The sequence below is a fragment of the Oncorhynchus nerka genome, unplaced genomic scaffold (assembly GCF_034236695.1).
Source record: "Oncorhynchus nerka isolate Pitt River unplaced genomic scaffold, Oner_Uvic_2.0 unplaced_scaffold_776, whole genome shotgun sequence".
Classification (NCBI taxonomy): domain Eukaryota; kingdom Metazoa; phylum Chordata; class Actinopteri; order Salmoniformes; family Salmonidae; genus Oncorhynchus; species Oncorhynchus nerka.
The window spans coordinates 263,339-335,427 of NW_027040449.1; the positions used below are offsets into that span (position 1 = coordinate 263,339).

At 44.5% G+C, this 72,089-nt stretch overlaps 2 protein-coding genes and 1 long non-coding RNA gene across 3 annotated transcripts; all 3 read left to right on the forward strand.

Moving 5' to 3' along the window:
• Positions 1 to 29,157: 29,157 nt before the first annotated feature.
• Positions 29,158 to 30,778, forward strand: LOC135571092 (uncharacterized). Its single transcript, XR_010463640.1, has 2 exons — positions 29,158 to 29,325; positions 29,508 to 30,778. It is a non-coding gene; the product is annotated as an uncharacterized LOC135571092 (long non-coding RNA).
• Positions 30,779 to 33,754: 2,976 nt separating this feature from the next.
• Positions 33,755 to 35,451, forward strand: LOC135571089 (butyrophilin subfamily 2 member A1-like). The gene is made up of 4 exons (XM_065016895.1): positions 33,755 to 33,837; positions 33,981 to 34,262; positions 34,389 to 34,669; positions 35,357 to 35,451. Exons 2-4 carry the CDS (start codon positions 34,031 to 34,033, stop codon positions 35,429 to 35,431), a joined length of 588 nt encoding a protein of 195 aa, XP_064872967.1. The 5' UTR covers positions 33,755 to 33,837; positions 33,981 to 34,030; the 3' UTR covers positions 35,432 to 35,451.
• Positions 35,452 to 37,576: 2,125 nt separating this feature from the next.
• On the forward strand, positions 37,577 to 49,764 carry LOC115124610 (zinc finger protein RFP-like). Its single transcript, XM_065016897.1, has 8 exons — positions 37,577 to 37,583; positions 38,031 to 38,051; positions 38,296 to 38,316; positions 38,722 to 38,742; positions 38,984 to 39,004; positions 46,769 to 46,789; positions 48,079 to 48,105; positions 48,780 to 49,764. Exons 1-8 carry the CDS (start codon positions 37,577 to 37,579, stop codon positions 49,307 to 49,309), a joined length of 669 nt encoding a protein of 222 aa, XP_064872969.1. The 3' UTR covers positions 49,310 to 49,764.
• The last annotated feature ends 22,325 nt before the right edge of the window (positions 49,765 to 72,089 follow it).

Below are 72,089 nucleotides of genomic sequence, written 5' to 3' on the forward strand. Positions count from 1 at the left end.
ACACTTCCCACACTGCCCCTACTCGGATGGTATCGCGCCGTCCCAACCCTCGCTCTCTCTCCCCCGCTACTCTCTCCTCTTCCATCCTATCATCTCTTCCCTCTGCTCAAACCTTCTCCAACCTATCTCCTGATTCTGCCTCCTCAACCCTCCTCTCCTCCCTTTCTGCATCCTTTGACTCTCTATGTCCCCTATCCTCCAGGCCGGCTCGGTCCTCCCCTCCCGCTCCGTGGCTCGACGACTCATTGCGAGCTCACAGAACAGGGCTCCGGGCAGCCGAGCGGAAATGGAGGAAAACTCGCCTCCCTGCAGACCTGGCATCCTTTCACTCCCTCCTCTCTACATTTTCCTCCTCTGTCTCTGCTGCTAAAGCCACTTTCTACCACTCTAAATTCCAAGCATCTGCCTCTAACCCTAGGAAGCTCTTTGCCACCTTCTCCCCCTCTTGAATCCCCCCCCCCTCCTCCCTCTCTGCAGATGACTTCGTCAACCATTTTGAAAAGAAGGTCGACGACATCCGATCCTCGTTTTCTAAGTCAAACGACACCGCTGGTTCTGCTCACACTGCCCTACCCTGTGCTCTGACCTCTTTCTCCCCTCTCTCTCCAGATGACATCTCGCGTCTTGTGACGGCCGGCCGCCCAACAACCTGCCCGCTTGACCCTATCCCCTCCTCTCTTCTCCAGACCATCTCCGGTGACCTTCTCCCTTACCTCACCTCGCTCATCAACTCATCCCTGACCGCTGGCTACGTCCCTCCCGTCTTCAAGAGAGCGAGAGTTGCACCCCTTCTGAAAAAACCTACACTCGATCCCTCCGATGTCAACAACTACAGACCAGTATCCCTTCTTTCTTTTCTCTCCAAAACTCTTGAACGTGCCGTCCTTGGCCAGCTCTCCCGCTATCTCTCTCAGAATGACCTTCTTGATCCAAATCAGTCAGGTTTCAAGACTAGTCATTCAACTGAGACTGCTCTTCTCTGTATCACGGAGGCGCTCCGCACTGCTAAAGCTAACTCTCTCTCCTCTGCTCTCATCCTTCTAGACCTATCGGCTGCCTTCGATACTGTGAACCATCAGATCCTCCTCTCCACCCTCTCCGAGTTGGGCATCTCCGGCGCGGCCCACGCTTGGATTGCGTCCTACCTGACAGGTCGCTCCTACCAGGTGGCGTGGCGAGAATCCGTCTCCTCACCACGTGCTCTCACCACTGGTGTCCCCCAGGGCTCTGTTCTAGGCCCTCTCCTATTCTCGCTATACACCAAGTCACTTGGCTCTGTCATAACCTCACATGGTCTCTCCTATCATTGCTATGCAGACGACACACAATTATTCTTCTCCTTTCCCCCTTCTGATGACCAGGTGGCGAATCGCATCTCTGCATGTCTGGCAGACATATCAGTGTGGATGACGGATCATCACCTCAAGCTGAACCTCGGCAAGACGGAGCTGCTCTTCCTCCCGGGGAAGGACTGCCCGTTCCATGATCTCGCCATCACGGTTGACAACTCCATTGTGTCCTCGTCCCAGAGCGCTAAGAACCTTGGCGTGATCCTGGACAACACCCTGTCGTTCTCAAATAACATCAAGGCGGTGGCCCGTTCCTGTAGGTTCATGCTCTACAACATCCGCAGAGTACGACCCTGCCTCACACAGGAAGCGGCGCAGGTCCTAATCCAGGCACTTGTCATCTCCCGTCTGGATTACTGCAACTCGCTGTTGGCTGGGCTCCCTGCCTGTGCCATTAAACCCCTACAACTCATCCAGAACGCCGCAGCCCGTCTGGTGTTCAACCTTCCCAAGTTCTCTCACGTCACCCCGCTCCTCCGCTCTCTCCACTGGCTTCCAGTTGAAGCTCGCATCCGCTACAAGACCATGGTGCTTGCCTACGGAGCTGTGAGGGGAACGGCACCTCAGTACCTCCAGGCTCTGATCAGGCCCTACACCCAAACAAGGGCACTGCGTTCATCCACCTCTGGCCTGCTCGCCTCCCTACCACTGAGGAAGTACAGTTCCCGCTCAGCCCAGTCAAAACTGTTCGCTGCTCTGGCCCCCCAATGGTGGAACAAACTCCCTCACGACGCCAGGACAGCGGAGTCAATCACCACCTTCCGGAGACACCTGAAACCCCACCTCTTTAAGGAATACCTAGGATAGGATAAAGTAATCCTTCTCCCCCTCCCCCCCTTAAAAGACCTAGATGCACTATTGTAAAGTGGCTGTTCCACTGGATGTCATAAGGTGAAAGCACCAATTTGTAAGTCGCTCTGGATAAGAGCGTCTGCTAAATGACTTAAATGTAAATGTAAATGGAATTGATGAACTTTCATTTGATATCCTGTTCCGAGTTCCCTCTCGTCCTTGGATACCCCTGGCTTCACAGCCATAACCCTCACATCGACTGGTCTGTGGGCACTATCAAGCAGTGGGGTCCTATGTGCCAAGCTACATGTATTTTCCCGAATTCCCCGAGTTCTACTCCCGAGTCTTTAGAATCCATCGACCTGACCCGAGTTCCCGAGTGTTACCATGACCTCAAACTGGTATTTAGCAAACAGAGGGCCACCATGCTACCACCCCATAGACCTTATGATTGCCCCATCGAACTGTTTCCGGGCACTTGCCCCCCAGGGGTCGGATCTTTCCCTATCTCCACCCGAACGAGCTGCTATGGATACCTACATCAAGGACGCTCTGGAAGCAGGCCTCATGCGTCCATCCACCTCCCCGGCGGGAGCAGGGTTTTTCTTTGTGGCCAAGAAAGACGGTGGATTACGTCCTTGCATCGACTACCGGGGACTCAATGCCATAACCGTCCGTAACCGTTACCCGCTACCCCTTATGGCCACAGCCTTCGAGCTGCTCCAGGAAGCAGTTGTTTTCACTAAGCTTGACCTGCGGAACGCATACCATCTTGTGCGGATCAGACCTGGTGACGAGTGGAAGACAGCGTTCAACACGCCTACTGGTCACTATGAATACTTGGTGATGCCCTTCGGCCTGACCAACGCCCCAGCGGTGTTCCAAGCGCTCATAAACGATGTGCTTAGGGATATGCTTAACATATTTGTGTTTGTTTACTTGGATGACATCCTCATCTTTTCGAGCTCTCTTCAAGAACACACAAAGCATGTCAGACAAGTACTCAAACGCCTCCTAGACAGCCATCTGTACATTAAGCCGGAAAAATGTGAATTCCATTCATCCCGAGTACAATTCCTGGGATTTGTAGTGGAACCCGGTCGAGTCCAAATGGACCCCAGGAAGGTAGGGGCGGTAGCGGATTGGCCCACCCCCAAATCCGTTAAGGAAGTTCAGCGTTTCCTGCGCTTCACAAACTTTTACCGCAAGTTCATCAAGAACTTCAGCTTGGTGGCAGCCCCTCTCTCAGCTTTAACCAAGGGTGGCAATGCAAGGTTTTTGTGGGGAAGAGAAGCTGAGACGGCCTTCCAAGGACTCAAGCAGCGCGTCCTCTCTGCTCCCATCCTGATACTACCGACTACGGATGAACCGTTTGTGGTGGAGGTAGACGCCTCAGAGGTTGGTGTTGGAGCTGTCCTGTCTCAGAGGGGTGAAGACAAGAAGCTTCATCCGTGCGCTTTCTTCTCACACCGGCTTACCCCGGCTGAGAGGAACTACGATGTGGGGGATCGTGAACTCCTAGCGGTTAAGATGGCATTGAAGGAATGGAGACACTGGCTCGAGGGGGCTTCTCACCCGTTTCAATTGCTTACGGACCACAAAAATCTGGAGTATATCCAGCAGGCGAAGCGGTTGAACTCTAGACAAGCTAGATGGTCTCTTTTCTTCAATCGATTCCAGTTTATCCTCACCTATCGGCCCGGGTCGAAGAATCTCAAACCGGATGCCCTGTCCCGAGTCTACGCTCCTGCCATTCGAGATGACACGGACATGCCTGTCCTTCCTGCTGCTAAGATCGTGGCTCCGATTTCGTGGCAAGTTGAGGATACCGTGAGACGAGCTCAAGCTATCGAACCGGACCCGAAAGGGGGTCCTGCCAATCGGTTGTTTGTCCCCAAGGCAGTGAGGACTCAGGTCCTTCTGTGGGGGCACTCCTCTCGCCTCACCTGTCACCCGGGCGTAGGTCGCACCTTGGAGTTCATCCAGCGTAAGTTCTGGTGGCCTACCATAAGAGAAGACGTTGCCTCTTTCGTCAATGCCTGCCCCGTGTGCTGCCAGGGCAAATCTTCTCACCTCCGCCCTCAAGGACTCCTTCACCCTTTACCTATTCCCCACAGACCCTGGTCCCATATCTCATTGGACTTTATTACTGGCCTTCCTCCATCCCATGGCAATACTACTATCCTAGTCATAATCGACAGGTTTTCAATGGCGGCCAGGTTCGTTCCTCTGACTAAGTTACCTTCTGCCAAGGAGACGGCTGAGTTGGTAATTAATCATGTGTTCCGAATCTTCGGCATTCCTCAAGATATGGTTTCTGACAGAGGTCGCCAGTTCGCCTCAAGGTTTTGGAAGGCCTTCTGCCAACTCATGGGTGCTTCTGCCAGTCTATCTTCAGGGTACCATCCGAGTCAACGGCCAAACAGAGAGGATGAATCAAGAGCTGGAAGCCACCCTCCGATGTATGACTCGTAACAACCCGTCCACATGGTCGTCTTTCATTGTTTGGGCCGAATACGCGCACAACACCTTGCGCTCCTCCTCCCCTGGTATGTCCCCGCACGAGTGTCAGTTTGGCTATGCCCCTCCATTGTTCCCGGACCAGGAGGCAGAAGTCAGACGCTGTCGGCTTATGTGGAGGAAGACCCGTCTTAATCTTATGCGTTCCTCACAGAGGTACCAACAACAAGCCAACAGACGTCGCCGTCCCGGGCCTACCCTGCGCCCCGGCCAGAGAGTCTGGCTCTCCACAAGAGACTTACCACTACGGGTGGAGTCTCGCAAGCTGTCCCAAAAATACATCGGTCCCTTTAAGGTTGCCAGGAGAGTTAACCCAGTTTCTTATCGCCTACACTTACCCAGATCCCTTAAGATTAATCCCACATTTCACATTTCCTTATTAAAACCTGTTGTTTTTTCTCCCCTTGTCCCGGCAGACAGACCTCCCCCTCCGCCTCGTGTCATTGGAGGCCAGCCGGCTTATACCGTCCATCGGATACTGGATTCTCGCCGGGTGCAGCGGTCCTGGCAGTATCTGGTGGACTGGGAAGGCTACGGTCCCGAGGAGCGCTCCTGGGTTCCTGCCAAAGACATACTGGACCCTGACCTCATTCGTCAGTTCAGGGCTCTCCACCCTGAGAGAGCTGGTAGGAACGTCAGGAGCCGTTCCTAGGGGGGGGATTCTGTCAGGATTTGGCCAGGGTTGTTCCGGTTTTTGGTCACTAGATGCCCCCATTGTGCCTTTTGACCTTTTGTTTTCCCTTGATCCCCATTATTATTACTGTATCAGAGAGACTACTGTATCAGACTACTGTATCAGACTACTGTATCAGACTATTGTATCAGACTATTGTATCAGACAGACTATTGTATCAGACAGACTATTGTATCAGACAGACTATTGTATCAGACAGACTACTGTATCAGACTATTGTATCAGACAGACTATTGTATCAGACAGACTATTGTATCAGACAGACTATTGTATCAGACTATTGTATCAGACAGACTATTATATCAGACAGACTAGTGTATCAGACAGACTACTGTATCAGACAGACTAGTTTATCAGACTACTGTATCAGACAGACTACTGTATCAGACAGACTAGTGTATCAGACTGACTAGTGTATCAGACTGACTAGTGTATCAGACTGACTAGTGTATCAGACTGACTAGTGTATCAGACTGACTAGTGTATCAGACTGACTAGTGTATCAGACTGACTAGTGTATCAGACAGACTACTGTATCAGACAGACTACTGTATCAGACAGACTACTGTATCAGACTACTGTATCAGACTAGTGTATCAGACTGACTACTGTATCAGACTACTGTATCAGACAGACTAGTTTATCAGACTACTGTATCAGACAGACTAGTGTATCAGACTGACTAGTGTATCAGACTGACTAGTGTATCAGACTGACTAGTGTATCAGACTGACTAGTGTATCAGACTGACTAGTGTATCAGACAGACTACTGTATCAGACTACTGTATCAGACTAGTGTATCAGACTGACTATTACATCAGACAGACTAGTTTATCAGACTACTGTATCAGACAGACTACTGTATCAGACAGACTACTGTATCAGACAGACTAGTGTATCAGACTGACTAGTGTATCAGACTGACTAGTGTATCAGACTGACTAGTGTATCAGACTGACTAGTGTATCAGACTGACTAGTGTATCAGACTGACTAGTGTATCAGACTGACTAGTGTATCAGACTGACTAGTGTATCAGACTGACTAGTGTATCAGACTGACTAGTGTATCAGACTGACTAGTGTATCAGACTACTGTATCAGACAGACTACTGTATCAGACAGACTACTGTATCAGACAGACTAGTGTATCAGACTGACTAGTGTATCAGACTGACTAGTGTATCAGACTGACTAGTGTATCAGACTGACTAGTGTATCAGACTGACTAGTGTATCAGACTACTGTATCAGACTAGTGTATCAGACTGACTATTACATCAGACAGACTAGTTTATCAGACTACTGTATCAGACAGACTAGTGTATCAGACAGACTAGTGTATCAGACAGACTAGTGTATCAGACAGACTAGTGTATCAGACTGACTAGTGTATCAGACTGACTAGTGTATCAGACTGACTAGTGTATCAGACTGACTACTGTATCAGACAGACTACTGTATCAGACAGACTACTGTATCAGACTACTGTATCAGACTAGTGTATCAGACTGACTACTGTTATCAGATCTGTGTGTGTTTCTTTTCTCTCCTTCTCCCTCACTGAAAACCATCATCAACAGAACAATCAATTTATCAGACTACTGTATCAGAGTTCTGACTCATTTGTTTGTATCAGACTCTACAAATGCCTCTGTATCAGACTGACTCTGTGTATCAGACTGACTAGTTTTGTTTATCAGACTGACACCTGTGAGTATTGTTTTTGGACTGTTTGTGTGTTGCTGGTCAAAAGACTGACTAAGACAAGTGTATCAGACACTACCCGACTAACTGTTAAATCACTAGACTACTGTATCAGACTGTATTTTTACATCAAAGACAGACTAGTTTATCATTGTTTCTTTCTGTCCAGCTCAGCCCCTTTTCCTACATTACCGTGTGTTTATCAGACAGATTTCTAGTGTATCAGACAGACTAATAATTTGTGTTATCAGACAGACTAAAAGTGTATCAATCAGACTGACTAGTGTATCAGACAGACTAGTGTATCAGACAGACTAGTGTATCAGACTGACTAGTGTATCAGACTGACTAGTGTATCAGACTGACTAGTGTTTTTTATTTTATTTATTTCACCTTTATTTAACCAGGTAGGCTAGTTGAGAACAAGTTCTCATTTGCAACTGCGACCTGGCCAAGATAAAGCATAGCAGTGTGAACAGACAACACAGAGTTACACATGGAGTAAACAATTAACAAGTCAATAACACAGTAGAAAAAAAAATGGGCAGTCTATATACAATGTGTGCAAAAGGCATGAGGAGGTAGGCGAATAATACAATTTTGCAGATTAACACTGGGGTGATAAATGATCAGATGGTCATGTACAGGTAGAGATATTGGTGTGCAAAAGAGCAGAAAAGTAAATAAATAAATAAAAAAACAGTATAAAAACAGTATGGGAATGAGGTAGGTGAAAATGGGTGGGCTATTTACCAATAGACTATGTACAGCTGCAGCGATCGGTTAGCTGCTCGGATAGCTGATGTTTGAAGTTGGTGAGGGAGATAAAAGTCTCCAACTTCAGCGATTTTATTATATATTTTTTTTTTGCAGTTCGTTCCAGTCACAGGCAGCAGAGTACTGGAACGAAAGGCGGCCAAATGAGGTGTTGGCTTTAGGGATGATCAGTGAGATACACCTGCTGGAGCGTGTGCTACGGATGGGTGTTGCCATCGTGACCAGTGAACTGAGATAAGGCGGAGCTTTACCTAGCATGGACTTGTAGATGACCTGGAGCCAGTGGGTCTGGCGACGAATATGTAGCGAGGGCCAGCCGACTAGAGCATACAAGTCGCAGTGGTGGGTGGTATAAGGTGCTTTGGTGACAAAACGGATGGCACTATGATAGACTGCATCCAGTTTGCTGAGTAGAGTGTTGGAAGCCATTTTGTAGATGACATCGCGGAAATCGAGGATCGGTAGGATAGTCAGTTTTACTAGGGTAAGCTTGGCGGCGTGAGTGAAGGAGGCTTTGTTGCGGAATAGAAAGCCGACTCTTGATTTGATTTTCGATTGGAGATGTTTGATGTGAGTCTGGAAGGAGAGTTTGCAGTCTAGCCAGACACCTAGGTACTTATAGATGTCCACATATTCAAGGTCGGAACCATCCAGGGTGGTGATGCTAGTCGGGCATGCGGGTGCAGGCAGCGATCGGTTGAAAAGCATGCATTTGGTTTTACTCTCGTTTAAGAGCAGTTGGAGGCCACGGAAGGAGTGCTGTATGGCATTGAAGCTCGTTTGGAGGTTAGATAGCACAGTGTCCAATGACGGGCCGAAAGTATATAGAATGGTGTCGTCTGCGTAGAGGTGGATCATGGAATCGCCCGCAGCAAGAGCAGCATCATTGATATATACAGAGAAAAGAGTCGGCCCGAGAATTGAACCCTGTGGCACCCCCATAGAGACTGCCAGAGGACCGGACAGCATGCCCTCCGATTTGACACACTGAACTCTGTCTGCAAAGTAATTGGTGAACCAGGCAAGGCAGTCATCCGAGAAACCGAGGCTATTGAGTCTGCCGATAAGAATATGGTGATTGACAGAGTCGAAAGCCTTGGCGAGGTCGATGAAGACGGCTGCACAGTACTGTCTTTTATCGATGGCGGTTATGATATCGTTTAGTACCTTGAGCGTGGTTGAGGTGCACCCGTGACCGGCTCGGAAACCAGATTGCACAGCGGAGAAGGTACGGTGGGATTCGAGATGGTCAGTGACCTGTTTGTTGACTTGGCTTTCGAAAACCTTAGATAGGCAGGGCAGGATGGATATAGGTCTATAGCAGTTTGGGTCCAGGGTGGCTCCCCCTTTGAAGAGGGGATGACTGCGGCAGCTTTCCAATCCTTGGGGATCTCAGACGATATGAAAGAGAGGTTGAACAGGCTGGTAATAGGGGTTGCGACAATGGCGGCAGATAGTTTCAGAAATAGAGGGTCCAGATTGTCAAGCCCAGCTGATTTGTACGGGTCTAGGTTTTGCAGCTCTTTCAGAACATCTGCTATCTGGATTTGGGTAAAGGAGAACCTGGAGAGGCTTGGGCGAGGAGCTGCGGGGGGGGCGGAGCTGTTGGCCGAGGTTTGAGTAGCCAGGCGGAAGGCATGGCCAGCCGTTGAGAAGTGCTTATTGAAGCTTTCGATAATCGTGGATTTATCGGTGGAGACCGTGTTACCTAGCCTCAGTGCAGTGGGCAGCTGGGAGGAGGTGCTCTTGTTCTCCATGGACTTCAGTGTCCCAGAACTTTTTGGAGTTGGAGCTACAGGATGCAAACTTCTGCCTGAAGAAGCTGGCCTTAGCTTTCCTGACTGACTGCGTGTATTGGTTCCTGACTTCCCTGAACAGTTGCATATCACAGGGGCTATTCGATGCTATTGCAGTCCGCCACAGGATGTTTTTGTGCTGGTCGAGGGCAGTCAGGTCTGGAGTGAACCAAGGGCTGTATCTGTTCTTGGTTCTGCATTTTTGAACGGAGCATGCTTATCTAAAATGGTGAGGAAGTTACTTTTATAGAATGACCAGGCATCCTCAACTGACGGGATGAGGTCAATGTCCTTCCAGGATACCCGGGCCAGGTCGATTAGAAAGGCCTGCTCACAGAAGTGTTTTAGGGAGCGTTTGACAGTGATGAGGGGTGGTCGTTTGACTGCGGCTCCGTGGCGGATACAGGCAATGAGGCAGTGATCGCTGAGATCCTGGTTGAAGACAGCGGAGGTGTATTTGGAGGGCCAGTTGGTCAGGATGACGTCTATGAGGGTGCCCTTGTTTACAGAGTTAGGGTTGTACCTGGTGGGTTCCTTGATGATTTGAGTGAGATTGAGGGCATCTAGCTTACATTGTAGGACTGCCGGGGTGTTAAGCATATCCCAGTTTAGGTCACCTAACAGAACAAACTCTGAAGCTAGATGGGGGGCGATCAATTCACAAATGGTGTCCAGGGCACAGCTGGGAGCTGAGGGTGGCCGGTAGCAGGCGGCAACAGTGAGAGACTTATTTCTGGAGAGGGTAATTTTCAAAATTAGTAGTTCGAACTGTTTGGGTATGGACCTGGAAAGTATGACAGACTGACTAGTGTCTCAGACTGACTAGTGTCTCAGACTGACTAGTGTCTCAGACTGACTAGTGTCTCAGACTGACTAGTGTCTCAGACTGACTAGTGTCTCAGACTGACTAGTGTCTCAGACTGACTAGTGTCTCAGACTGACTAGTGTCTCAGACTGACTAGTGTCTCAGACTGACTAGTGTCTCAGACAGACTAGTGTATCAGACAGACTAGTGTATCAGACAGACTAGTGTATCAGACAGACTAGTGTATCAGACAGACTAGTATATCAGACTAGTGTATCAGACAGACTAGTATATCAGACTAGTGTATCAGACAGACTAGTATATCAGACTAGTGTATCAGACAGACTAGTATATCAGACTAGTGTATCAGACAGACTAGTATATCAGACTACATTATCAGACTACTGTATCAGACACACTAGTGTATCAGACAGACTAGTATATCAGACTATTGTATCAGACAGACTAGTATATCAGACTAGTGTATCAGACAGACTAGTATATCAGACTAGTGTATCAGACAGACTAGTATATCAGACTACTGTATCAGACTACTTTATCAGACTGACTAGTGTCTCAGACTGACTAGTGTCTCAGACTGACTAGTGTCTCAGACTGACTAGTGTCTCAGACTGACTAGTGTCTCAGACAGACTAGTATATCAGACTATTGTATCAGACAGACTAGTATATCAGACTACTGTATCAGACTACTTTATCAGACTGACTAGTGTCTCAGACTGACTAGTGTCTCAGACTGACTAGTGTCTCAGACTGACTAGTATATCAGACTATTGTATCAGACAGACTAGTATATCAGACTATTGTATCAGACAGACTAGTATATCAGACTACTGTATCAGACACACTACTGTATCAGACTACTTTATCAGACTACTGTATCAGACACACTAGTGTATCAGACAGACTAGTGTATCAGACAGACTAGTGTATCAGACAGACTACTGTATCAGACTACTGTATCAGACTACTGTGTCACGAACCGGCTCAAAGCCCGTAACAAAGGGAGACAACGTGGAGATAATGAGTAGAAAGATATATATTTATTAACTAAAGCAAATAAATATAATATACAATGGTGTGTGTAATCAGTAATCAGTAGTGTGAGTGTTTTGCATGCGTGAATGTGATAATGCAGGGTGATGAAAGGTGCCAAAGCAAACAAACAAATAAACGGCCATCAAGAACCACAACACAATCTACAGAGGGTGTCTGCATGGAGAGAGTCTCCTCCATGAATGGGGAAGTGGTGTATTTATCCTGGGAGACACCGGGCCCAGGTGTTTCCCATGTAGCTGACGACCCTCCCAACTCCGCCCACCAGCATCCTAATAAGGAAATAACAGAGAGAATACGGCAGACAGAGTGGGAGGGTCGTCACATCCCCCCCCATAAAACCGGGGACCAACAAGGACCCCGGAACAAAATACCAGTCTCTAAGTTCCAAATTTACACAGCTTCTGCGCCACAAATTGATGAGGGTTTACGTTTTCACACTTACAATTTGCCCCAGCCAACCTCCTCCCCAGACCTCAGCGACCTTCGCACAGGAAGCAACATTTAAGAGGAAAGAAGAAAACAAGACCAGGAGGGAGCATACAGGACAGAGAGAACATGACAATACGAAACAATGGTCAGTCACGTAAACATTAGGAACAGGGCGCACGAGAGAGCGCATCAGCAATCACGTTTTCAGTCCCCGGATGTGCCTCACATCGAGATGGAATGATTGTAAAAATAAACACCATCGCATTATCCTCTGGTTTGGACATCATGGACCTCAAAAAGTGAGGGGGTTATGGTCGGTGTAGACCACAATAGGTACTACCCCGACCCGACATACACTTCGAAGTGTTGTAGTGCCCAAATTAATGCTAGCGCTTCCTTTTCAATAACCGAATAGTTCAACTGATAATCGTTAAACTTTTTGGAAAAAAACTAATAGGCCTCTCAATCCCAGACACATCTGCTTGCAGCAAACTGCACCTGCCCCCACATGACTAGCATCCACCTGCAAGGTAAATGACAAATCCATGCGAGGAGCAGCCAGCACTGGAGTTGAGGTAAGCAACCTCTTTGCCTCTTCAAAAGCGTGTTGACAACGAGTAGACCAAACATAAACAGCCTTAGCTTTCAGCATATCTGTCAAGGGAGCGACCACAGTAGAGAAGTTATTACAAAAACTACGGTAATAACCAATCATGCCCAAGAAACGCATCAGTTCCTTTTTAGTAGTTGGTGGTGGAAAAGCATCAATAGCCACCACTTTAGCCCGAACAGGACGCACTTCACCCTGCCCAACCATTTTTCCAAGGTATGTAACGGTCGCCTGAGCAAACTCACATTTTGCCAGATTGATTGTGAGGCGACCCGCAGCCAGACGTTCGAACAAGGCTTGAATACGGGACAGATGTTCTTCCCAAGTATCTGCATAGATCACTACATCGTCCAAATAAACAGCGCACCCGGTCAGACCGGCGACAACCCTGTTCATAAGTCGCTGAAAAGTGGCAGGTGCATTGCGCAGACCGAAACTCATAACTGAATACGAGTACAGACCAAAGGGTGTAATAAAGGCAGAGATTTCACGTGCCCTACTCGTCAGTGGCACCTGCCAATAGCCTTTTAACAGGTCAAATTTGCTCACAAACTTAGCTGCACCGACTTGATCAACACAGTCCTCCATCCGAGGAAGAGGAAATGAATCTGGTTTTGTGACACTGTTTACCTTACGGTAGTCCGTAAAAACGGTTTGTTCCATCCGGTTTACTGACCAAGATACAGGGAGAAGCCCAACTGGAGAAAGAAGGCTCTGCTATCTTACTCTCCAGCATGTACTTGACCTCAGCATCCAGACAACGTAGTTTCTCTGAAGAATCTCTATAGAAGCGCTGACGAATGGGGTCAGCACCTCCAATGTCAATATCATGTTCTATTAAGTTTGTACGTGTAGGTGTATCAGAAAACAAACCTGGAAATCTCTGAATCAGACCAACTATCTCTTTCCGCCCATCAACAGGTAGGTGAGTGAGAAGACTGTCTAAAATATCCAGTGTTTCTGAATTTTTCAATCTACCCTGCAATATACAATCGTCAGGACCAGGAACATCTTCCTCCTCATGCACAGATCTAGCACGACAAGAACCCAAGGAAACAACGGTATCAGCCAAAAGAACAGGTTTACCGTCCTCTGTAGAATCCCACTGTTCAGTCTCAGAGGAACGTGCATAATAGGGTTTTAACAGATTTACATGGCACAGCTGGTGTGCTTTCCTCCGTTCTGGAGTGGCAACTAGATAATTTTGCTCAGTGCACTGGCGCACCACTGTATATGGACCTTGAAACTTGGCTTGAAAAGGAGAACCAACAATTGGCAGCAGAGCAAGAACCTGGTCACCTGGACTAAAGTGACGAGGCTCAGTTCGGCGATCAAATATGCCCTTCATCCTCTCCTGTGAAGATGATAACTTCTCTTTAGCCATTTCACAAGCGGCATACAGCCGTCGCCGGAAATCACACACATACGATAACAGGGACTGAGGAGGCTCGGGAGACTTCCAGTCATCCTGGAGAACAGATAAAAGTCCACGCACCCTATGTCCAAACACAAGGTCATTTGGACTGAAACCTGTGCTCTCCTGTGAAACTTCCCTAGCAGCTAACAGTAACCAAGGCAACCCCTCCCAATCCTTATCCATCTCAGTACAATAAGCTCTCAACAAAGACTTTAGTGTTTGATGGAAACGTTCCAGTGCTCCTTGACTTTGCGCGTGATAGGCGCTAGACAAATTGTGTTTAATATGGAGCTGTTGAAGAACCTGACCAAACAGATTAGAGGTAAAATTAAATCCTTGATCACTCTGAATGACCTTAGGGATTCCAAACAATGAGAGAAACTGAGTCAAAGCTTTTAACACCGATTTAGTCGTGATAGATCGGAGAGGATAGGCAGCAGGAAACCTAGTGGTCTGACACATCACAGTGAACAGGTAACTACTACCCTTTTTAGAACGAGGCAGAGGACCCACACAGTCAATAATCAGATACTCAAAAGGTTGGCTGAGTACAGGAATAGGAAACAATGGTACTGGTTTAATAGCTTGATTAGGCTTACCAGTTAATTGACAGGTGTGACAAGTTTTGATAAAATCAGAAACATCCCTCTTTAATCTAGGCCAAAAGAAATGTCTTAATATGCGATTGTAGGTTTTCCTCACCCCCATATGTCCAGCCACGTCGCTGTGAGAAGTTTCCAACACCAACTTACGAAGCTTAACTGGTACAACAACCTGACTAATTGCCTCCCCAGAAAAACACTATCATGAGACACCCACTTTCTCATCAGGACATCCTCTTGGAGAAAATAGCCATGGGCGACATCTCCCAACTGTTCTATAGGCACAATTTGATCACGCAACTCTTCCAACGTGGGGTCATCCCGTTGCGCATTGATTAGATATGAGCGGGTTACAGATAACGGGATAACAGGGAAAACAGTGACATACTTTGTATTATTATCATTAGTCGGCGCAGTGACCAGTTCGCCACGGCTCATAGAACGTGTCACTGCACACGCAGAGAACACCTCTGGGAAACTCTGTACACTCTCATCAGGAATCCCAACAAATGACGGCTTAGTGGAAACCACTAGAGATGGAAACACGACAGGCCATACACGCTCACCAGCCAAGTTATTCCCAAGGATAACATCGATACCCTCAATAGGCAACGAAGGACGCACACCCACAACAACTTCACCCTTCACCAGCCCACAATCCAACATCAGTTTATGCAATGGAACTGACAGTGTTCAAACCTATTCCCCTAATTAGAACACTATTCCCCGAATCAGTCTCAGCAGAAAAGGGTAACACAGACTCCAACACAAATGATTCAGAGGCACCTGTGTCTCAGGATCTTCACTGGCACTAGGTCTTTACTTCCTAACATAGACACAAAACCTTCTGTAATGAAAGGTAAATAGTCTGGATCAATATGGACTTTCACATTCTCCTGGGCCTGAGGAAATGAGTTATGAATGAACTGATGTGGAACAGGTGCAGCTAATGCAGTAGGCTTAGATTTAGCGTAAGCACCCTTTGACCTGAGAAGTGGACATTCGTTTTTCCAATGACCTGAACCTTGACAGTAGTGACACTCCTGCCCAAAGTCAGCTTTACCATGGGAGTCAGGTTCAACCCTAGTTGAATAGAACTCTGCCCGAGAACCAAAGTATCTCGGTGAGCGAAGCCAAATCTATCCGAACGCCCCCACTCTTTCCGAATACGGGGTTCTGCAAAGACACTTTTGTGAGTCAACACATACTCGTCTGCCAAAACTGCAGCTTCAGCAACATTCTTTACTTTCTGTTCATTAATATACGTGGCAATACGATCAGGAATTGTGTCCTTAAATTGCTCTAACATAATCAGATCACACAGCCCTTGGAAAGTCACAACTGCAGAGGCGGAACACCAGCGATTAAACTGTAAAGACAACTGTCGCGCAAACTCAACATGAGTCTGGTTATCATCCCTTTTAAAGTTCTAAATCGTTGGCGGTAAGCCTCAGGGACCAATTCATAAATCTGTAACACAGCTGTTTTAACTTTATCATAACTGGCACTATCGTGTACACTAAGAGCTGAATATGCTTCCTGCGCTTTACCAGTCAGCACACACTGCAACATTAAAGTGCGGTCAGAATCAGGCCAACTCCTAGCGTCAGCAACCCGCTCAAACAACGAAAAGAATGTCTCGGGGTCCCTTTCATTAAACCGAGGCAATAACCGTAAGTTCCCAACAATATCAAATGTCTCTGGGGCACGACCAAAAGCGGAACTACCCCTAGGTAAATCTGGGACACCTTCCCAAAACAAACTCTCCCCTGAGATCTTTCCTTCCCTAACCAAATCTATACGTTCTTGTTGCAACTTGATTTTAGCACGCTCCATATCTTGTTTAAATGCCAATTCCTTTTCATATTTTACACGATCATGCTCTAGCTTCTCACGATCATGCTCTAGCTTCTCACGATCATGCTCCAGCTGTAACAAAAGCAGTTCTTTCTGCTGTTCAAAAAGAAGGCTACTAGGACTAACCGATGGAATGGCCATTGTAACGTTATGGGGAGACGACAAATCCTCAGCAGAGGCTGGCCCAGTGGTAACTTCTAGAATACCACTCTCCATCAGATTGGCCTTCAATATCAACCTAATAGAATTCTTTAGACGTTTATCACTAATCTCAACCTTGTAGTGTTCCATGACCTTCAACAGCTGTTCTTTAGTACCTAAATCTAACAATTCCTCTGATGGAGAGCGAATGAACTTATCTACATAAGACGCCATAATCACACAAAAAAAAAAATTCTGGCTCTTCCCTTCTGCTGAGCACACCAGACCACAACCCGAGAATTATAATCACCCTGAGTACCACAGAAGAGAGATGGATACGGAGCTTCCCCAAAACCTACAATAACTCAACCCTAGTCTTCGTGCAGATTTGCGGTGGGAATTTACGCACTGTAGCCCCTGGCAAGGAAATAGAACTCCCCAGCATGCTGGAAAAATTCCACCAAGCCACGGATGTGCCCCCGAGACAACTGCTCAGTCCACAGACACCACACAAAAATAACAAACATTAACCATGCCCAACATATTCCAAAAAATGAAACACGTCGCTAAACCTATCAGGGGAAAAAGGCTATAGCTCCGGGTAGCAAGTTTCACTACCCTACCCAAATCTCCCACCGAGGTACACAGCAGACTACTCACCTCAGACTGATGTCCCAACAGAAAGTAGAACAAGAGTTCAGGCTAGGCAGGGCCTGGAAACTAACCATTATAGTCTCTCCAACACAGCACACAAACCAAACAACAAAAGGCAACCAATACTGGGTCTATCAAACTCAAACAAAATATGCAAACCAAACACGTACCTCCACGGTCTCCCAAACCAATAGTTCAAATATCCCGGATGTGTCCCCACTTGTCACGAACCGGCTCAAAGCCCGTAACAAAGGGAGACAACGTGGAGATAATGAGTAGAAAGATATATATTTATTAACTAAAGCAAATAAATATAATATACAATGGTGTGTGTAATCAGTAATCAGTAGTGTAAGTGAGTGTTTTGCATGCGTGAATGTGATAATGCAGGGTGATGAAAGGTGCCAAAGCAAACAAACAAATAAACGGCCATCAAGAACCACAACACAATCTACAGAGGGTGTCTGCATGGAGAGAGTCTCCTCCATGAATGGGGAAGTGGTGTATTTATCCTGGGAGACACCGGGCCCAGGTGTTTCCCATGTAGCTGACGACCCTCCCAACTCCGCCCACCAGCATCCTAATAAGGAAATAACAGAGAGAATACGGCAGACAGAGTGGGAGGGTCGTCACAACTGTATCAGACTACTGCATCAGACTACTGTATCAGACTACTGTATCATACACACCAGTGTATCAGACTATTGTATCAGACAGACTAGTGTATCAGACAGACTAGTGTATCAGACTATTGTATCAGACTCCTGAATTAGACAGACTACTGTACTAAATTTGAAATCATCAGAAGAGATGAAGGTTTGTTTTATACTATGTGACTCTAGCTGAATTTAGGGAGAAATATTGCAGTTTTGTAAAGCACTTAAGAAAAAATACTTTAAAGTATTACTTAATTAATTAGTTGTAGTATCTGTACTCTACTTTACTATTTATATGTTTGACTACTTTTACTTTTACTAAACTACATTCCTAAAGAAAATAATGTACTTTCTACTCCATACATTTCCCCTGACACCCAAAAGTACTAGTTCCATTTTGAATGATTAGCAGGACAGGACAATGGTCCAATTCACACATTTATCAACAGACCATCCCTGGTCATCCCTACTGCTTCTGATCTGGCGGACTCACTAAATACATGCTTTGTTTTTAAATGATGTCTGAATGTTGGACTGTGCCTCTGGTTAACCGTAAATTTAAAAAACAAGAAAATGGTGCCATCCGGTTTGCTTTATATACGGAATTTGAAATGATTTATACTTTAACTTATATATTTCAAGTATATTTCAGCAATTACATTTACTTTTGTTATACTTAAGTATATTTTAAATGAAATACTTTTAGCCTTTTCTCAAGTAGAATGTTACTGGGTGACTTACTTTTATTTGAGTCATTTTCTATTAAGGTATCTTTACTTTTAAAGCTTAAGTATGACAATTGGGTACTTTTTCAACCAGTGGAATAGTGTCCTCACTGTCCTGTTGATCTGGTCCAAACTCATCAATACTCTACAAGCCAGAGTATTATCCTGACATAACTATCATGTATGTACTTTGATCTCCAGCCATGTGTCTTTGACAGCTGTAATTATGGGTAAGTAAGGCTGAGGCCAAGAGTCAATCAGATCAAGTGTTAACCAGAGATAGAAGACGCCCACATAGGGGATATTTTGGTAGTGATTGAGGTGGAACTGCGTTGGAGGTGTCAATCGGTGAGCAGCTGCTCTTGATCATTGTCACGAAGCCCCACCCACCCCACTGGCTTCAGAAGTCAGAAAGAGAGAGTGAAGGCTATACAGACAAAATTGCTCTCAAATTCAAGAAAATAATGAGGATTTCTATCATCCTAATGAAGGTATAGATTACATCTCACATTCCAGTGTTCCTAATGGAGGTGTAGATTACATCTCACATTCCAGTGTTCCTACACTGAGTCCTGATGATGGATACTAGACTGTATGACTGTGGGATGGAGAGTACAGGGAGGATTACACTGAGTCCTGATGATGGATACTAGACTGTATGACTGTGGGATGGAGAGTACAGGGATTCTACTACCCGCCCATGTCACCCTCTCCCTGAGAGAGAAGCCCCAGAAGGTGGGGGTGTTTGTGGATTATGAGAAGAGACAGGTCTCCTTCTACAATGTGGAGGACAGTTGTCATATCTACTCTTTCACTGGCTGCAACTTCACCTCCTAATGGAGGTGTAGATTACATCTCACATTCCAGTGTTCCTACACTGAGTCCTGATGATGGATACCAGACTGTATGTCTGTGGGATGGAGAGTACAGGGAGGATTACACTGAGTCCTGATGATGGATGCTAGACTGTATGACTGTGGGTTGGAGAGTACAGGGAGGATTACACTGAGTCCTGATGATGGATACTAGACTGTATGACTGTGGGATGGAGAGTGCAGGGAAGATAACACTGAGTCCTGATGATGGATACTAGACTGTATGACTGTGGGATGGAGAGTGCAGGGAGGATTACACTGAGTCCTGATGATGGATACTAGACTGTATGACTGTGGGATGGAGAGTACAGGGAGGATTACACTGAGTCCTGACGATGGATACTAGACTGTATGACTGTGGGATGGAGAGAACAGGGAAGATAACACTGAGTCCTGATGATGGATACGAGACTGTATGTCTGTGGGATGGAGAGTACAGGGAGGATTACACTGAGTCTCATACATGGTTGTTTCTCCTTGCTGCAGATCCTTGCTACAGCAGCCATCTTGGTGCATGTCAGATCCATGCTACAGCAGCCATCTTGGTGCATGTCAGATCCATGCTACAGCAGACATCTTGGTCCATGTCAGATCCATGCTACAGCAGACATCTTAGTGCATGTCAGATCCATGCTACGGCAGACATCTTGGTCCATGTCAGATCCATGCTACAGCAGCCATCTTGGTCCATGTCAGATCCATGCTACAGCAGCCATCTTGGTGCATGTCAGATCCATGCTACAGCAGCCATCTTGGTGCATGTCAGATCCATGCTACAGCAGCCATCTTGGTGCATGTCAGATCCATGCTACAGCAGCCATCTTGGTGCATGTCAGATCCGTGCTACAGCAGCCATCTTGGTGCATGTCAGATCCGTGCTACAGCAGTCATCTTGGTGCATGTCAGATCCGTGCTACAGCAGCCATCTTGGTGCATGTCAGATCCGTGCTACAGCAGCCATCTTGGTGCAAGTAGCTAGCTAGCCAATATCAGCATGGTTTCATACCATAGACATCAGAACTCTAACACAAGGACAAGTAACATTAAACATCAGTTAGCTAGTTATGACCAGTAGAGGTGTGTGGGTAAAATCACTGAGGAAGTCAAGCCAGTAAATAAAGCCATATTACAACCTATGTTGTGATAATTCCGTTGTTTGCTCTATAACCCATTCGTTCATACACCACCATGATATACAGTAAGGCCGTGACAATAAAAAGACAACAGTCACAGAAGTCTGCAGCAAGGTCAAGCCAGTTAACGTTTGACAGTTTACTAACAACCACTGATTTAGAAACACAGACTTACCTCAAATCAACAGAAGACAACATGAGCACTGCCTCCGCTATTCCAGCACTATTTACACTTAAAAATGTAAACACTCTCAAATCAAGAAGGCTATGTATGCTTAGTTTAATACACTGAAAACAAACTTAAAGATACCAAAAACAATTTAGTCCAATCAATGTTGCTAAAGATCATGTGGCTGTCCATGGAACTGATTTTTGTGTGTGTGTGTTTGTAAAACATAGTTTTTTGACTAACCCTACTATCCTAGACTGCTACCATAGACTACGGACTCTCCTTCTCCGTGGCCACCGTGAGTAAAACATTTAAACATGTTAACCCTTTGCAAGGCTGCCGGCCCAGGCGGCATCCCTAGCCGCCTCCTCAGAGCATGCGCAGACCAGCTGGCTGGTGTGTTTACAGACATATTCAATCAATCCCTATCCCAGTCTGCTGTTCCCACATGCTTCAAGATGGCCAACATTGTTCCTGTTCCCAAGACAGCTAAGGTAACTGAAATAACCCAGTAGCCCTCACTTCTGTCATCATGAAGTGCTTTGAGAGACTAGTCAAGGATCATATCACTTCCACCGTACCTGACACCCTAGACCCACTCCAATTTGCTTACCGCCCCAATAGGTCCACAGACGATGCAATCGCCATCACACTGCACACTGCTCTATCCCATCTGGACAAGAGGAATACCTATGTGAGAATGCTGTTAATTGACTACAGCTCAGCATTCAACAACACAGTACCCTCCAAACTCATCATGAAGCTTGAGACCCCGGGTCTCAACCCCGCTCTGTGCAACTGGGTCCTGGACTTCCCGACTGGCCGCCCCCAGGTGGTGAAGGTAGGAAACAACATCTCCACCCCACTGATCCTCAACACTGGGACCCCACAAGAGTGCGTTCTCAGCCCTCTCCTGTACTCCCTGTTCACCCACGACTGCGTGGCCCTGCACGCCTCCAACTCAATCATGAAGTTTGCAGACGACAATACAGTGATAGGCTTGATTACCAACAATGACGAGACAGACTACAGGGAGGAGGTGAGGGCCCTTGGAGTGTGGTGTCAGGAGAATAACTTCTCACTAAATGTCAGCAAAACAAAAGAGATGATTGTGGACTTCAGGAAACAGCAGAGGGAGCACCCCTATCCATATCAACGGGACAGCAGTGGAGAAGGTGGAAAGTTTTAAGTTTCTCGTGTACATATCACCGACAAACTGAAATGGTCCACGCACACAGACAGTGTGGTGAAGAAGGCGCAACAAATTGTACAGGTGCACAATTTAGAGCATCCTATCGGGCTGTATCGCTGCCTGGTACGGCAACTGCACCGCCCACAACCACAGGGCTCTTCAGATGTTGGTGCGGTTTGCACAAAACATCACCAGGGGCAAACTACCTGCCTCCCAGAACACCTACAACACCTAATGTCACAGGAAGGCAAGGACAATAACCACCCGAGCCACAACCTGTTCCATCAGAGCCACTACCCCATTCCATTCAGAAGGCGAGGTCAGTACAGGTGCATCACACCTGGGAGAGAGATTGAAAAACAGCTTCTATCTCAAGGCTTTCAGATTGTTAAACAGCCACCACTAGCACAGAGAGGTGGCTGCCTACATACAGACTTGATATCATTGGCCACTTTCATAAATGGAACACTAGTCACTTTAATAATGCCACTTTAATGTTTACTTATCTCACATTACTCATCTCATATGTATATACTGTATCCTTCACTATCTATTCTTTACTATCTATTGTATCTTAGCCGCTCTGTCACTGCTCATCCATATATTTTATACTTATATATTCTCATCCCATTCCTTTACTACATAGTGTGTATTAGGTTTAGTTGTGTAATTGTTAGATATGACCTGTTAGATACTGCTGCACTGTCGGATCTAGAAGGATAAGCATTTCGCTACACTCACAATAACATCTGCTAACCATGTCTATGTGATCAATAATAGTTTATTTGATTTATAGTCCAGTTGAACACCAATGCAGTCCTCCTCTCTTTCATGTTGGCAAAGCGGTCTATGGTGTGTGAACATGTTACCAGCTGTTAAACTCTCCTCCGTCTTTGTTTCCTCAATCCCGCACCCCTTTCTCAAAGCTCATTGGAAGAGGAGGTTTGAGAAGAGGGACCTTAGATACTCTCTTCAAAATGAACTTTGTCTGATGTGCTTTTGTGAGTATGGGCCTTCAAGAGACTGTGTTGAATAGAGGGCACACTGCTGAGCCTCACTACAGTTTGTTCCTTCTGCCAGCAGGGGGCCCCCCAGCCTTGGTCCCAGTTTGACTGGATCAGCTGTGGCCTTGGTATCAACCGTCTGGATGGTACGTCCTCCCACTGAGCCCCCTACCGACAGGGCTAGAGATGAGGCTGCTGAACACACTCTCCCCTCCGACTCTGCTGCTACCTGACTCCTGTTATTCTCTTTGGTTCCAATGTCCACACCAGCATACTAGACTACCACCTATAATGAATCAATGTGTTGGACATACTAGACTACCACCTATAATGAAGCAATGTGTTGGACACACTAGACTACCATTTATAATGAAACAATGTGTTGGACACACTAGACTACCATTTATAATGAATCAATGTGTTGGACATACTAGACTACCACCTATAATGAATCAATGTGTTGGACATACTAGACTACCACCTATAATGAATCAATGTGTTGGACATACTAGACTACCACCTATAATGAATCAATGTGTTGGACATACTAGACTACCATTTATAATGAATCAATGTGTTGGACATACTAGACTACCACCTATAATGAAGCAATGTGTTGGACACACTAGACTACCACCTATAATGAATCAATGTGTTGGACATACTAGACTACCATTTATAATGAATCAATGTGTTGGACATACTAGACTACCACCTATAATGAAGCAATGTGTTGGACACACTAGACTACCACCTATAATGAATCAATGTGTTGGACACACTAGACTACCACCTATAATGAATCAATGTGTTGGACATACTAGACTGCCATTTATAATGAAGCAATGTGTTGGACATACTAGACTACCACCTATAATGAATCAATGTGTTGGACATACTAGACTACCACCTATAATGAAGCAATGTGTTGGACACACTAGACTACCACCTATAATGAAGCAATGTGTTGGACATACTAGACTACCACCTATAATGAAGCAATGTGTTGGACATACTAGACTACCACCTATAATGAAGCAATGTGTTGGACATACTAGACTACCACCTATAATGAAGCAATGTGTTGGACACACTAGACTACCACCTATAATGAAGCAATGTGTTGGACATACTAGACTACCACCTATAATGAAGCAATGTGTTGGACATACTAGACTACCACCTATAATGAAGCAATGTGTTGGACATACTAGACTACCACCTATAATGAATCAATGTGTTGGACATACTAGACTACCACCTATAATGAATCAATGTGTTGGACATACTAGACTACCACCTATAATGAATCAATGTGTTGGACATACTAGACTACCACCTATAATGAAGCAATGTGTTGGACACACTAGACTACCATTTATAATGAAGCAATGTGTTGGACATGCATTCTAAGTAAGTGGTATGCAAGTGTGGACTTTGGAACATAGTCCCTATCACCCCTCCCCCACTCCATCTCTCCTCTGTTCACATTGATGTCTCCCTCTAGATGGTACTACTCATTTTCATGACCTACTGTCCCTTTAATTGTATCTTGTACTGTGGAATCCCAAGGCTCTCTCTCTATATATGTCTAACTTAACCGGCTACCTCGTCTGCCCTGTATTGAGTGATGGTGATGAGGTTTCTCACATGTTGTTACCCTTCATCATTGATCCAAACACTGTTTCTTATTGCACTGGGCGAGAGATCTTTCAGTATTAGTGGAGGGAATGGGGCGAAGACAAGTCAAGCCATATAGATGAATGTGTGGCCATAGCCTAAAGGGAATCCCCCCAGTAGCTGCATTTTGGTTGTAGTAGAAAGGTTGTAGTAGAAATAAGCTCATGTGAAAAAGCCTGAACTCCAGACCTGTTCTGTACTAACATTCCACTCCTTGTACTTTGTCATATGCCAAAAATGATGTTTGGCATGACATGAAGTAGAATATTAGCACAAACAGACTGGTATCCAGACTAGAGAAAGCCAGGATCCTCTTACTAGTACCCAGGATAGAGAAATACAGGATCCTCTTACTAGTACCCAGGATAGAGAAAGCCAGGATCCTCTTACAAGTACACAGGATAGAGAAATACAGGATCCTCTTACTAGTACCCAGGATAGAGAAAGCCAGGATCCTCTTACTAGTACACAGGATAGAGAAAGCCAGGATCCTCTTACTAGTACCCAGGCTAGAGAAAACCAGGATCCTCTTATTAGTACCCAGGCTAGAGAAAGCCAGGATCCTCTTACTGGTACCCAGGATAGAGAAAGCCAGGATCATCTTACTAGTACCCAGGATAGAGAAAGCCAGGATCATCTTACTAGTACCCAGGATAGAGAAAGCCAGGATAGAGAAAGCCAGGATCATCTTACTAGTACCCAGGATAGAGAAAGCCAGGATCCTCTTACTGTTACCCAGGATAGAGAAAGCCAGGATCCTCTTACTAGTACCCAGGATAGAGAAAGCCAGGATAGAGAAAGCCAGGATCCTCTTACTGGTACCCAGGATAGAGAAATCCAGGATAGCGAAAGCCAGGGTCATCTTACTGGTACCCAGGATAGAGAAAGCCAGGATCCTCTTACTGGTACCCAGGATAGAGAAACCCAGGATAGAGAAACCCAGGATAGAGAAAGCCAGGATAGAGAAACCCAGGATCATCTTACTGGTACCCAGGATAGAGAAAGCCAGGATCCTCTTACTGGTACCCAGGATAGAGAAAGCCAGGATAGAGAAAGCCAGGATTCTCTTATTAGTACCCAGGATAGAGAAAGCCAGGATCCTCTTACTGGTACCCAGGATAGAGAAATACAGGATCCTCTTACTAGTACCCAGGATAGAGAAAGCCAGGATCCTCTTACAAGTACACAGGATAGAGAAATACAGGATCCTCTTACTAGTACCCAGGATAGAGAAAGCCAGGATCCTCTTACTAGTACACAGGATAGAGAAAGCCAGGATCCTCTTACTAGTACCCAGGCTAGAGAAAACCAGGATCCTCTTATTAGTACCCAGGCTAGAGAAAGCCAGGATCCTCTTACTGGTACCCAGGATAGAGAAAGCCAGGATCATCTTACTAGTACCCAGGATAGAGAAAGCCAGGATCATCTTACTAGTACCCAGGATAGAGAAAGCCAGGATAGAGAAAGCCAGGATCATCTTACTAGTACCCAGGATAGAGAAAGCCAGGATCCTCTTACTGTTACCCAGGATAGAGAAAGCCAGGATCCTCTTACTAGTACCCAGGATAGAGAAAGCCAGGATAGAGAAAGCCAGGATCCTCTTACTGGTACCCAGGATAGAGAAATCCAGGATAGCGAAAGCCAGGGTCATCTTACTGGTACCCAGGATAGAGAAAGCCAGGATCCTCTTACTGGTACCCAGGATAGAGAAACCCAGGATAGAGAAACCCAGGATAGAGAAAGCCAGGATAGAGAAACCCAGGATCATCTTACTGGTACCCAGGATAGAGAAAGCCAGGATCCTCTTACTGGTACCCAGGATAGAGAAAGCCAGGATAGAGAAAGCCAGGATTCTCTTATTAGTACCCAGGATAGAGAAAGCCAGGATCCTCTTACTGGTACCCAGGATAGAGAAAGCCAGGATAGCGAAAGCCAGGGTCATCTTACTAGTACCCAGGATAGAGAAAGCCAGGATCCTCTTACTGGTACCCAGGATAGAGAAAGCCAGGATCATCTTACTAGTACCCAGGATAGAGAAAGCCAGGATCGAGAAAGCCAGGATCATCTTACTAGTACCCAGGATAGAGAAAGCCAGGATCCTCTTACTGTTACCCAGGATAGAGAAAGCCAGGATCCTCTTACTAGTACCCAGGATAGAGAAAGCCAGGATAGAGAAAGCCAGGATCCTCTTACTGGTACCCAGGATAGAGAAATCCAGGATAGCGAAAGCCAGGGTCATCTTACTGGTACCCAGGATAGAGAAAGCCAGGATCCTCTTACTGGTACCCATGATAGAGAAACCCAGGATAGAGAAACCCAGGATAGAGAAAGCCAGGATAGAGAAACCCAGGATCATCTTACTGGTACCCAGGATAGAGAAAGCCAGGATCCTCTTACTGGTACCCAGGATAGAGAAAGCCAGGATAGAGAAAGCCAGGATTCTCTTATTAGTACCCAGGATAGAGAAAGCCAGGATCCTCTTACTGGTACCCAGGATAGAGAAAGCCAGGATAGAGAAAGCCAGGATTCTCTTATTAGTACCCAGGATAGAGAAAGCCAGGATCCTCTTACTGGTACCCAGGATAGAGAAAGCCAGGATAGCGAAAGCCAGGGTCATCTTACTAGTACCCAGGATAGAGAAAGCCAGGATCCTCTTACTGGTACCCAGGATAGAGAAAGCCAGGATCCTCTTACTAGTACCCAGGATAGAGAAAGCCAGGATAGAGAAAGCCAGGATCCTCTTACTAGTACCCAGAATAGAGAAAGCCAGGATAGAGAAACCCAGGATAGAGAAAGCCAGGATCCTCTTACTAGTACCCAGGACAGAGAAAGCCAGTATCCTCTTACTAGTACCCAGAATAGAGAAAGCCAGGATAGAGAAACCCAGGATAGAGAAAGCCAGGATCCTCTTACTAGTACCCAGGACAGAGAAAGCCAGGATCCTCTTACTAGTTCCCAGGATAGAGAAAGCCAGGATCCTCTTACTAGTACCCAGGACAGAGAAAGCCAGGATCCTCTTACTAGTACCCAGGATAGAGAAAGCCAGGATCCTCTTACTAGTACCCAGGATAGAGAAAGCCAGGATCCTCTTACTAGTTCCCAGGATAGAGAAAGCCAGGATCCTCTTACTAGTACCCAGGACAGAGAAAGCCAGGATCCTCTTACTAGTACCCAGGATAGAGAAAGCCAGGATCCTCTTACTAGTACCCAGGATAGAGAAAGCCAGGATCCTCTTACTAGTACCCAGGATAGAGAAAGCCAGGATCCTCTTATTAGTACCCAGGATAGAGAAAGCCAGGATAGAGAAAGCCAGGATCCTCTTACTAGTACCCAGGATAGAGAAAGCCAGGATCCTCTTACTAGTACCCAGGATAGAGAAAGCCAGGATAGAGAAAGCCAGGATAGAGAAAGCCAGGATAGAGAAAGCCAGGATAGAGAAAGCCAGGATCCTCTTACTGGTACCCAGGATAGAGAAAGCCAGGATCCTCTTACTAGTACCCAGGATAGAGAAAGCCAGGATAGAGAAAGCCAGGATCCTCTTACTAGTACCCAGGATAGAGAAAGCCAGGATAGATAAAGCCAGGATCCTCTTACTGTTTTCTGTTTAAGCTGCTATTCTGTGTTTTCTTATATTCTTCTGTATCTTTACTTTTCATTTTCTTTGTAAAATAAAGAGGACATATATATTCAGTAAACTGAAGCTGATCTTTACAATCACTGTGATTATATTAACACAATATCTGCAAAAGAAAATACAATTTGATTTAGCTTGAATATGTTTTTATATTTCTTTTTAGATTCCCCCCAACCAATGAGATGTTTTAAGGTTCTTTCAGTGTGGTTGCAATAAACACTGTTGTAAATACGTGAATAAACCTCTTTCTAATATATTACACCTATCTGAGCTGTCCTGCCTCTTGGTTTTCTCTGGCTGTTCTATCACTGCACTGACCACTTTCCTCCATAGACATGGATAGATGTAACACATCCTGGTTTAACATGGGCAGTGCCATTGAGGCCGTTCACCATAAGGAAGCAGTCAACTGGGTGGGAATTTCTATAGGATAAGTAAGGATCACAGAATTCCATCCAGGTCAGCAGGAAGGATCTGCCAATGAATTATACTCCTGAGCAAACGTCCCATACCTGGATGTGGCTGTAAATCACCTACCTTGGCCTTAATGCCTGTTCAGACAATACACTCCAGGAGGCAGTATGCAAACCCTTTCAGATTGTTAACCGACTGTCAATTAACTAATTTAAGTCAAATGGAGAGAGCCCTCAATATTGCTGCCCATGCTGTCACGGAAGACAGAATGGCAAAGATGTAAGGAAGAGCCCTCTATCCAACTCTATGCTGCTTTCCTCTGTTCTGGAGATTCTTATTCCAGCTCCATACTGCCACCCACTGTGTTGAAAGACCAAATTCTTGATGGTTTCTTCACCACTTGCTAGTAGTTTGTACACCTGTTATTTGGACCAAGGACAGAAGTGCCATGGTGGTCTTTTTGTTTTGAACTCTAAACACAGGTGCAATGTATTTGTGTACATGTGTGTGTGTGTGATGTGGTGGATCCAGAGCTAGACAGTGACACAAGCAGCCGTCCAGCTGACACCCTGAACCACCTCATGTCTACTATGGAGAATACCACCACCTCCACCAGGTCAGACTGACACACACACACACGTAGTGATCAATAATTGCTAATCAAGCATAATCGATTGGTTTTATATAGTGCTTTGCCAGGTCTGAAATAGCTTTGCATGGAAAGAGGGGAAACTCACCTGCAATCAAATGTCGCCTCTGTGTTTTTCCATCTTAATGTGTTGTGTGTGTTTGTGTCAGGAAACCCCATAGGGATGAGGAGGACCAGCTGAGTGAGGAGGCAGCCAGGGTGATCTGTGGGCTGGCTGACCTGTCCTTCATGAAGGCTAAGGTCCTAATGTTCCCCATCACCCTCACACCAGCCGCTGGCTCTGGTACACTGCTAGAGTGATGCACACATGGATGGATGCACACACACACAAACACAGAAGACTTGTCCGCTTCAAAGCTAGATTGAACATTAATGCAAAGTCAAAATGTTGATAATCAGTAATATGGTGAAATAGTTAGTCTTTTGTTCTGAATGTATTGATGTATTTATGTTGTGACACAGTGGTTGAGGTCTAAGACTGATCCACACTTACCTCCAGTCATCTGCCTCGTTCCTCCAGTGGTCTTAGATCAATTTCCTGTTTCCCTTTTCAAGATGAACATTTTATCTTCATGTATTTATTATTGATGTGTGTATAGTTATTCATGTAAATTCATCATAAATCCATAGGAAATATATTGTATTTAATATTTACATAACAGTTTGGAAATAACAATATTTATATGATATATGTTTGTGTTGTTGATCTAGAGTGTGATTTCCTCTTAAATGGCACCCTATTCCCTATATAGTGCACTATTATTGTCCAGAGCCATATGGGCCGTTGTGAAAAGTAGTGCACTACATAGGGGATAGAGTGCCATTTGGGACAAACACCTATCATCATGGGGTTAACTACTGTTAAATAATATAATAGCACAAGTCTTAATGAATAGGGCCTCCAGAACCCTAATATTTCTGATTAGTGTCTCGGGGAAACACAGTCCTGTGTGTTCAGATGATCTGCCATTAAAGGGACAATCCACTATTTGTACATCCATTTTTTTTAACCTTTAAATGAATGAAATGTAGCCATTGATTGTTAAAGAATTGAACGTATAATGCCTCCTGATCTTAGTTCAACTGTTTTACCCAATCAGAACCCAAATGATCAGCGTGTTTCACTACATTGCTTGTAAATAATGTAATTGGTAACTAACGCTGTAATGCTTCAGAATGTGGTTAAACTATCATGTTGATCTCATGGATGGTCAGTCCTTGCATCCATCCTTGCTTCATCTTTGAATTTGAGTGGTTTAATTTCTCCAGCTCCATCCCTCAGCTGTTTACCAAAAGAAAGTAGCGGGCGGCCATTTAGTTATTTGAATCCCAGATTGCCCCTTTAAGGATAATGGGACAGTGATGCTCACATGTAAAGAGGGATCAGTGTTTGCGGAAATATATTTTATTTGATTCCTTATTTCCATTTTGTGTGTTTGATATTTGGGTTTGTTATAATTTCTTCTCACACTTGTTCCCTCTGCCTGTCTACATCTTCAAGGATGCCTTTGCTCATTCTAAAGATATGAAATGAATGTGACCTGTAGTTCACTGGTGCTGAATAATAAGATCTGTGGAGGAAAACTATGGACTGTAAAATGTAAGGGACTTGTTATGGAAAAACATAAGACATTAAAGAGCGTATAGAAAGGTTTGAAAGCGTTGCTCTCCTTGGCTGTTCCTTTTTAATGTACATTCAAATGGAAATGATTTAGAAGAGGTACATGAGTGTGAACGTGTGTTTGTCTGTGGTGAGATTCAAACACGTTACCACTAGATTATTACACTAGATGTTTACGTTAAACGTCCACTAGATTATTACACTAGATGTTTACGTTAAACGTCCACTAGATTATTACACTAGATGTTTACGTTAAACGTCCACTAGATTATTACACTAGATGTTTACGTTAAACGTCCACTAGATTATTACACTAGATGTTTACGTTAAACGTCCACTAGATTATTACACTAGATGTTTACGTTAAACGTCCACCTCGACCAACCACCCTCCTTTCAGTTTTGCCTTAAATAACCATCTGTCTTATGTGACCATATCAAACGTAACTTATACTAATTTAAGTATTCTGAATATACGTTTACTAAGTTACATCTAGTCTAGTCATGTAACCTAACACAAACATATCATACTATATAAAAGGAGTGGCACAGATTTAAGTACACTATAATGTGTTTTGCTTGGGTTATAGACCTCTCTATGTCATGTGGTCTGCACATCAGCCAGGCTTAGAATCCACAACCAAAACTTACCAAAGTCACACCCATGTTATCTGATTCTGAGCTCACTATGCAACAGTTGTGTGCAGCGATGCAGTTGAACAGGTTCTTGTTCCAAGGAATAGAAAGAAGAAGGTAGTTTGATCACAGAACACTAGTACATTTATCAGACTGCAGTGCCTCAATAGGACTGATTCAACCAGGTAAATGGATCAGCTAGTTGTCTTTTGAAATGTGTTATACTATGTTATCCATTGTTATTGTATAATTAATGCCACAGTATTGCTTTCCAGGTTTCAAGTTGTGTTAGTCTTTCTCTTTATGATGAATCTAATTGTCTTCAGGAATGAAGGTGACTCAACTAGAATGTCTGTGTCTGATTCTTCTACATCTCCTACACACAGCAGGCTCTGGTACAGTAGAATACACATTTAATATCTCACTGCCTTTCATACCTCTGTGTATGTGATTAATATGATCTCATTGTGTCTTTAGTCACTATTGTGGTCTTAAGGGTTCTACACAGTCTAATCAAACGGAGCCGACGGAGGTCCTTTTGCTTCTCTGTCTACATAGTTCTACTACTATTGTCCGTCAGCTCCATTGTGTAAACTGTGGAGACCCCTTTAGGGTGTCTGGCCAAAGGTGTATTCCTCTCTAGTCTCCTTTCCTTCATCTGCACTGGTGTGTGTGTGATTAATAGTATCTCATTGTGTCTTTAGTTGCTTGTGTAGTGTTAAGGTGCATAACCTAAGGTGGATTCCTCTCCTTGTCTCCTTTCCTTCCTCTGCACTGTTGTAAAAACTAAACTAATGGTGAATCCAACTCTTCTGTAGGCCTCCACCCTATAGTACTACTATATATCCTACAGTGTATAGTACTACTATATATACTACAGTATCTAGAACTACTATATATACTACAGTGTATAGAACTACTATATATTATACAGTGTATAGTACCACTATATATACTACAGTGTCTAGTACTACTATATATACTACAGTGTCTAGTACTACTATATATACTACAGTGTCTAGTACTACTATATATACTACAGTGTATAGTACCACTATATATACTACAGTGTCTAGTACTACTATATATACTACAGTGTCTAGTACTACTATATATACTACAGTGTCTAGTATTACTATATATACTACAGTGTATAGTACTACTATATATACTACAGTGTATAGTACTACTATATATACTACAGTGTCTAGTACTACTATATATACTACAGTGTATTTCAGATCAGTGTAGATGAGAGAGGAAACCACTGTAAACTATTGAAACTGTTAATATGTCTGTTCTCTTCAGAGAAGTTTGAAGTTCTTGGTCCAACTGATTCCATTGTTGCTGTAGCTGGTGATGACATCATTCTGCCCTGTTACCTCAAACCCAACATCAGTGCAGAGGACATGACAGTGGACTGGCTAACCTGTTAGGGCTACTAGTTCCCCTTTGGGAACTCACCCCACCCCCCCTGAGCTGTAATGTGGCGCAGGGAACGCAAGAAATAATCCTAAAAATATTTAACCTCCACAGAATCGCTTGAAAAATGGCTCAAATGAAAGATAAAGAAGTTATTTATCTACCCAGCAAGTCAGATTTCTAAAATGTTTTACGGCGAAAACATAGCACATATTTATGTCCAACCACCACTGCATACATACTTCATTAGCTTAGCCAAGTAGGAAAAAATATGCAATCAACAAACGCAGGATTAAAAGAAAAATAATTTCACTAACCTTTTGAAATCTTCATCAGATGACAGTAATATAACATGTTACACAGTACATTCATTTTTTTTCAATAATATGCAATATATATCCATAAATATCTGTTTACAATTATGCATCGTTCAAAAATGCTACTCCAATGTCAGGAGAAATAAATAGCTCCGGCAGATAACGGAAACAAGGAATACTAAACTTTGACTAAATATGCATGTTTTACATATGTATGGCAAGATAAACTTCTTCTAAATGCAATTGCTATGTTACAATTATTTCTTAGACGGTCGTGTCTTTCGTTACCAAAACCACAGAATCATACGAGATGATCAGATTCTCTTCTATAGTGGAAGAACTTCACTGTTTGAAGAGGAACTGTGGAGGGGAAACACCTCTTTAAAACTGACCAGGGTACAAGGCACTGATGAGGGACGTTACAAATGCTTAATTCAGTCAAAGAGCTGGTATGATGATTTCACTGTTCAAGTCCTCGTTAAAGGTGAGGTTTATTTTCATGTTAATGTAATAATCTAATTACAGTACAATGACATCACCTCTTTCCTTCATATTACTGGATACAGTATGTGTCTATTTGTTCACAGCCTGTCACCAGTTAACATCAGTCTATCTGTGTGTCTGTAGTTGTAGGATCCAAGCCAGTGGTGTCCATTGAGGGACACAGAGAGGGAGGGATGGGTCTGCTGTGTGAATCAGAAGGCTGGCACCCTGAGCCTGAGCTGGTGTGGCTGGACAGTAAAGGAGTCCATCTCTCTGCTGGTCCTCCTGAGACACACAGAGACTTAGATGGATTCTACACAGTCAAACGACATGTCATTGTCCAGGAGACTGACACCAACCACTTTACCTGCAGAGTCCAACAGAGCCGGATCAATGAGAAGATGGAGACAGAGATTCACCTCCCTAGTGAGTAACAACATAATATTATTTAGACATGAAACACTGGAGATATTGATGTGTTAATGTACAATATGTGTCTATTTGTTCACAGCGTGTCACCAGGTAACATTCAGTCTATCTGTGTGTCTGTAGTTGTAGGATCCAAGCCAGTGGTGTCCATTGAGGGACACAGAGAGGGAGGGATGGGTTTGCTGTGTGAATCAGAAGGCTGGCACCCTGAGCCTGAGCTGGTGTGGCTGGACAGTAAAGGAGTCAATCTCTCTGCTGGTCCTCCTGAGACACATAGAGACTTCAAGGGATTCTACAGAGTCAAACAACATGTCATTGTCCAGGAGACTGACACAACCGCTTTACCTGCAGAGTCCAACAGAGCCGGATCAATGAGAAGATGGAGACAGAGATTCACCTCCCTAGTGAGTAACAACATAGTATTATTTAGACATGAAACACTGGAGATATTGATGTGTTAATGTACAGTATGTGTTTTAACCAAAGGCTTTGGTTGGTAGTATTAGTACCAAACCCTGTTGTTGATGTGTAATGATGTGTGAGGTAGTATTAGTACCAAACCCTGTTGTTGATGTGTGGTAGTATTAGTACCAAACCCTGTTGTTGATGTGTAATGATGTGTGTGGTAGTATTAGTACCAAACCCTGTTGTTGATGTGTTGTAGTATTAGTACCAAACCCTGTTGTTGATGTGTAATGATGTGTGTGGTAGTATTAGTACCAAACCCTGTTGTTGATGTGTGGTAGTATTAGTACCAAACCCCTGTTGTTGGTGTGTGGTAGTATTAGTACCAAACCCTGTTGTTGATGTGTGGTAGTATTAGTACCAAACCCTGTTGTTGATGTGTTGTAGTATTAGTACCAAACCCTGTTGTTGATGTGTAATGATGTGTGAGGTAGTATTAGTACCAAACCCTGTTGTTGATGTGTGGTAGTATTAGTACCAAACCCTGTTGTTGATGTGTAATGATGTGTGTGGTAGTATTAGTACCAAGCCCTGTTGTTGATGTGTGGTAGTATTAGTACCAAACCCCTGTTGTTGGTGTGTGGTAGTATTAGTACCAAACCCTGTTGTTGATGTGTGTGTTTTAGGTGAGTTGTTTGATTACGCAACCCCATGGAGAATGGCCTTCATGGTGTTATGCTGTCTGGGAGCCGTCACTGTGATTGGGTTAGCTCTGGTTATCTACTGCATGTAATAAAAAAGGTAATGGACAGATTATATGAATGTTTAATTGTTAGAAAAAAATGGCTGCAATGTATTTTAACCTGCAGGTGATTAACATGTTGACACTGATGCCTGATTTTAAGGGTGTGTTGAGACTGTGGAGGACCACTAGACTAGAGAGAGGTAGTCTCTGATACACCTGGATCACTGTTGGACCAGTCACATTAATGTTGATGTTCTAGAACAGGATGTGTTGAGACTGTAGAGGCCCACTAGAATAGAGAGAGGTAGTCTCTGATACACCTGGATCACTGATGGACCAGTCACATTAATGTTGATGTTCTAGAACAGGATGTATTGAGACTGTAGAGGACCACTAGACTAGAGAAAGGTAGTCTCTGATACACCTGGATCACTGATGGACCAGTCACATTAATGTTGATGTTCTAGAACAGGATGTGTTGAGACTGTAGAGGACCACTAGACTAGAGAGAGGTAGTCTCTGATACACCTGGATCACTGATGGACCAGTCACATTAATGTTGATGTTCTAGAACAGGATGTGTTGAGGCGGTAGAGGACCACTAGACTAGAGAGAGGTAGTTTCTGATACACCTGGATCACTGATGGACCAGTCACATTAATGTTGATGTTCTAGAACAGGATGTGTTGAGACTGTAGAGGACCACTAGACTAGAAAGAGGTAGTCTCTGATACACCAGGATCACTGATGGACCAGTCACATTTAATAAATGAAATTAAGAAGTGGTGGCAGAGTAGAATATATTTGTCTCACAGAGGTAGTTGTCTCTCAGAGGTACGCTGGTTGTCTCACAGAGGTACGCTGGTTGTCTCACAGAGGTACGCTGGTTGTCTCACAGAGGTACGCTGGTTGTCTCACAGAGGTACGCTGGTTGTCTCACAGAGGTACGCTGGTTGTCTCACAGAGGTACGCTGGTTGTCTCACAGAGGTCTCTCACAGAGGTACGCTGGTTGTCTCACAGAGGTACGCTGGTTGTCTCACAGAGGTAGTTGTCTCACAGAGGTGGTTGGTTGTCTCACAGAGAGTACGCTGGTTGTCTCACAGAGGTGGCTGGTTGTCTCACAGAGGTACGCTGGTTGTCTCACAGAGGTACGCTGGTTGTCTCACAGAGGTACGCTGGTTGTCTCACAGAGGTACGCTGGTTGTCTCACAGAGGTACGCTGGTTGTCTCACAGAGGTACGCTGGTTGTCTCACAGAGGTACGCTGGTTGTCTCACAGAGGTACGCTGGTTGTCTCACAGAGGTGGTTGTCTCACAGAGGTACGCTGGTTGTCTCACTCATTTAGGTGGTTGGAATGGTCAAGAGGTATGATTGTCTAACAGAGGTACGCTGGTTGTCTCACAGAGGTAGTTGTCTCACAGAGGTACGCTGGTTGTCTCACAGAGACGCTGGTTGTCTCAGAGGTACGCTGGTTGTCTCACAGAGGAGTCCCAGAGGTACGCTGGTTGTCTACATCTTCTCACAGTGTGGTCTCATATGTTAATGATGTTGTCTCACTGTCTTCCAGAGAGACTACATCTTCTACTCTACATATTTACAGATTTACAGTTGACATCAAGAAGGAGAGGTTGTAAGTAGTATTTTTAAATAATACTTTAAATACTAAGATGTCACTTCTAGTGAAGTAGAACACTTCATGTTGAACATATTAATGTTCCCTGACTTTTATCTGATGTTGGATCATTGATATGAGACAAGGAGTCCCAGAGAGAGACTACATCTTCTAGTGTTCATGTTAATGATGTTCTCACTGTCTTCCATCTACTCTACATATTTACAGATGACCTCAGGAAGGAGAAGGGTAAGTAGTGTCTTCAGATCATCTCTTTGCTAAATTTAATTAAACACTGTTTTTTTTTGCACAAAGGCATAATCGGTAGTTGCTACATCCATTTTTTGACTTATAAATTAATTACATGTACCCACTGATTCTTGAAGAATATAACTTATAAATGATTAAAGAGCTTAGTTTAACTGTTGTACCCCATCAGAATCCAAAATATAACCTTGTTTTATCTCAATGTTTGTAAACAAAGTAAATGCAAGCAGACACTATACAGCCTCCAAACATATTTGAAACTATAATGTTGATATAGCATCATGGATGGTCAGTCCTTACATCCATAGCTCTATGAATTTGAGAGTGATATTATTTCTCCAGCCCCTCCCTCAGCTTCTTACCAAAACAGTGGATCATGTTTTGTTATTGTTTCAACTTCTGATTGACCCCAGATGTTCCTTCTGATGTTAGAACAGTGGTATGAGACAAGGGCCGGGATTCAATTCAAGGCACATTATAACACAGCACACTATAACAGACTTTTAAAGGTATTTTACACTTGAGTCAACATGTGCAGTGTTTACCATGAATGTGATCTCTGTGATTGCCGGTGGAAAATGCCTTTAAAAAGTGCTTTGTCAGCTGTGAAGTGCCCTGCGATATACTGCACATTGGATTGAATCCTGATCAAGGAGTCCCAGAGAGAGACGACATCTTCTAGTGTTCATGTTAATGATGTTCTCACTGTCTTCCATCTACTCTGCATATTTACAGGTGACCTCTGTGACCAGAATTGTAAGTAGTGTCTTCAGATCATCACTTCAATAACATTATTTGAACCACAAAAGTAACATTCTCTTTAATTTACCGACTTCAAGTACGAAAACGTTTTAAGAAGGTTATTTTGAGCTCATTGAAGATGTTAGTTCTGATGTTGGAACATTGATATGAGACAAGGAGTCCCTGAGAGACACTACATCTTCTAGTGTTCATGTTAATGATGTTCTCACTGTCTTCCATCTACTCTACATATTTACAGATGAACTCTGGGAGCAGAAATGTAAGTAGTGTCTTCAGATCTTCACTTTACTAGAATTATGTGAAGCATGTTAAGTCTTTTTTTGTGGCTGAGCACATTAAAGGTGTTCCTTCTGATGTTGGAACAGCGTTATGAGACAAAGGCCGGGATTCAATTCAAGGCACATTATAACACAGCACACTATAACAGACTTTTAAAGGTATTTTACACATGAATCGACATGTGCAGTGTTTACCATGAATGTGATCTCTGTGATTGCCGGTGGAAAATGCCTTTAAAAAACTGCATTGTCAGCTGTGAAGTGCCCTGCGATATACTGCACATTGGATTGAATCTTGACCAAGAAGTCCCTGAGAGAGACTACATCTTCGAGTGTTCATGTTAATGATGTTCTCACTGTCTTCCATCTACTCTACATGTTTACAGATTACCTCACTGAGAATCGAGGTAAGTACTGTCTTCAAATCATCACTTTGAAAATGTTATTAGAACCACAAAAGTAACATTCTCTTTAATTTACCGACTTCAAGTACGAAAACGTTTTAAGGTTATTTTGAGCTCATTGAAGATGTTCCTTCTGATGTTGGAACATTGATATGAGACAAGGAGTCCCAGAGAGAGACTACATCTTCTAGTGTTCATGTTAATGATGTTCTCACTGTCTTCCACCTACTCTACATGTTTACAGATGACCTCAGGAAGGAGAAGGGTAAGTAGTGTCTTCAGATCATCACTTTGAAAGAATTATGTGAACCATTTATAAAGGCTATTTGTAATCCAATTCAAAACTTACCTTGAGGCCACAGGTACGTGATGAACAGACAGTTTGGAACCTTTAACCCCATCAACACGTTGTACAGAGATAAGAGTCATATTGCTGAGAACCATGTCCCCAGAGAGAAATTTTCGTCTCGTGTTAATTTTTGTTACTCCTGCAACTCAGGAAGATACTCTTTGGTCCACCTCTTCCAGAACAAGTCTGACATACGCTGAGAGTACAAACCATTAGGAACACCTTCCTAATATTGTGTTGCAACCCTTTTGCCTCAATTTGTTAGGGCATGGACTTTACAAGGTGTTGAAAGCATTCCCAAGGGATACCAGTCCATGTTGACTCCAATGCTTCCCACAGATGTGTCAAGTTGGCTGGATATCCTTTGGTGGTGGACCATTCTTGATACACACGGAAAACTGTTGAGAAACCAACACTTGACTCATCTGACATCAATCTATAGACCTGTACCCCTTTCTTTTCTTTCCAAAACAATTGAGCGTGCTATCTCTGATCAACTCTCTCGTTATCGCTCTCAGAACAATCTTCTTGACCCTAACCAGTCAGGCTTCAGGCCGGGTCACTCAACCGAGACTGCTCTTCTTTGTGCCACGGAGGCTCTCCGTACTGACAAAGCAGACTCTCTCATCTATTCTCATCCTCCTAGATCTATCCACTGCCTTCGACACTGGGAACCATCAGTAGAGAGGATCTGGGTCTGCACCACGTTTTCTCACTACTGGTGTCACCCAGGGTTCTGTTCTAGTTTCTCTCCTCTTCTCTCTATACACCAAGTCACTTGGCTCCATCATATCATCACACCTCTCCATCACAATTGACAACTCCACAGTGTCGCACACCCAGAGTGCAAAGAACCTTGGCGTGAACCTGGACAACACCCTGTCGTTCTCTGAAAACATCAAAGCAGCGTCTCGCTACCGCAGGTTCATGCTCTACAACATCCATATGACCATACCTCACACAGGAAGCAGCACAGGTCCTAATCCAGGCACTTGTCATCTCCAGTCTTGACTAATAGAAATCTCTGTTGGCTGGGCTCTCTGCTTGTGCCATGAAACCTCTGCAATTTATCCAGAATGCTACAGCCCGCCTGGTTTTCAACCTTCCCAAGTTCTCTCATGTCAACCCGCTCCTTTGCACAATCCACTGGCTTCCAGTCAAATCTTGCGTCCACTACAAGATCATGGTGCTTGCCTACGTAGCAGCAAGAAGAACTGCCCCTCCCTTCTTTCAGGCTATGAGCAAACCCTACACCCCGTTCTGCCACCTCAGGTCTCTTGGCCCTCCCACCCCTGGGAGGGCAGCTCCCGCTCAGTCCAGTCCAAGCTCTCTCTGTCCTGGCACCCGAATGGTGGAACCATGAGTTTTATACACCAATGAGCGGAATGTTTCTTTAGAGACAGATGTTTGGTGTTATGTTTGTAGTAATAGGATTTCATTAATGAATTCAATTCAGCAGTGCAGGACAGTTTCTTTCACTGAAACTTAATTTGTTCTCTGATAAGTTGACAAAATTCTGCTTTTTTAAAAAGAGTTGGGTTTAGGCTCCATCTATATGTCCCTTGAACTTCATCCGGCATCCAAACAGAACGTGTGAGGGGAGAATGATCTGATCTAGTTCTGGATAAATACTCAGTTTACACAACTCTATGGGTTACCTGTGCTAATAGGAGAAAGATAATCAATCCAGGTATTAGAGTGCAGGTAGGAGTAGAATGAGTAATCCCCATCTTGGGGGTGGAGCTATCTCCATGTGTCTTTCAAATGTAAGTCTTTCATAAATGATAGAGTGCATTTGGCTGACTTAGTCAATGAGGTTGCTTTAGTGGAGGATGTATTCAGAATCTGATCCAGACAAAAAATCAAGTTGCCCCAAACTAAGAGTGTTCCCTGAAATTCCGTTACCTTGGGTTATATTTCTTGAATAAAAATATGATAATCATAATTGGGTGCATATACATTAAGCAAGGTCCAAGATTCAGAACATTCTGCCATGGACCACTATATAACGTCCCAGTAGATCAATATTTATTTTCGTTACACAGAAGGGTAAATTCTTATTAATCAACACAGCTACTCCCTGTGTCTTTGTGTTATATGAAGACCTGTCCTGCCAATCAAATCAAATCAAATGTATTTATATAGCCCTTCGTACATCAGCTGATACAGAAACCCAGCCTAAAACCCCAAACAGCAAGCAATGCAGGTGTAGAAGCACAGTGGCTAGGAAAAACTCCCTAGACAGGCCAAAACCTAGGAAGAAACCAGGCTATGTGGGGTGACCAGTCCTCTTCTGGCTGTGCCGGGTGAAGATTATAACAGAACATGGCCAAGATGTTCAAATGTTCATAAATTACCAGCATGGTCAAATAATAATAATCACAGGCAGAACAGTTGAAACTGGAGCAGCAGCACGGCCAGGTGGACTGGGGACAGCAAGGAGTCATCATGTCAGGTAGTCCTAGGGCTCAGGTCCTCCGAGAGAGAGAAAGAAAGAGAAAGAGAGAATTAGAGAGAGCATACTTAAATTCATACAGGACACCGGATAGGACAGGAGAATTACTCCAGATATATCAGACTGACCCTAGCCTACCGACACATAAACTACTGCAGCATAAATACTGGAGGCTGAGACAGGAGGGGTCAGGAGACACTGTGGCCCCATCCGATGACACCCCCGGACAGGGCCAAACAGGAAGGATATAACCCCACCCACTTTGCCAAAGCACAGCCCCCACACCACTAGAGGGATATCTTCAACCACCAACTTACCATCTTGAGACGAGGCCGAGTATAGCCCACAAAGATCTCCGCCACGGCACAACCCAAGGGGGGGCGCCAACCCAGACAGGAAGATCACATCAGTGACTCAACCCACTCAAGTGGCGCACCCCTCCTAGGGACAGTATGAAAGAGCCCTAGTAAGCCAGTGACTCAGGCAGAGAATCCCAGTGGAAAGAGGGGAACCGGCCAGGCAGAGACAGCAAGGGCGGTTCGTTGCTCCAGAGCCTTTCCGTTCACCTTCACGCTCCTGGGCCAGACTACAGTCAATCATATGACCCACTGAAGAGATGAGTCTTCAGTAAAGACTTAAAGTTTGAGACCGAATTTGCGTCTCTCACATGGGTAGGCAGACCATTCCATAAAAATGGAGCTCTAGGTATGTATGGCAGGACCAAATCAGGACCAAATCAGAGAGATAGGTAGGAGCAAACCCATGTAATGCTTTGTAGGTTAGCAGTAAAACCTTGAAATCAGCCCTTGCCTTGACAGGATGCCAGTGTAGGGAGGCTAGCACTGGAGTAATATGATCACATTTTTTGGTTCTAGTCAGGATTCTAGCAGCCGTATTTAGCACTAACTGAAGTTTATTTAGTGCTTTATCCGGGTAGCGGAAAGTAGAGCATTGCAGTAGTCTAACCTAGAAGTGACAAAAGCATGGATTCATTTTTCTGCTTTTGGCCTCTGCATACCCTCTGTCAGCCTCCATATGTTGGTAAATGTGGACTAGATCTCTGGCTAATCTGACCATAACTATCCTCCTTAATCCTGTTTACAAGTAAAAACTCAACCAGGAAGTACCAGTGAAACGCTCAATTCGGAAGTGGTGAGGAGTTTACCACATCAGTCACCTGCTTCATTAAAGTGCATCGATGACATCGTTCCCACAGTGGCCGTACATACATGTCCCAACCAGAAGCCATGGATTACAGGCAGCATCCGCACTGAGCAGAAGGCTGCCGCTTTCAAGGAGCAGGACACAGACCCAGACGCTTAGAATAAATCATGTTATTCCCTCCGATGAATCATCAAACAGGCAAAGCATCAATGCAGGAGTATGATCAAATCCTACTACACAAGCTCTGACACTTGTCGGATGTAGCAGGGCTCGCAAACTATCACAGATTAGAAAGAGAAACGCAGCCACAAGCTGCCCAGTGACACGAGCCTAGCAGATGAGCTAAATGCCTTCTACGCTCCTGTCGAGGGAAGAAACACTAAACCATGAGTTCCGGACGGCTGTGTGACCACGCTCTCGGTAGCCAATGTGTGTGAGACCTTTAAACAGGTTCTTCACTCACAAAGCCGCAGGGTCAGATGGATTTGCAGGACTCGTACTCAGAGCATGCGCTGACCAGCTGGCAAGTGTCTTTACAGACATTTTCAACCTTTCCCTTACCCAGTCTGTAATACCAACATATTTCAAGCAGACCACCATAGTCCCTGTGTCCAACAACGCCAAGGTAACCTGTCTAAATGACTATTGTCGCTTAGCACTCATATCAATATCCTTGAAATGCTTTGAAAGGCTGATCATGGCTCACATCAACACCATCATTCAAGACACCCTGGACCCACCCCAATTCGCAAACCACCCCAACAGAACCCCAGATGACACAATCTCTATTGCACTCTACACTACCCTTTCCCACCTGGACAAAAGGAACACCTACGTGAGAATGCTGTTCATTGACTACAGCTCAGCATTCAACACCATGGTGCCCTCCAAGTTCATCACTAAGCTAAGGACCCTGGGACTGAACACCTCCCTCTGCAACTGGATCCTGGACGTGCTGACGGGTCGCCCCAAGGTGGTGAGGGTAGACAACAATACATCCGCCATGCTGACCCTCAACATGGGGGCCCCTCAGGGGTGCGTACTTAGTCCTCTCGGGTACTCCCTGTTCACCCATGACTGCATGGCCACTTAGAACTCCAACACCATCATTAAGTTTGCAGACAGTGGTAGGCCTGATCACTGAAAACAATGAGACAGCCTTGGGGAGGAGGTCAGATACCTGGCAGTGTGATGACAGGACAACAACCTCTCCCTCAACGTCAGTAAGACAAAGGAGCTGAGCCAAGATTTGATTTGGGTTGCCCCATGGTGAATTTCTCCAAAAGGTACAGCCTGTCTTTGCTGTTCTCGGTCCGGTCTTCGATAGCATGTTCAAAGCCATGCACACAGAACCTGTAGTCTAGTGGTTCACCCTTAAACACTGGTACAAAGAACCTGTAGTGTAGTGGGTCACCCAGTGGTACACTAAGAGGTGGTAATTAGGACAAACTTTGTTGCCTTACCAGCATTTCAGTGATAGCATTTTGGTGTAGCAGAATGTTGACAATACTACCCATGTTGTCAGCTCCACCCTGGTCTGGGTTGAAAGGCCTTCCTCCCCTAGTTGGAAATTACAGCTGCCTCTTTTGGTCTTACAACAGGCTCTACTGTGTGTGAGTTGACCTATGATGAACAGTGCTGTATGTGGTGGTAGTTCTTTAGTTATAACACAGTATATTGACCCTGGCCCTGTGCAGTATGAACAGACATGGTGAACAATGGGGATCCCAGGTCAGCCATGATGTGTGACTGTGTGTTATGGATACCTGTGACAACCTGAGTGGTGGTGGGCACCAATTTGCTTTGAGTAACCTTCCCCATGGTATCTTCAGGCCTTCCCATTGCATTCAGGTATCGTTCATTAAATCTGATTTGTTTCCCATTCCTTGAGTGGCTTCCTACACATGGAATACATTCATCTTAGCACTGTTAGCCAATATTTCAGCTTCAAGCTCCAAACATTTCTTTTGTGCCTTGAGTTGAGCCTCCTGTTTCTCCAGTGCTTGTTTACTATTCAATGCTTCAGCTTTAACCAGTAAGGCTTCCCTTTCAGCCTTCAAATAGAGCCTGGTAGAATATGTGATGGATTGTCCTGAGTGCCTGCTGTGTTGTGATCTATTTACATGTTCTGATGAGACATTGGAGAAACTTGGCTGGACCTCCTCATCAGTTTTTAGCCGCTGTTTATTACTGTTCTTCTTCCATCCATGCGTCCAAAATGGTTGCAAAACGATCCAGTGTTGCTGCGTTTGGGCCATAATGTTCAACCTGATACGTTGTTGCCTTCTCAGCAGATAACAAAGCCTTTATGGACTCATTGAGATCATGCACCAACTTAACCAACTTTGAGTAATCTTTGTGTCAGCAAAGATTTCAACATTTCCATCATCTCCCATAAGTAGTGTGATCTCATTTCTCTTTTAGTAAGTGCACCCAACTTAGCACTTCTCGATCATTTGAACTTTTGCAATGTTTCACTTGGATCCATTGTAAGGGCAGGTAAGAGCACTGAACATCAAATCCCATTAAATTCCATTGATTTGCAACCATCAGCACGGTGTGAACACATTTTAGCACGGCATAGGTTAATGAATGAGCCAAAAACTACATCATCACAACTCAGACACAGCAGCCAATCAGCAAAGCGTTCTCTTTTTGCAGCTCCACAATGAGTTCTCAATTCAGCGCGCAAATCCAACAACAAAAGACACACACGATTCCAAGCTACACGAGCGATCGATTCCAAGCTTACAAGTTCCACACATTCATTCAACACAGAGCAGAACCAAAACGGAAGAACAAGCACACTTTTCTCCCCTTTATTCACAGTGAATAGCTCAAATCAAACAGTCACAGAGCTTCAATAGCATCAGTCATTTCTAACACAGTCACAGGGAACATTAATTTACAGTTGAGGAGCGCCACTAGTTTTACCTCCGGTCAGATGAAATGTTCGCCTCTTTACCTCCGGTCTGATGAGTGATCACGTTCATAAACCATTCGTCAGCGTTCCATTCAGCTACGTTTTTTTTGTCAAATATAACGGCAATTCGTAATCCAGTCATGTGATGTCGCCATTAGACGCGCTTCCAAAGTAACCACAAAACGGAATCCAACGCTTCTATAGTGTAACAAAACAAATGTATTTGCCAGACAAAGGCCCCACAGGTAATTTCATAGGCTAGAAAACAAAAGAGTATATAGTAGAAGGTTTCTTAGTTCATGTAATAGTGATAAAAAAACTGTATTGTAACACCTTAGCTGAGTCCTAGCTGACCCATAATACCAACATTCTCAATTTGAATTATACGCACGAGTGCCCTTTACTCACTTACTGGTTCCAAAAAGAAACCCCTCTTTTGAAAAGGTTCTTCAAAGCACCCCTTAAGTCTACAAAGGTTCAAAATGAACTGACGGGCCTCCCAAGTGGCGCAGTGATCTAAGGCACTGCATCAGGCTAGCTGTGCCGCTAGAGATTCTGGGTTTGAGTCCAGGCACTGTCGCAGCTGGCCGCGACCGGGAGACCAATGGGGCCCAGCATCGTCCGGGTAGGGGAGGGTTTGGCGGCCGGCAGGGATGTCCTTGTCCCATCGCGTACCAGCGACTCCTGTGGCGGACCGGGCACAGTGCACGCTGACACCGTCGCTAGGTGTACTGTGGTTCCTCCGAAAATTGGTTCGGCTGGCTTCCGGGTTAAGTGGGCATTGTGTCAAGAAGCAGTGTGATTTGGTTGGGTTGTGTTTCGGAAGAAATGGAAAAAATGACCTTTGCCTCTCCCGAGTCCATACGGGAGTTGCAGCGATGAGACTAGACTGTAACTATCAACTGGGGAGAAAAAGGGGTCAAATACAAAAAATAAAATACGACCTGATGGCAGAGTATAGGTTCTTAAATTAACCGTAAGGCTTTTTTGTTTTTTTTAAACCTTATATTATCCTAAAAGATCATACAGGAACCTTTTATTTTTAGGGTGTAGACTAGAGAGGTAGCCAACACATGTTGATTCTCCCTTGGACACCACTGATGTGTCTAATTGACTATATGTATCTGTTTATCTGTAGAAATCCTGACTTCTCAGCTGGGTAAGTATTAAGGCGTTGTTACCTACTGTATATGATGGCTTATAAATGTTAGCTTTGTCAATGGAGTTGAGTGGTGATGAGTGTGTGTGGACTGTACCTCCGACTATCAATCGATACTTGTAAAAATGTCCATTCTTAAACTCTTACCGTGAACCTGTTTGTCCTGTGTAATTGTGTGACTTTCTTTGTTTGCTGAAATCTGTAGTTCATTAAAGTAGCATTTTAGGTGACCTCTGCCAAAGGAGTTGTTGTGTGAAGGAGCAGTGAACACTTAGAATAAAATGTTTAATAAAGAACTATGGATTAAAAATGTTTTTCAAGATCTGCCCCTTTGAAGTAACATTGCAGCCAAGTAAAATAAATGGATGTAGTGATACTTTCTACCACCAGAGGGAGGCAAATACACGTTTATTTTACAGAGGATGTTGACATGGTCCTAGTAAGGTCTGGATGGTCTTCTGACTTATAACACGGTGGGAAATCAAACAAATAAGTCATGTAAACATGAACATATTGTTACGTAATTCTAGTGCCTGATTTCGGGGACTGTCAGCTTGTGGGCTCCCGAGTGACGCAGAGGTCTAAGGCATTGCATCTCAGTGCTAGAGGCGTCACTACATGGTTTGATCCCGGGCTGTATCCCAACTGGCTGTGATCGGGAGTCCCATAGGGCGGCGTGCAATTGGCCCAGCGTCGTCCGGGTTAGGGAGGTTTTGGCCAGGGTAGGCCCTCATTGTAAAATAAGAATTTGTTTCTAAACTGAATTGCCTAGTTAAATAGAAGTTAAATAAAACAAATATTAGTTCATTATTGATGTTACTGAACTGCTGTATTTGAAGTACAACTCCCTTCTGCCCAGTTTCACTGATGTTGCTATGGCAAATAAAGCTGTTTCTACCATCCCTGACTATCCCATCAAACTATCAATCAGTTTCTTTTTCACTTTTTCAGTCACATTCCTGTAGCCAAAAAAACACACTTAGCTTCCTATCACATATTGAAAAGAAAAAGGTTTATGAACAAATTTATGGAGGTTACTGTCAAAATGATTTATTATATACACTGTGCGTATACTGTATAACAAATTGGCTCTTGGTCTCCCCACCTTCCTGGGACTGCTGGGGTGTCAGATATTTCTCCCCATATGTTCACTAAGATTAGAATTATTATAGGTCTTCATAGTTTGAGGTCTGGGATGAACAACACAAATGTGCACTTACAGTTGTTTGTGATATCCATCGGTATGTCGCTAATTTTCATAACCAACAGTCTCTTACTCTATATTTCAGACTTTGAAACCATCAGAAGACATGAAGGTGTGTTTTATACTCTGTGACATCCACAAATTAATACATACCATACTATACATACCATACTATATATTATACCAAATAGAGTGTCTCGGATGTCATTGTGTTTACCATAGTGTATTATACCAGTGATGGTGATGTCATGGTGTTTACCATAGTGTATTATACCACTGATGTTGATGTCATTGTGTTTACCATAGTGTATTATACCAGTGATGTCATGATGTCATTGTGTTTACCATAGTGTATTATACCAGTGATGGTGATGTCATTGTGTTTACCATAGTGTATTATACCCACTGATGATGTCATTGTGTTTACCATAGTGTATTATACCACTGATGTCATGATATCATTGTGTTTACCATAGTGTATTATACCACTGATGTCATGATGTCATTGTGTTTACCATAGTGTATTATACCAGTGATGTCATTGTGTTTACCATAGTGTATTATACCAGTGATGGTGATGTCATTGTGTTTACCATAGTGTATTATACCCACTGATGATGTCATTGTGTTTACCATAGTGTATTATACCACTGATGTCATGATATCATTGTGTTTACCATAGTGTATTATACCACTGATGTCATGATGTCATTGTGTTTACCATAGTGTATCATACCACTGATGTTGATGTCATTGTGTTTACATAGTGTATGTTTCTCTCCACAGTGGATGTGACTCTAGATCCTGATTCTGCACATCGTAAACTCATCCTGTCTGATGATGGGAAACAAGTGAGACATGGAGAACTAAACCAGGTTCTCTCTGACAACGGGAAGAGGTTTACAAATTGGTCCTCTGTCCTCGGAAATGTGGGCTTCTCAGGGAAGTTCTACTATGAGGTGAAAGTGGAGGGGAAGACTGAGTGGACTTTGGGGGTGGTCATACAGTCCATCAATAGGAATGAGAGTTGTATACCCATCCCTAATAATGGATACTGGACTGTGGAGCTGAAGGATGGAGAGTACACAGCTCATGCTGATTCCCCTGTCACCTTCACCCCGAGAGAGGGGCCCCAGAAGGTGGGGGTGTTTGTGGATTATGAGAAGAGACAGGTCTCCTTCTACAATGTGGAGGACAGGTGTCATATCTACTCTTTCACTGACTGCTCCTTCACTGAGAAACTCTATCCATTCTTCAACCCTGGTGATTCAGATAGTATTTCACTGGTCGTCTGTCCTGTAGATGCCACTGACTGACTGTTTTAAATCAAACAAGGTGCAATTGTTATTTGTGAAATGCTTGTTACTCTGCTAATGTGCTAATGTGCAGTAAATATACTGTATATAATTTTAAAACGTGCTCTGCTGTTGGGACTCTGCTGTTGGGACTCTGCTGTTGGGACTCTGCTGATGAGACTCTGCTGATGGGTCTCTGCTGATGGGACTCTGCTGTTGGGACTCTGCTGTTGGGACAGCTTTATGTAGGTCCTGATAGTTTGTGGGCACCGTTTGTAACCGTTATCGTGCAATTAATGTATTGTGTTGTGTAGTGGCATTGCTGGAATGCACAAGATTTACATGCTAAAATTGCAACTGGTTGTGTAACCTTTCTGTTGTGTGCTCCTACATTTAGGTAACAATGTAGTAACAGCACAAAAAAAATGTGTTCAACATATTGATCATTTGATAATTAAATGTTCTGAAAGAGTGTTTAAAAATAGTTTTATCTCCATCATTGTCATCAGACAGAATACTGTTTCAGACAGAGTATTGTATACGACAGACTACTGTATCAGAAAGGCTAATGTGTCAGACAGACTACTCTATCAGACTACTCTGTTAGTCAGACTACTGTATACGACAGACTAACCATCAGACTACTGTATCAGACATACTATTATATCAGACAGAATAGTGTGCAACTACATCTGCATTGCTTGCTTGTTTTGGGGTTTTAGGCTGGGTTTCTGTATAGCACTTTGACATCAGCTGATGTAAAAAGGGCTTTATAAATCAATTTGATTATTAATTGATTGTATCAGACTACTGTGTCAGACATACTATTGTATCAGACAGAATACTGTATCAGACAGACTGTCAACAGCCACCACCGGTCTGAGGAGAGACACATGAAACGAGGGGTTAATACGGTAACCGGGGGGAAGCTGTAACAAATCAAATCAAATGTATTTATATAGCCCTTCGTACATCAGCTGATATCTCAAAGTGCTGTACAGATACCCAGCCTAAAACCCCAAACAGCAAGCAATGCAGGTGTAGAAGCACAGTGGCTAGGAAAAACTCCCCAGAAAGGCCAAAACCTAGGAAGAAACCTAGAGAGGAACCAGGCTATGTGGGGTGGCCAGTCCTCTTCTGGCTGTGCTGGGTGGAGATTATATCTGAACATGACCAAGATGTTCAAATGTTCATAAATGACCAGCATGGTCAAATAATAATAATCACAGGCAGAACAGTTGAAACTGGAGCAGCAGCATGGCCAGGTGGACTGGGAACAGCAAGGAGTCATCATGCCCGGTAGTCCTGAGGCATAGTCCTAGGGCTCAGGTCCTTCGAAAGAGAGAATTAGAGAGAGCATACTTAAATTCACACAGGACACCGGATAGGACAGGAGAAGTACTCCAGATTTAACAAACTGACCCTAGCCCCTCGACACATACACTACTGCAGCATAAGTACTGGAGGCTGAGACAGGAGGGGTCAGGAGACACTGTGGCCCCATCCGATGACACCCCCGGACAGGGCCAAACAGGAAGGATATAACCCCACCCACTTTGCCAAAGCACAGCCCCCACACCACTAGAGGGATATCTTCAACCACCAACTTACCATCCTGAGACAAGGCTGAGTATAGCCCACAAAGATCTCCGCCACGGCACAACCCAAGGGGGGGGCGCCAACCCAGACAGGATGACCACAACAGTGAATCAACCCACTCAGGTGACGCACCCCCTCCAGGGACGGCATGAGAGAGCCCCAGTAAGCCAGTGACTCAGCCCCTGTAATAGGGTTAGAGGCAGAGAATCCCAGTGGAAAGGGGAACCGGCCAGGCAGAGACAGCAAGGGCGGTTCGTTGCTCCAGAGCCTTTCCGTTCACCTTCACACTCCTGGGCCAGACTACACTCAATCATATGACCCACTGAAGAGATGAGTCTTCAGTAAAGACTTAAAGGTTGAGACCGAGTTTGCGTCTCTGACATGGGTACCCTGACATGGGTACGCCGGAAGTCTCCATGGTTCCATGGAGACTTCCGGCGCCGACTGAGATGGCCGCCTCGCTTCGCGTTCCTAGGAAACTATGCAGTTTTTTGTTTTTTTACGTGTTATTTCTTACATTAGTACCCCAGGTCATCCTAGGTTTCATTACATACAGTCGAGAAGAACTACTGAATATAAGATCAGCGCCAACTCACCATCAGTACGACCAAGAATATGTTTTCCGCGACGCGGATCCGGTGTTCTACAGGACAACGGAATGGATCGCATGCAGCGACCCAAGGAAACGACTCCGAAAAAGAGGGAAACGAGGCGGTGTTCTGGTCAGACTCCGAAAAAGGGCACATCGCGCACCACTCCCCAGCATTCTTCTTGCCAATGTCCAGTCTCTTGACAACAAGGTTGACGAAATCCGAGCAAGGGTAGCATTCCAGAGGGACATCAGAGACTGCAACGTTCTCTGCTTCACAGAAACATGGCTTACTGGGAAGACGCTATCCGATGCGGTGCAGCCAACGGGTTTCTCCACGCATCGCGCCGACAGAAACAAACATCTTTCTGGTAAGAAGAGTGGCGGGGGCGTATGCCTCATGACTAACGAGACATGGTGTGATGAAGGAAACATACAGGAACTCAAATCCTTCTGTTCACCTGATTTAGAATTCCTCACAATCAAATGTAGACCGCATTATCTTCCAAGAGAATTCTCCTCGATTATAATCACAGCCGTATATATCCCCCCCCAAGCAGACACATCGATGGCTCTGAACGAACTTTATTTAACTCTTTTTTGCAAACTCTCTTTTGCAAACTGGAAACCATTTATCCGGAGGCTGCATTCATTGTAGCTGGGGATTTTAACAAAGCTAATCTGAAAACAAGACTCCCTAAATTTTACCAGCATATCGATTGCGCAACCAGGGGTGGTAAAACCTTGGATCATTGTTACTCTAACTTCCGCGACGCATATAAGGCCCTGCCCCGCCCCCCTTTCGGAAAAGCTGACCACGACTCCATTTTGCTGATCCCTGCCTACAGGCAGAAACTAAAACAAGAGGCTCCCACGCTGAGGTCTGTCCAACGCTGGTCAGACCAACCTGACTCCACACTCCAAGACTGCTTCCATCACGTGGACTGGGACATGTTTCGTATTGCGTCAGATGGAAATATTGACGAATACGCTGATTCTGTGTGCGAGTTCATTAGAACGTGCGTCGAAGATGTCGTTCCCATAGCAACGATAAAAACATTCCCAAACCAGAAACCGTGGATTGATGGCAGCATTCGCGTGAAACTGAAAGCGCGAACCTCTGCTTTTAATCAGGGCAAGGTGTCTGGTAATATGTCCGAATATAAACAATGCAGCTATTCCCTCCGCAAGGCTATTAAACAAGCTAAGCGTCAGTACAGAGACAAAGTGGAATCTCAATTCAATGGCTCAGACACAAGAGGCATGTGGCAGGGTCTACAGTCAATCACGGACTACAAGAAGAAACCCAGCCCAGTCACGGACCAGGATGTCTTGCTCCCAGGCAGACTAAATAACTTTTTTGCCCACTTTGAGGACAATACAGTGCCACTGACACGGCCTGCAACGAAAATGCGGTCTCTCCTTCACTGCAGCCGAGGTGAGTAAGACATTTAAACGTGTTAACCCTCGCAAGGCTGCAGGCCCAGACGGCATCCCCAGCCGCGCCCTCAGAGCATGCGCAGACCAGCTGGCCGGTGTGTTTACGGACATATTCAATCAATCCCTATACCAGTCTGCTGTTCCCACATGCTTCAAGAGGGCCACCATTGTTCCTGTTCCCAAGAAAGCTAAGGTAACTGAGCTAAACGACTACCGCCCCGTAGCACTCACTTCCGTCATCATGAAGTGCTTTGAGAGACTAGTCAAGGACCATATCACCTCCACCCTACCTGACACCCTAGACCCACTCCAATTTGCTTACCGCCCAAATAGGTCCACAGACGATGCAATCTCAACCACACTGCACACTGCCCTAACCCATCTGGACAAGAGGAATACCAATGTGAGAATGCTGTTCATCGACTACAGCTCGGCATTCAACAACATAGTACCCTCCAAGCTCGTCATCAAGCTCGAGACCCCGCCCTGTGCAACTGGGTACTGGACTTCCTGACGGGCCGCCCCCAGGTGGTGAGGGTAGGCAACAACATCTCCACCCCGCTGATCCTCAACACTGGGGCCCCACAAGGGTGCGTTCTGAGCCCTCTCCTGTACTCCCTGTTCACCCACGACTGCGTGGCCACTCACGCCTCCAACTCAATCATCAAGTTTGCGGACGACACAACAGTGGTAGGCTTGATTACCAACAACAACGAGACGGCCTACAGGGAGGAGGTGAGGGCCCTCGGAGTGTGGTGTCAGGAAAATAACCTCACACTCAACGTCAACAAAACTAAGGAGATGATTGTGGACTTCAGGAAACAGCAGAGGGAACACCCCCCTATCCACATCGATGGAACAGTAGTGGAGAGGGTAGTACGTTTTAAGTTCCTCGGCATACACATCACAGACAAACTGAATTGGTCCACTCACATAGACAGCATCGTGAAGAAGGCGCAGCAGCGCCTCTTCAACCTCAGGAGGCTGAAGAAATTCGGCTTGTCACCAAAAGCACTCACAAACTTCTACAGATGCACAATCGAGAGCATCCTGGCGGGCTGTATCACCGCCTGGTACGGCAACTGCTCCGCCCACAACCGTAAGGCTCTCCAGAGGGTAGTGAGGTCTGCACAACGCATCACCGGGGGCAAACTACCTGCCCTCCAGGACACCTACACCACCCGATGTTACAGGAAGGCCATACAGATCATCAAGGACAACAACCACCCGAGCCACTGCCTGTTCACCCCGCTACCATCCAGAAGGCGAGGTCAGTACAGGTGCATCAAAGCTGGGACCGAGAGACTGAAAAACAGCTTCTATCTCAAGGCCATCAGACTGTTAAACAGCCACCACTAACATTGATTGGCTGCTGCCAACACACTGACACTGACTCAACTCCAGCCACTTTAATAATGGGAATTGATGGGAAATTATGTAAAATATATCACTATCCACTTTAAACAATGCTACCTTATATAATGTTACATACCCTACATTATTCATCTCATATGCATACGTATATACTGTACTCTATATCATCTACTGCATCCTTATGTAATACATGTATCACTAGCCACTTTAACTATGCCACTTTGTTTACATACTCATCTCATATGTATATACTGTACTCGATACCATCTACTGTATCTTGCCTATGCTGCTCTGTACCATCACTCATTCATATATCTTTATGTACATATTCTTTATCCCCTTACACTGTGTATAAGACAGTAGTTTTGGAATTGTTAGTTAGATTACTTGTTGGTTATTACTGCATTGTCGGAACTAGAAGCACAAGCATTTCGCTACACTCACATTAACATCTGCTAACCATGTGTATGTGACAAATAAAATTTGATTTGATTTGATTGTTCCTGTCTTTGTGTTTGTGGCACCAGACTGTTTTGTTTTTTTCCACGTTTCTTGTTTTGTAGATTGTTGTATTTTCATCTTTATTAAAGATGTACAAAACTAACCACGCTGCATTTTGGTCTGCCTCTCTTTCACCAGAAGAAAACCGTTAGTTACACGTGAGGCTTATTTGAAGTTTCGCAATGCTTAGGTTGTTATGAGTTGTAAGTGAGGACTTGGTGGACTGTGTATTCTTTAGGTTAGATTTGACTTCATGTGTTCTCTCTCGTGTGCTAGTAAGGCCACAGATGTCAGACAGGTAGGATTCCAGTTGAGGTGGTTTAATAACGCTGAAAATGCACAGGCTCGGAATGGCACCGCACACTGTTTGTAGCATGGATGGGCTAAGGCAGAGTATGAGTGGAGTGGAGCGAGGAGTGTAGCGTGTACCATTTGACTAGAGTGTGGAGAACGAGATTCCCAAAGGCTGGAACATCTGTCTTTTAGCCCGCTTCAATTTCACTCCAGTCTAACTCACTTCAGTAGCTCTGGGCCCGGCCCAGCATGCATTTGTAGTCTACTTGTGTGCAGCTACCAATCGCACCTTGCTTTAGCTACGGTTATGGAGTTCACTAAATATGTTCATAAAGAAACTGATAAAACACACAGGTGCTAAATCAAGGTGTTATATTATCTATACAATAGGTCATAAAAGATTTTGGATTAATAGGCCTGGCATATTCCCATATTCCCCCACCTTGATTGGGTTATTCAGCCTAAAAACCTTTAGACCTACCCATAGAAAAATAAACAACAATAACACTGCATCTCTGCCCAGCCTGGCAAGAGGGGCCAAAAAGCTATTTCGCATCCCCAGTGGCTCTGCAAGTGTGGAGAGGATATTCTCTGCTGCTTGCCTGCTCTATAGGCACCATCTATGTCTACAGATGAGATCTCACTGGACAACTGGGTATGTCCTTCATATCCCAGTGTCTTCAGGCCATATAATGATGTTCTTAAACAGGATGTGTTGAGGCTGTAGAGTTCCATTAGACTAGAGAGAGGTATCCATTTGGAATATAAATGCGACATAATTTGCCAATGTGTTGTGACGTGGAATCTACGCAGACAGTCAACTGTTTTGAGGGTGAAATTTCAACCGCAGTATTATGTCATCTTGGTAACCAAATTTAAACATAGACAACATTTTTACCATGAAATCAATGTCAGATTTTAAAAGTTACATCCATTATCAGAAGAAAAAAACAACAGGCTGACCAGCACCTCCTAGTGGAGAATTTATCTATGGACAGCAGATATTCCCAAACTGGGGGATACGCGCAATGTCGTCAGGGGTACGCCAAATACAAATGTGATTAATGCAATTGAGGCTGTGATTAAGAATTTGGAGCTCTTCTCTGTCTGCATTAACAATGACCTTCCTCCATGCCCTGCCTCCAGTCCACTTACCAAAATCTGAACAAGAGAGCCTAATTAAAACTGCAACAAGTGGTTCTGTGAAAATGTTATTTATTATTTAATCAGAAGCCACTGCCAGATTACCAGAGTTCCTCTGTCCATTGTCTGTGTTCTTTTGCCCATCTTAATCCTTTTTTTTGTCCAGTCTGAGATATGGCTTTTTCTTTGCAACTCTGCCTAGAAGTCCAGCATCCCGGAGTCACCTCTTCACTGTTGATTTTGAGAATGGTGTCTTGCGGGTACTATTGAATGAAACTGCCAGTTGAGGACTTGTGAGGTGTCTGTTTCTCAAACTAGCCTCCCACTCCTCTTTCTTTTCTGGTTAGAGCCAATTTGCTCTGTTCTGTGAAGGGAGTAATACACAGCGTTGTATGAGATCTTCAGTTTCTTGTCAATTTCTCACATGGAATAGCCTTCATTTCTCAGAACAAGAATAGACTGACGAGTTTCAGAGGAAAAGTCTTTGATTCTGGCCATTTTGAGCCTGTAATTGAACCCACAGATGCTGATTTTTATTTTTTTATTTCACCTTTATTTAACCAGGTCGGCTAGTTGACAACAAGTTATTATTTACAACTGCGACCTGGCCAAGATAAAGCAAAGCAGTGCGACACAAACAACAACACAGAGTAACACATGGAATAAACAAACATACAATAGAAAAGTATATATACAGTGTGTGCAAATGAGGTAAGTTAAGGGAGGTAAAGGCAATAAATAGGCCATAGTGGTTGAAGTTATAACAACACAGCAATTCAACACTTGAGTGATAGATGTGCAGAATATGAATGTGCAAATACAGGTACTGGGGTGCAAAGGAGCAAAATAAATAACAGTATGGGGATGAGGTAGTTGGATGGGCTATTTACAGATGGGCTATGTGCAGGTGCAGTGATCTGTGAGCTGCTCTGACAGCTGATGCTCTAGATACTCAACTAGTCTAAAGAAGGCCAGTTTTATTTTTTCTTTAATCAGAACAACAGTTTTCAGCTGTGCTAACATAATTGCAGAAGGGTTTTCTAATGATCAATTAGCATTTTAAAATTATAAACTGGGATTAGCTAACAAAACGTGCCATTGGAACACAGGAGTCATGGTTGCTGATAATGGGCCTCTGTACGCCTATGTAGATATTACATAAAACATCTGCCGATTTCAGCTACAATAGTCATTTAACAATAACAATGTCTACACTGTATTTCTGATCAATTTGATGTTATTTTAATGGACAAAAAAATATGCTTTTCTTTCAAAAACAAGGACATTTCTATGTGACCCCAAACATTTGAACGGTAGTGTATACGTCACCTCGTTGACACTCCGGAGAACCTTGAACGGCCCCACAAACCGGGGGCTCAGTTTCTTGTATCAACTGCAGGAGCCTCAGTCCGGCCCGGAGTCCACAGAAACAGGGTCGGCTGAAAACCCAGAACACACTGGAAGGGAGTCAACCCAGTGGAGGAGTGTCGCAGCGAATTCTGGGTGTACTCTGCCCAGGGAAGGAATCGTGCCCACTCACCCTGCCGGTCCAGACAGTTACTCCTCAGGAACATCCCCAGGTCCTGGTTCATCCTCTCCACCTGCCCGTTGGACTGAGGCCGATACCCGGAAGTGAGGCTGACTGTGAACCCGAGCTTCTCCGTGAAGGCCCTCCATTCTCGTGATGTGAATTGGGGGCCACGGTTGGAGATGATGTCCTCCGGAAGGCCATAATGCCAGAAGACATGCTGGAAGAGTGCCTCGGCGACCAGGAGAGTAGTGGCAAGACCAGGAAGAGGAATTCAATTAAATTACTTCGCAAATCGATCCACCACCACCAGAATGGTGGTGAAACGATCAGAGAAGAGGAGATCGGTTACAAAAACAATGGATAGAGGAGACCAGGGTCGCAGAAGCACAGGAAGCGGTAGGAGCTTCCCTGCTGGAGCATTCCGGGGAGACTTGGTTTGGGCACATAGGAACAGGAGTTGATATAATGAGTGACATCCAGCTCCAAGGTGGGCCACCAGTACTTCTAACCGATGGAGTGGATGGTGTGAGATATACCTGGATGTCCAGTGGTGACAGCTGTGTGTGCCCAGGTCAGCAGCCGGTCCCTTATCCCTGTGGGGACATAGCTGTGTGTGCCCAGGTCAGCAGCCGGTCCCTTATCCCTGTGGGGACATAGCTGTGTGTGCCCAGGTCAGCAGCCAATCCCTTATCCCTGTGGGAACATAGGTGCGCCCAGGAGGACAGTTCAGGAGTGTGGGCTCCCTCTCCAGAGCCTGGCGGATCTCCATCTACACCCCAGACCACAGAATCTACGACTCGGGAAGATGGGATTATAGGCTCCCTCAGGACAGGGCCCTCTCCCAAATCGTAGAGATGGGACAAGGCATCGGCCTTGGTATTCTTTGAGCCTGGGCGATAGGTTAGCGTGAAGTTAAACCTTGTTGAGAAAAGGGCCCACCTTGCTTGGCACAGAATCAGCCTCCTCACTGTACGTATGTACTACCGGTTCCTGCGTGTTGGTGATGATGACGAATGAATCTTTGGCGCCCTCCAGCCAGTGTCTCCACTCCTCTAATGTCAACTTCACCACCAGAAGCTCACGATCACCTACATCATAGTTCCTCTCAGCAGGGGACAGTTCTTAGAATAAAATGCACATGGGTACAACTTCTGTGGGTTCCCCTGTTGTTGAGACAAAACTGCCCCCACGCCTACCTCGAAAGCGTCCACCTCCACCACACAGGATATTGTGGGATCTGGATCTCAGCACTGGGGCCGAGGTGAAACGTCCCATAAGACGGAAGGCTTCATCAGCTGCTGGACCTCACAACCTACGGATGCCTCCCTTAAGGAGAGAGGTGAGAGGAGCGGCAACAGAGCTGAAATTCCTGATGAAACGATGGTAGATGTTGGCAAACCCCCAAAAACATTGTATCCCTTTAATGGTGGTTGGGACTGGCCATGACCTGACTGTATCTACCTTCTTGTCGTTCATCTTCACTCCCTGCGGGCTGATTTGGTAACCCAAGAAGGAGACCGCCCTCTGATGGAATTGACACTTCTCAGCCTTGACGAACAGGAGATGAGCAAGGAGGCGTTCCAGGACTGCTGGAACGTGTGTGATGGGATCCACCATATTAACCGAGTAGATTAAGATGTCATCAATATATACGATCACCTGGCGTCTGAGCATGTCCCTGAACACCTCGTTGATGAATGCCTGGACCACTGATGGAGCATTGGCTAAGCCAAAGGGCATCACCAAGTACTCGGAGTGACCAGAAATTGTGCTGAACGTGGTCTTCCACTCATCCCCTCCCGAATGCAGATGAGATTGTAGGCAGTCCGCAGGTCCAGTTTCGTGAAGAACCAGGCCCCCGCGGAGCTGCTCGATGGCAGACGGCACGAACGGGAGGGGGTACCGATACTTCTTTGTAACTTCATTGAGTCCTCTGTAATCAATGCAAGGCCGTAATCCTCCATCCTTCTTGGCCACAAAGCAGAAACCAGCCGATGCAGGGGAAGTGGGCGTGCAGATGAACCCCTGTTGGAGCGCGTCCTGAATGTAACCCTCCATGGCCTGGGTCTCAGCTACAGACAGAGGGTAGATGCGTCTGCGCAGGGGTGTTGCATCAGAAAGCAGGTTAATGGCACAGTCCCAGGGGCAATGAGGAGGGAGACAGGTGGCCTGGGTCTTGGAGAATACCTCCCTCAGATCCTGGTACACCTCCGGGATGTTGGGCTGAAGGACAACAAAGGACTCTCAACCGACATGGAATCACAGGGAAGCAGGTCTTCCGGCATTCAGGTGACCAGTGATTCTCATCCTCAACCATGAAATGGTGGGGTTATGGTGTTGAAGGCAAGGATGATCTTGTGAACTGGTGCACTGGTGATGAAGAAGGGGATATTCTCCTGATGATTGGACTCCACAGTGAGGGTAAGCAGTTGAGTGATGTGTGTAATGGTTCCGGAAAAGGAGAGGAGAGTGGGTATGAAGTAATATTGAGAGAGGAGGCAAGGGTCTGATCCATAAAATTCCAACACCAGAATCCACTAAAGCTGTTGACACAGGACATGAGGGACAGTCAACCAACGAGATGGACACCAAAAAGTGCCTAACAGGAAGTGATGAAAATGGAATACTCTCTCCTGGCCCAGGCGACGGCAGATCACGTGACTGTCCCTCTGTTCTAGTAGATACCGGATTCGGACATTCCTTGAACACAGTACATACAGAGCCCCGGTTGTATCCGTCTGCGGCGCTCCACCGCGGGGAGGTGTGTGACCTCTACCTCCATGGGTTCAGGCTCTGATTCCGAGTGTTCACGAAAGGGGAGAGAAGCAATGAGAATTCTGACACTACTGGAGAAGGTTATCCAGATGGATTGCTATCGCAATGAGTGTGTCCAGGGTAAGGTTGTCGTCTCGGCAGGCCAATTCCGTCTGGACCTCCTCGAGCAGACCTCTTCTAAATAGCGTGCGAAGCGCCGGATAATTCCATCCATTGGATGCTGCTACTGTCTGGTAGGTGAGTGCGTACTCAGCACCTGCCTGATCCCCCTGCCATAGTTGAAATAGACGCTCACCTCCCTCTCCGGGGGATGATCAAAGATACATTTGAACAGAGCCATGAACCCTTCAAATGAATTTAGCTCCTCCTCTCCTCTCTCCCAGATGGCCGTAGCCCATTCCATTGCCTGCCCCGTCAGCAGAGAAATAACCATGGCAACCTTAGACCCTTTCGGTGGTGGGGGCTCCCATCTGGTGTGTAAAATAAAGGGAGCACTGAAGTGGAAAACCACAGCATTTGGATGGGGTACCGTCATATTTTTCAGGGAGGGATAAATGGGCATCTGAGGACCTGAGAGGCTTGCTGAATGGGCTGTTGGGCTGGCTCACTGGGTAGGCTGGTTCTAAAGTATCCTCCACGAGTAGGATGCTGCGCCTCCCGGGAATATTAGTGACGCTGCAAACTGTGAAGGACCTCTTCCATGGCCGTCCCCATTTGTGCCAGCTGGCCATGGTTCTGACGCAGAAGGTAGCCCTGTTCGTTGATCGTCTGAGAGATATCCGATTTTCCTGCTGCTTCCATTGTTGGAGTTGGTATTTTGTAACGATGACGCCGTGAGTCAAGAAGCAGGTAAAAGGTTTAATGAAAACAACAAACATGCAACAAGACAGTATAACAGAAGTGAGGTAAACTGAACACAGGTGCAATACCAACTGAGGTATGAACAAAAAGAAGGGACCTATAAAGGGGAGGTGAAGAGGTCCAGGCGTGAATCATAACGATGAGTGCCAGGTGAGCATAATGATGAGTGCCAGGTGAGCATAACGATGAGTGCCAGGTGAGCATAACGATGAGTGCCAGGTGAGCATAACGATGAGTGCCAGGTGTGCATAACTATGAGTGCCAGGTGAGCATAACGATGAGTGCCAGGTGAGCATAACGATGAGTGCCAGGTGAGCATAACGATGAGTGCCAGGTGTGCATAACTATGAGTGCCAGGTGAGCATAGCGATGAGTGCCAGGTGAGCATAGCGATGAGTGCCAGGTGAGCATAACGATGAGTGCCAGGTAAGCATAATGATGAGTGCCAGGTGTGCATAATGATGGGTGCCAGGTGAGCATAATGATGAGTACCAGGTGTGCATAGTGATGAGTGCCAGGTGTGCATAATGATGAGTGCCAGGTGGGCATAATGATGAGTGCCAGGTGTGCATAATGATGAGTACCAGGTGTGCATGATGACGATTCCCAGGACCGATGGTTAGTATTCCGAAGACGCCGCACGCCGGAGGAGGAGCAGGAGTAGACGTGACACAGTGTTCATGTTAATGATGTTCTCACTGTCTTCCTTTTCCTCTACATGTTTACAGATGACATCGGGAGGAGAGGAGTAAGTAGTGCCTAAAGATCATCACTTTGCTAACATTATTAGAATCAATGTCTATTCTAAAAGAAAAAGTAGAAAACACATCAAGTTGTTCATATTAATATTTCCTGACTTTTATCTGATGTTGGAACAATGACATGAGACAAGGAGTCCCAGAGAGAGACGACATCTTCTAGTGTTCATGTTAATGATGTTCTCACTGTCTTCCATCTATTCCACATATTTATAGATGACCTCAAGAAAGAGACGGGTGTCTTCCGATCATCACTTTACTAGATTTATGTCAACCATTTTATGGTTCTTTTTTTGAGCACAAAACGGGCAACCAGTAGTTGCTACATTCATTTTTGTACATGTATGAATTATATCTACCCATTGTTTCTTGAAGAATATAACTTATTAATTATTAAAGAGCCTAGTTTAACTTTTGTACCCCATCAGAACCCAAAATATAACCTGTTTTATCTCAGTGTTTGTAAACTAAGTAAATGTAAGGGAATACCCCCCTGTATTGGACAAAAATGAATGGGAAGTCATTGGCATCGGACAAACCATATACACATTGTCCAATACCACCCAATTCGGCGTTGATTCATGCAAAGTGTATTGCAAATGCCATATGGCAATTGCCAGTTGTAACACTTTAAAAATCCAACAGGTGGCGAATGCGTTCCACCTTGGTTTTTCATATTGGAAATGTAACCCAAATCAACATCCAAAAGCAAAATTTTGAAAAAATGATTTTTTTGTCAAAAACTTATCACCCCTTAAAAAAGTGCTTTCTGGACCGTTTTTCGAAATTCTTTCGAATTTTGTGTCAATTACACACGTATAAGAACTGTATCATCATACTTTAGTCGTATTTTATTATCATTTTTTTCTTTATTTTTTTTTCTACTTGTGCATAAGGCAATATGATTTCATAAGAAGTCAAAAGTCGAAAATGTGAACTTTAAAAAAAAAACGTATCACCCTCGTAAAAAAGTGCTTTCTGGACCGTTTTTCGAAATTGTTTCGATTCTGTGTCAATTAATCATGTGTAAGAACTGTATGAATATGCTTTTGTTTTTTTTTTTTTTACTTGTGCATAAGGAATATGATTTGACCATTTGCAATATGATTTCATAGGAAGTCAAAAGTCAAAGTCAAAAGTCACTTTTTTTGGGGCCAAATGCCATAAGAAATTTGACATGCTCAAAAATCTTGCAGAAATGCAAAATTGACTGGCCTGATGAACTCGGGATGGCCGGGCAGTGATAGTTGTTCCTTTCCATCACTCGTTGTGTTGATTTCATCATGTCCATTTGGTGATGTTTTTTTCACTATAGAATCATATTGCAAATGCACGTGCATTTGCAATATGTTTCAATGGGCATTTACCATCACGAATTTGGCATGCTCAAAAATCCTGCAGAAACCATGTGTGTTCTTTGCTATTAAAGGATCGCAGTTGCAATGCAGAAGGGGCTCTCAGAGAATTCATTGAGAGACACTGAATTTATCTGAGAGTCACAGGATTGTGATAGAGCTGATATAATTAAAGATGGACTTTGATAACTAACTCTGACTTGTGTGGTTTGCGCTCATGATTTGGTAAGAAGAGGAAATCGTGCACGACATTTGGCGACGAGGAGGATGTGAATCTTCACTCGGTGACCGTTCCTACGATCTAGGTAAATAAGTCGTGCACGAGGGATCCCCTTAACTTGGGATCTCAGGGAGAACCACACTTCGGGAACGAAGCAGATGGACCAGCCTTTGATATAAGAGGAAGCGAGCCGAGTGGATACCACATCTCGAACTGAGTTTTTTTTTAAGAAAAAGGTGAGCGAACCACACACAGATTTGAAGTCGAGTTTTTTAATTATGCCTGTTACGTATACTCTGAGCGTGAATTCCTTTGTAAGGAAGGCACCTTGGCGGCGTAAGCAGGGCCGAGTCAGAGGAGAGTAATCTGGGGGTTTTGTAGACTCAAGATACTCTGCACTGTCCGGTTGCCAGTGACCAAGAGCCCTCCTGACACTGAATTGATCACAGTGGGGATTTGGTGAGGTCTGTCGGGGTGATGGGCCAGGGGGTCTGTGTGTTCTAGGTGAAACACGGCACTTGGTGAAGCCCTATTGGAAGAAGGACCTCATTCTGTGCGTCTGTGTGATTTGTCTAAGTGACCCTCAGATGTGGTGAATTCCAATTATTTTAAATGTGCTAGCCAGGTATGCCCTGGGTTACTCTGTGTGAGTATTTTGTTATGGGATCACTAGGTAATAGTTGTCGGACCGTTCTGTGTGAGCGGGGTAGGGTTGACTCTGTGTGGGCGGGGTAGGGTTGACTCTGTGTGAGAGGGGTAGGGTTGACTCTGTGTGAGCGGGGTAGGGTTGACTCTGTGTGAGCGGGGTAGGGTTGACTCTGTGTGGGCGGGGTAGGGTTGACTCTGTGTGAGCGGGGTAGGGTTGACTCTGTGTGGGCGGGGTAGGGTTGACTCTGTGTGAGCGGGGTAGGGTTGACTCTGTGTGAGCGGGGTAGGGTTGACTCTGTGTGGGCGGGGGTAGGGTTGACTCTGTGTGAGCGGGGTAGGGTTGACTCTGTGTGGGCGGGGTAGGGTTGACTCTGTGTGAGCGGGGTAGGGTTGACTCTGTGTGGGCAAACCTTTTTTTCTGATGTTCTGTGTGGACGTCTGACCAGTTCTATGGGAACATCTGATCCTGTGTGGATGATCCTGAAAGTTCTGTGTGAACATCTGATACTGTGTGGATGATCCTGAAAGTTCTGAACATCTGATCCTGTTCTGAAAGTTCTGTGAACATCTGATCCTGTGTGGATGATCCTGAAAGTTCTGTGTGAACATCTGACATGATCCTGAAAGTTCTGTGTGAACATCTGATCCTGTGTGATGATCCTGAAAGTTCTGTGTGAACATCTGATCCTGTGTGGATGATCCTGAAAGTTCTGTGTGAACATCTGATCCTGTGTGGATGATCCTGAAAGTTCTGTGTGAACATCTGATCCTGTGTGGATGATCCTGAAAGTTCTGTGTGAACATCTGATCCTGTGTGGATGATCCTGAAAGTTCTGTGTGAACATCTGATCCTGTGTGGATGATCCTGAAAGTTCTGTGTGAACATCTGATCCTGTGTGGATGATCCTTAAAGTTCTGTGAACATCTGATCCTCCTGTTCTGTGAACATCTGATCCTGTGTGGATGATCCTGAAAGTTCTGTGTGAACATCTGATCCTGTGTGGATGATCCTGAAAGTTCTGTGTGAACATCTGATCCTGTGTGGATGATCCTGAAAGTTCTGTGTGAACATCTGATCCTGTGTGGATGATCCTTAAAGTTCTGTGTGAACATCTGATCCTGTGTGGATGATCCTTAAAGTTCTGTGTGAACATCTGATCCTGTGTGGATGATCCTGAAAGTTCTGTGTGAACATCTGATCCTGTGTGGATGATCCTTAAAGTTCTGTGTGAACATCTGATCCTGTGTGGATGATCCTGAAAGTTCTGTGTGAACATCTGATCCTGTGTGGATGATCCTGAAAGTTCTGTGTGAGTACCTAAGATTTCTTAAGTTTTATATGGATTCTGTGAATTATTTGAAATTATGATGAATTGTACGCGTGTATAATCAATTACTAGAAAGTTGGTAAAGTAATGCTGAGAATGATTAGATACAATTTAAACCACCCATTCGTAGACGTCGTAGGTTTTGAGTTGATATCTTAAATGGATAATTTGATAAAGATGAAGTTTTTAAGCACTATTAAAATAATCTACAAAATCTGGGATATTGAGCTCTAGAAACTGATTAGAGTGTGTCCACTTTTGGTTATCTTACCCTAACGATGTAACTATAGAACGCATATTAAAATTGGGCTATTATTCTTCTGGGAATTACCGATAGTGACGTGTTTAGATTTGACTTAGAAATTGGGTTTATATGCAGAGAATCTTAGTTTTTTGCAATAGCATTAGTGGTTCAGTGGTAGAATTCTCACCTGCAACACGGGAGGCCCGGGGTTCCATTCCCAGTCATGGCGCTGGCTGAATTCAGAGTTTTTGATTGTAAATAATCTATTTGTATGTTTTGCCTGGAAAGTTATGCTCGCTAGTGTTTGTATAAGAGATAAATTGAACGTTTTCAATAGATTGTTAGGGTTAAATTGATAGACTAATTCAATTTAAAATAATAACGATGCAAATTCTGATGCAAGACGATGTCTGTTCACTAAATTATCTGCTGGAATAATGTATTGAGAATTGGGTCGTATTTAAATTACTGTATCAGTAGAGAAGACAGTTACCTAAGTTATAGAAATGCTGAATAATAGCGGGGAGAGAATGGCAATGGAAAGTGGTTACCGAAATGTTTTTCATTCTTATAGATTGACTGACGCATGTTATAATGTTGGCGATGCGTGTGTTATTTTTAAAGAAATAGGATACATTTCATAAGTGTGGAGAGCAAAGAGAAGAGGAAGTTATAAAGTTGGGGTTTTAATCTTACGATAGAGGTAAGGAAAAACATTGAAATGAGAGGGGTTATATTTTTGCCCACTGGGGGAAAAATAAATAGGAGAGTTAAACTGAAAGTTGTGAGTGAGTAGGACATCGTAAGAATAGATTCTGATGGTTATTGATTCTTGGTTTGATTGTTTAAGTAACACCAGTTAATTCGAGCAGGAACGTTCATGTAGTCTAACATTATAGTATGTTTCCATTATGTGGAACAATGTCAGGTCATTAAAGGTGATTGCTGGATTGAGTAATATGAGAGCCTGTTGACAGAAGACTGAATGGTATGAATGTTGAAAAGCAAGCTTGGGCCAAACGAGTAAACTAGTATGTTAAGTGGGGGAGTATCATAGATTTTAATTATAGTGTTGTTACCGCAATAGTCAAAACAATTTCATGGAATTATCATTAGGTTTGGTTTATAGTTCACGTTTGAGTTTCTGAATCGATGTAGTGTAATGAATACTAAGTGTTTTTGTGTTTTCTCCGGAAAATGGATATTTCACTGTCTCTCTCTGGAATGTTTCCAGGGACTATACTCTTGGGGAGAGTGAGTGAAATTGAGGCCATAAACTACCACATTGGGATTTTAATGAGTTTTTATTTTCTGACTTTTTTTTCATTACACACACAAATTCTTTTGATAAAGGAATGTTCTGGGAACATGGAAATACAAAAATGTTTGGAACTAGTTGATTATTGTTTGCAAATAGTTTTATATAGTAAAAAACACTGCTGTAACGGCGTTCGTCTGTTGTGGAAAGAGAGTCGCCAAGGTGCCTTCCTTACAAAGGAATTCACGCTCAGAGTATACGTAACAGGCATAATTAAAAAACTCGACTTCAAATCTGTGTGTGGTTCGCTCACCTTTTTCTTTAAAAAAAAACTCAGTTCGAGATGTGGTATCCACTCGGCTCGCTTCCTCTTATATCAAAGGCTGGTCCATCTGCTTCGTTCCCGAAGTGTGGTTCTCCCTGAGATCCCAAGTTAAGGGGATCCCTCGTGCACGACTTATTTACCTAGATCGTAGGAACGGTCACCGGGTGAAGATTCACATCCCCTCCTCGTCGCCAAATGTCGTGCACGATTTCCTCTTCTTACCAATTCATGAGCGCAAACCACTCACAAGTCAGAGTTAGTTATCAAAGTCCATCTTTAATTATATCAGCTCTATCACAATCCTGTGACTCTCAGATAAATTCAGTGTCTCTCAATGAATTCTCTGAGAGCCCCTTCTGCATTGCAACTGAGATCCTTTAATAGCAAAGAGCACACATAGTCAGACAGCATAGACATAATAAATCGTTCAGCTTTGTCTCCTTACTCAAACCCCGAAACCATAAACCAACCCTCCATATCAACAGGCATATATCAAATTGTCATTTAGATACAACCAATTCTAAATACAACCAATCCTGGACAAACTCATGGAGAGGATAGAATGAATCCAGACACTGCCATCCTCCTTTCCCCGATGGGAAAAGTAGGGAGTGGTGACTGGCACACAGGCACAGTGGAGCTAAAGATATGTTTACACATGATGACACTTTGACCTCTCCCCTCTCTGCGGCCCATGCAACTTAGTCTTGACATAGAACAGATACTGCAACCCTGCCACAGTATTATACAAAAATAACATTCTGATGAGAAGTAACTTACAAACATATGATGAATATAAAACATCTTACCTATGTTACCAACAAATTCTGATTATTCCACAACACCAGTCACATTAATGTTGATGTTCTAGAACAGGGTGTGTTGAGACAGTAGAGGACCACTAGACTAGAGAGAGGTAGTCTCTGATACACCTGGATCACTGATGGACCAGTCACATTAATGTTGATGTTCTAGAACAGGGTGTGTTGAGACAGTAGAGGACCACTAGACTAGAGAGAGGTAGTCTCTGATACACCTGGATCACTGATGGACCAGTCACAGAGAAACACATGTTAAACTGACACTATTACAGGAACAGGCATAAGCCATTATATAGATGCCTCACCTGTCTGCATAGACTCTAGACTTGCTGACTTCCACAGATTCACATGCACATACAGTATGATGAAAATGATTAGATATGATTAGAGCAAGATTAATCATCATTTGAGAATGAAGTCAAGAGGTGGTAGGGAGAAACATCTTTATTGGATCAGTCTACTCTACTGAGGAACCCTGGACTCATTTAGGGTTAGAGGTGGTGGTAGGGAGGAATATCTTATTGGATCAGTCTCTCCTCACTGGGAAGCTAGGTAAGTAGTGTCTTCAGATCATCACTTTAATAACATCATGTAAACCAATATATATTCTATGTACCTTCTAAAGAAGTAGAAAACACATAATGTTGTTAACATGAATGTTTTCTGACTTTTATCTTATTATGTATGTCTACAGAAGAGGTTGAAGAGAATCTCTCTAGTCAACTGGGTAAGTAGTGTCCTTCATATCCCAGTGTGGGTTGCACCAACATGGATGAACTCTTAAACTGGGTAAGTAGTGTCCTTCATATCCCAGTGTGGGTTGCACCAACATGGATGAACTCTTAAACTGGGTAAGTAGTGTCCTTCATATCCCAGGGTGGGTTGCACCAACATGGATGAACTCTTAAACTGGGTAAGTAGTGTCCTTCATATCCCAGGGTGGGTTGCACCAACATGGATGAACTCTTAAACTGGGTAAGTAGTGTCCTTCATATCCCAGTGTGGGTCGCACCAACATGGATGAACTCTTAAACTGGGTAAGTAGTGTCCTTCATATCCCAGGGTGGGTAGCACCAACATGGATGAACTCTTAAACTGGGTAAGTAGTGTCCTTCATATCCCAGGGTGGGTAGCACCAACATGGATGAACTCTTAAACTGGGTAAGTAGTGTCCTTCATATCCCAGGGTGGGTAGCACCAACATGGATGAACTCTTAAACTGGGTAAGTAGTGTCCTTCATATCCCAGTGTGGGTTGCACCAACATGGATTAACTCTTAACCTGGGTAAGTGTAGTGTCCTTCATATCCCAGTGTGGGTCGCACCAACATGGATGAACTCTTAAACTGGGTAAGTAGTGTCCTTCATATCCCAGTGTGGGTCGCACCAACATGGATGAACTCTTAAACTGGGTAAGTAGTGTCCTTCATATCCCAGTGTGGGTTGCACCAACATGGATTAACTCTTAAACTGGGTAAGTAGTGTCCTTCATATCCCAGTGTGGGTAGCACCAACATGGATGAACTCTTAAACTGGGTAAGTAGTGTCCTTCATATCCCAGTGTGGGTCGCACCAACATGGATGAACTCTTAAACTGGGTAAGTAGTGTCCTTCATATCCCAGTGTGGGTCGCACCAACATGGATGAACTCTTAACCTGGGTAAGTGTAGTGTCCTTCATATCCCAGTGTGGGTCGCACCAACATGGATGAACTCTTAAACTGGGTAAGTAGTGTCCTTCATATCCCAGTGTGGGTTGCACCAACATGGATTAACTCAAAACAAACACACACACACACACACACACACACACACACACACACACACACACACACACACACACACACACACACACACACACACACACACACACACACACACAAAGAGGAAGCACTAGTTGCTGCATGAGTCACCACACACACACAGAGGGAATTAACACTGTAGTTACCAGACTCAGAGTGTGAACTGTGGAGGAAAAACAGGAGAGTCACAAACAGACTGTCTGGTCCAGTCTTCATTATTCCTGAAAGAGACAATTTGCTTTACAAAGAAACATCAATTATAAAGATCAGAACCATATATCAACCAATAGACCTTCAATATCTTACTATGGCTCCTTTCAGATAAAACCAGTAGACATTCAGTATCTTCATACATCTCTGTATATATCAATGATTTCACTCTTGCTGGTAGTGATTCTCTGATCCACCTCTACGCAAGCGACACCATTCTGTATACTTCTGGCACTTCTTTGGACACTGTGTTAAAACAAACCTCCAGACGAGCTACAATGCCATACAACTCTCCTTCAGTGGCCTCCAACTACTCTTAAATGCAAGTAAAACTAAATGCATGCTCTTCAACCGATCGCTGCCCACACCTGCCCGCCCGTCCAGCATCACTACTCTGGACGGTTCTGTGGACAATTACAAATACCTAGGTGTCTGGTTAGACTGTAAACTCTCCTTCCAGACTCACATTAAGCATCTCCAATCCAAAGTTAAATCTTGAATCGGCTTCCTATTTCGCAACAAAGCCTCCTTCACTCATGCTGCCAACCATACCCTCGTAAAACTGACTATCCTACCGATCCTTGACTTTTGTCATTTACAAAATAGCCTCCAACACTCTGCTCAGCAAATTGGATGCAGTATATCACAGTGCCATCCGTTTTGTCACCAAAGCCCCATATACGACCCACCACTGCGACCTGTATGCTCTCGTTGACTGGCCCTCGCTTCATATTCTTCGCCAAACCCACTGGCTCCAGGTCATCTATAAGTCTTTGCTAGTTAAAGCCCCACCTTATCTCAGCTCCTGGTCACCATAGCAGCACCCACCCGTAGCACGCGCTCCAGCAGGTATATTTCACTGGTCACCCACAAAGCCTATTCCTAGTTTGGCCGACTCTCCTTCCAGTTCTCTGCTGCCAATGACTGGAACGAATTACAAAAATAACTGAAGCTGGAGACTCATATCGCCCTCACTAACTTTAAGCATCAGCTGTCAGAGCAGCTCACAAATCATTGCACCTGTACATAGCCCATCTGTAATTAGCCCATCCAACTACCTCATCCCCATATTGTTATTTATTTTTTGCTCCTTTTCACTCCAGGAACAATCGTTAGTTGCAACATTCAGTTTTGGACATGAGTTTGAGTTTGAGTTTATTTTTATTTGTACAGGGACAGTGCACATTAATCAACATTTCAGTAAAAGTGGTTTTAGCCAACCGGCTAATTTTCAACCGCAGTCCCTGGGCAGGTTATTAAAAACAATTACAATATAGACAATAGCCACATAGGACAAGCAAGACGTAGCATACAGATATAGCAACATAGAACAAAAAGCAGAAAGACAAAATTCATAAAAGCAACAAAGTGTTTCCACACCTCACAAGCTACAGACAACAGACAACATGGAAAGCGGCAACACACAGCTAGGGACCATGTTCACAAATCTGATTGACCTTAGCCATGTCTTCAAGTATTTTGTGAAAGTGTGATATGTGGTGCAGTTATGTGTGTCTGATGGCAGTGTATTCCAGACATGGGAAGCTCTCACAGAGAAAGAGGATTTACTAAAGGTGCTTTTCCTTCAGGGAACCATACAGTCACCTCTCAAGGCAGACCTTGTGGATTTGCTGCCATATGTTTGGGTTTTCTGTTTCACAAAAGTACTGAGTGGAGGGGGAGCCAGGCCATTTAGGATCTTGAATACAAGACATGTGTCAGTGCAT

What these genes read in the sequence shown, in the direction of transcription:
- LOC135571089 (XM_065016895.1), top strand. Translation starts at nt 34,031, where the DNA reads ATGGGTCTGCTGTGTGAATCAGAAGGCTGGCACCCTGAGCCTGAGCTG. An exon ending in GACAGAGATTCACCTCCCTA is followed by an intron (nt 34,263 to 34,388) that starts GTGAGTAACAAC and finishes GTGTGTCTGTAG; the next exon opens with TTGTAGGATCCAAGCCAGTG. An exon ending in GACAGAGATTCACCTCCCTA is followed by an intron (nt 34,670 to 35,356) that starts GTGAGTAACAAC and finishes TGTGTGTTTTAG; the next exon opens with GTGAGTTGTTTGATTACGCA.
- LOC115124610 (XM_065016897.1), top strand. An exon ending in TGAACTCTGGGAGCAGAAAT is followed by an intron (nt 38,317 to 38,721) that starts GTAAGTAGTGTC and finishes ACATGTTTACAG; the next exon opens with ATTACCTCACTGAGAATCGA. An exon ending in AATCCTGACTTCTCAGCTGG is followed by an intron (nt 46,790 to 48,078) that starts GTAAGTATTAAG and finishes TCTATATTTCAG; the next exon opens with ACTTTGAAACCATCAGAAGA.